General features: G+C 36.1%; 4 protein-coding genes, 2 long non-coding RNA genes and 3 other non-coding genes across 11 annotated transcripts in view; 8 read left to right on the top strand and 1 right to left on the bottom strand.

The window, feature by feature from the left end:
• LOC147846678 (uncharacterized) overlaps positions 1-11,122 on the bottom strand; it is an 11,249-nt gene extending 127 nt beyond the window's left edge. Inside the window, exons 1-3 of the long non-coding RNA XR_015476191.1 lie at positions 10,966-11,122; positions 1,870-3,054; positions 1-1,606 (exon numbers count right to left, since the gene is read on the bottom strand). The exon at positions 1-1,606 is cut by the window's left edge and continues 127 nt beyond it. This is a non-coding gene — a long non-coding RNA (uncharacterized LOC147846678). The remainder of the gene's footprint in view (positions 1,607-1,869; positions 3,055-10,965) is intronic.
• A 4,086-nt stretch (positions 11,123-15,208) lies between these two features.
• Positions 15,209-21,557, top strand: ifi44a6 (interferon induced protein 44a6). Of its 2 annotated transcripts, XR_015475536.1 has the most exons (8): positions 15,209-15,383; positions 16,261-16,294; positions 17,921-18,125; positions 18,239-18,385; positions 18,492-18,663; positions 18,780-18,880; positions 18,982-19,381; positions 20,800-21,557. XR_015475536.1 is itself a non-coding variant. In NM_001423394.1 (7 exons), exons 1-7 carry the CDS (start codon positions 15,302-15,304, stop codon positions 19,162-19,164), a joined length of 924 nt encoding a protein of 307 aa, NP_001410323.1. In that variant the 5' UTR covers positions 15,246-15,301; the 3' UTR covers positions 19,165-19,463. The 2 variants fall into 2 exon arrangements, 1 of the variants encoding a protein (NP_001410323.1); NM_001423394.1 differs by lacking the exon at positions 20,800-21,557 and having other exon boundaries at positions 15,246-15,383; positions 18,982-19,463.
• A 4,061-nt stretch (positions 21,558-25,618) lies between these two features.
• On the top strand, positions 25,619-30,843 carry ifi44a7 (interferon induced protein 44a7). Its single transcript, XM_087236679.1, has 7 exons — positions 25,619-25,805; positions 26,751-26,784; positions 27,349-27,556; positions 27,772-27,918; positions 28,018-28,192; positions 29,642-29,742; positions 29,826-30,843. Exons 1-7 carry the CDS (start codon positions 25,769-25,771, stop codon positions 30,003-30,005), a joined length of 882 nt encoding a protein of 293 aa, XP_087092805.1. The 5' UTR covers positions 25,619-25,768; the 3' UTR covers positions 30,006-30,843.
• A 4,756-nt stretch (positions 30,844-35,599) lies between these two features.
• ifi44a8 (interferon induced protein 44a8) lies at positions 35,600-41,316 on the top strand. The gene is made up of 7 exons (NM_001442699.1): positions 35,600-35,716; positions 37,286-37,319; positions 38,218-38,422; positions 38,510-38,656; positions 38,755-38,926; positions 40,714-40,814; positions 40,886-41,316. Exons 1-7 carry the CDS (start codon positions 35,653-35,655, stop codon positions 41,054-41,056), a joined length of 894 nt encoding a protein of 297 aa, NP_001429628.1. The 5' UTR covers positions 35,600-35,652; the 3' UTR covers positions 41,057-41,316.
• A 4,309-nt stretch (positions 41,317-45,625) lies between these two features.
• Positions 45,626-48,382, top strand: wu:fc47e11. The gene is made up of 6 exons (NR_120315.1): positions 45,626-45,701; positions 45,897-45,988; positions 46,523-46,641; positions 47,214-47,326; positions 47,920-47,971; positions 48,218-48,382. It is a non-coding gene; the product is annotated as a wu:fc47e11 (long non-coding RNA).
• LOC137489738 (small nucleolar RNA SNORD60) lies at positions 46,058-46,145 on the top strand. Its single transcript, XR_015477318.1, has one exon. It is a non-coding gene; the product is annotated as a small nucleolar RNA SNORD60 (small nucleolar RNA).
• On the top strand, positions 46,697-46,784 carry LOC137496065 (small nucleolar RNA SNORD60). The gene has a single exon (XR_015477319.1). It is a non-coding gene; the product is annotated as a small nucleolar RNA SNORD60 (small nucleolar RNA).
• Positions 47,382-47,469, top strand: LOC137489740 (small nucleolar RNA SNORD60). The gene has a single exon (XR_015477317.1). It is a non-coding gene; the product is annotated as a small nucleolar RNA SNORD60 (small nucleolar RNA).
• A 682-nt stretch (positions 48,383-49,064) lies between the features above and the next one.
• LOC103909971 (monocyte to macrophage differentiation factor 2) lies at positions 49,065-59,037 on the top strand. 2 transcript variants are annotated; one of them, XM_087236681.1, is made up of 8 exons: positions 49,065-49,215; positions 53,332-53,413; positions 54,150-54,310; positions 55,451-55,525; positions 56,443-56,544; positions 57,395-57,464; positions 57,779-57,968; positions 58,166-59,037. In XM_087236681.1, the coding sequence occupies exons 1-8, from the start codon at positions 49,202-49,204 to the stop codon at positions 58,171-58,173; spliced, it is 702 nt and encodes a 233-aa protein (XP_087092807.1). In that variant the 5' UTR covers positions 49,065-49,201; the 3' UTR covers positions 58,174-59,037. The 2 variants fall into 2 exon arrangements, with proteins under 2 accessions (XP_087092807.1, XP_087092806.1); XM_087236680.1 differs by lacking the exon at positions 58,166-59,037 and having other exon boundaries at positions 57,779-58,128.
• The last annotated feature ends 12,555 nt before the right edge of the window (positions 59,038-71,592 follow it).

Genomic DNA, 71,592 nt, shown 5'->3' with positions numbered 1-71,592 from the left:
TGATAACATATCTGTGTGAGGGTCGTCATAAAGACAGCTCTGCTATTAACAGTGTCTAATCATCAAAATAAAGAGAATACATCTTATAACAAATTTTCCCTGGAAGAGATTGAGGACTTCAGAAAATGAGGATTTTAAAATCAGACAGGACATAGGACCAACCTTTCGGGTAACAAAATTGCATTTACTATTTAAAAACATCACTGTGGATATTAGCCGGTTGGCCTATCGTTCAATGTTTGCATGTTTATCTTCTTTTAAACGCACAACTTAAGCAAGCTAGAAGATTGTTTAAGACAAGTATAAATATCTCCAATTTTATAAAGTACAACAACATAAAAGTGTGCTGGAAATCGTTCTCTTTGTTTTGGTTTCCAAGAATATTGACTGACTGGACTCAGCAGCTGAAGTAAGGTTCTGTTCCATTCCTATTATCCAGAGTGCAACTGGATAGCCTAAAATAATCACACATCAAGTGAGCAATAAACTGGCCATATGAGCATACAATGGATGCGTAAATTCAGTTTATCTAACTCGTTTCTCAATCTCATGTCAAAGAGACACTGATCATGACATCTGTGTGGAGCCCATGAGGATAGAGAAGCAGTTGTGGCTTATATACAGATGTATGTAGATGATCTGATATTCTTAAATTGTGTCAGATTTACCTAGCGTGTGAAACGTTTGGTGTCAAATTAATAAAGTGACTACAATTAAGCATATTATACATACATACAGAACACACACGCACGCAATAACGAAGTAGCTGTGTGTTTGAACTTAGCTTAAACCACGTAACAGTTAGGGTCAGCTCATAATGGAATGTTAATTTCACTTTCCATTTACTAGAAATGAGCAGAACAGGATACGGGAAGCATAGAAATACAGTGGGTACTGAATGTATTCAGACCCCCTTAAATTTTCACTCTGTTATATTGCAGCCATTTGCTAAAATCATTTAAGTTCATTTTTTCTTCATTAATGTACACACAGCACCCCATATTGACAGAAAAACATAAAATTTTTGACATTTATTTTAAAAAAGCTGAAATATCACGTTTCGAAATATTCAGATTCTGCTCAGTATTTGATAGAAGCACTCTTTGTTCTAAAACAGCCATGAGTCTTTTTGGGAAAGATGCAACAAGTTTTTCACACCTAGGGATCCTCCGCCATTCCTCCTTGCAGATACTCTCCAGTTCTGTCTGGTTAGATGGTAAACATTGGAGGACAGCCATCTTTAGGTCTCTCCAGAGATGCTCAATTGGGTTTAAGTCAGGGCTCTGGCTGGGCCATTCAGGAACAGTCACAGAGTTGTTGTGAAGCCACTTTGCAAAATTGTCAACAATTCTGTGTTTTTTTTTTTTTTTTGTTTTTTTTTGTCAATGTGGGGTGCTGTGTGTACATTCGTGAGGAAAAAATTAACTCAAATGGTTTTAGTAAATTGCTGCAATACAACAAAAAGTGAAAAATTTAAGGGGGTCTGAATACTTTCCATACCCGCTGTATTGCTGTTGTTCATTTTATTATTATGTATTTATTATTATGTATTTTTCTACATATTTTACAAAGAGGCATAATTTTCATTATAGTAAGGTATTCCAGCCTGATCTCACGAGAAAACGTAAGTATTTTACGTTTTGGCAGTTTAGTGGCTAATTCGTACAAATTCGTACGAGTTCAGTCGTAAGAAATTGTACGATTTTAAAAAGGAGGCGTGGCACCTAACCCCACCCCTAAACCCAACCGTCATTGGGGGATACGCAAATCGTACTAAAATGTACGAATTAGATCGTACGAATTTGTACGAATTAGCCACTAAATGAAAAAGTTATGAATTGCCGTGAGATTGTGTTGGGTATTTGAGACTTGATGCCTAGGACCTGACTTTTAATAAATACATTTACACGTTAAATAATGTTGTGTAATTGATTTGATCATTTATTTTGTCAGCAGGCACTTTCATAGAGTGAATGGGCATGAGTGTGCAGTTTAAAGTTTTAGTTTCAGTAGTATAACAGTGATTTCTTTCACTTCCCATTTACTAAAAATGAGTTTTATTATTCAACACCACTGACACCGACCACAGTTATTTATACTTGATAAACCACCAGTTAAATAACACAAGCTGAAAAAAGTGATGTGTAATTTCCTTTTTCATGTCTCTCTTCTATTAGTGTATATTAGTAAAGTTGGGCGGTACTTGTAGGACATTTAAATGAATTACAATTGCTTGGGTTTATATATATTTTATTAAAATATTGGTCATGTTGGGGTGACATGGTGGCACAGTAGGTATTGCTGTCACCTCACAGCAAGAAGTTTGCTGGTTTGAGCCCTGGCTAGGTCAATTGCCATTTCTGTGTGGAGTTTGTATGTTTTCTCCGGGTGCTCCGTTTTCCCCCACAATCCAAAGACACGTGCTATAGGTAAATTGGGTAAGCTAAATTGTCCATAGTGTAAGTGTGTATGACCAGGTCCTCCATATTAGGGGTTATGCATTGGGCTAACAACCCACCTCATAAAAACTAGATGTTACGAAACACCAACATGGTGCAGCTAAATATCCACTTTGATATAACTGGCCCTGCGAGTAAGTAAGTAATTATTGGTCATGTTTGCAATGACAAATAATGGCTCAATTTAAATAGCACAAGGTAAAATCTGATATTATCTTGTTTACCCTGGTTAAAAGACAATGGCATATAGCACTAAATTTTATATTAAGACCCATTAAAATATTCCATACTGGTGGTAGTGCCAACAAAGGCACATTGAAAATGTCCCCCTATATACATTTCTGGAGATCATGGATTATGTAGCCAGGGGTACGTATGGCTGCATTTTGTCTGTAAAACGAATGCTATGGCGCGGTATGATGCTGTTCCTTTTCGCGCTTACCAGCTGACGGCTTACCTCCATATGGACGGCTTTCTCACTGTTACTAGTTTGTCCAGTTAGCTTGCCATGTACCTGTAGGTTTGCAGACTTGAGACAAAGGGTTGACCACAATGATGGGGTTCGAGTCGGGTGAAGAACGGTTCCAGAAAGCGGCTAAGACAAAAACAGAAGCAAAAAATACAATAAACAAGTAAATAACAGGTTGAGAATGTGGTAAAATATGAAAACGTGGTAAAATCGGGCAAGAGTTTTTCTTTTTCTGGGTTGCTTTTTAAAACTGTCGGTTGGCTTTAGGGAAGCGGGTGGGCGGGTCAATCTGTGTATTTGAAAACACTATTGGTTGGGTTCAGGGAAGAAGGATGGTGGGTCAGTCAGTCAGTCAGTCAGTCGACAGCTGCCTCCGGTTGATTTGCGAAAAACAAAAACTGCTAATAAAAAAGTAACTCCTGGGATGTATTTGGTGCTCTCCAGAAATGTTTGTAGTGGTATGTTGTCAGAATGAACCTCGGCGCCGTACTGCTGGTTAACAGCAATATTCGTTTACAGACAATAAAAGCAAGTGAAACAGATTACAACCAGCCAACTACAAGTTTTGAGTATCCTCCCTATGTGAAGGCCTACATGCAAAGCATAATGGGTCTTTCTGTGTTCTATGAAAAAGCTCTATAACAGAAAAAATACAATAGTGGTGCCATATTGTAGTGAGTTGGGTTGAAAACAGGTGAGGCAGCTTTATTTTGGGATGGTCGTACAGGCCAGGTAAAACATGTACAAACTGGAGCATGAAGATAATTCAATGAGCATAGTCAAAAACAGGCAAATGGTCATGACAGGTGGCAAAGCAACATGAACTGTAAACAAGGCAAGGATAAGGCTTTGTAATGTTTGTAGGGACAAGACTCAGCAAAGTGTGTGTGTGTGTGTGTGTGTGTGTGTGTGTGTGTGTGTGTCTGTGTCTGTGAGGTGTATTTATAGTGCTATAATTATTAAATGGCGAGTTTAGCTGTGTGTGTTGGTGTCTGGATGATTGTTAGCAGTGGCAGGAGTGATGAGTGCAATGATTTCTGGCAGTTGTAGTTTGGCAGCATAAGGAAATAATCTTCAGCAGAGACGTCGCTGGTGATCACAACATATCTAGACTATTCTAAAAGACTGACTATATTGTAGTCACTTGAGTTCACATACAGTATTTTTACTTATATGTTTATTTAACTGACCTAGAGTGAGTTTGAAATACTGTGTATACTTTAGATTAGAGGCAGCTGCAGCGGTGGTCTGAATCTCCCTCCTCCTGTGCAGTCTGCTCTAACAAAATTATCTGATTGGTTGTTTTGAAGAAAACATTTTGGGTTTGTTTTGAGAGATTCAGCCAGTTTCCTTAAACTGCACATATAAACATGAACAAACCTCATGTTTTATAGCAAAAGTACACAAAAAAGAAGCATTAGCACATCATATAACCATCAGTTGTAACGTTCACTTTACATTAACCATTTTGCAGTTAATCTTAGTTTCTTATTTCCCAAATTTATATCTGTTAAAGAGATAACACTTACCTCCATGGTGCACAATTTGTTTATGGAAAGAGCTTAATTGCTCTAAAATCATTACCATGCATAAACCTGAGACTGTTCAAAGTTCAGCAGTAGTGCAATGTAAAGGGTCACGAAACACCAAAACACATTTTTTGAGCTGTTGACAGTCGTATATGTGTCCCACACTGCTAAAAACTGTCACGGAATACAGGGAGACCCAATTGCAAGTAAAATAATTATTTATTGACTCAGACAGAATGACAGAAGGAAGAACGCAGGAAGATGATGAGTGAGTCAAGCGAGCAGCAGGAAATGTAAATCGAACAGGGAGCACTGAAGAACAAGATCAGAGAGCCGCCAACAGAAAGGTACAAGAGTCCAAACACAGAGCTCTCCCCGCGACACACGACCAGAACTCAGCGACCGGAACCTGACAGGACACAGACAAACAGACGTGAAGAAAACGAACTGACAGTGTGAGACAGAAACGCTGAACATATATAGGCGCGGTAATGCGCTGCACCTGTGGTCCACTGATTACAGCTGAGCGGTGCTGCGCACGGCAAGGCTGGTGACAGCGTACACGTGACCACCCAGCTGATAAGGTAAACACAACTGACAGCAACGCGACTCTAACACAGACACAGAGACACCCAACACACACACTCATACACGCATATACGTAAAACGCATAACGCACCACACCGTACACACACACACACATACACACACGCAGACACATCATAGAAGAACAGACAGATCCACAATCGTGACAATACCCTCTCTCCTAGGAACGCCTCCTGGCGTTCCCAGACGAGCATACCTGGCGATTGTAATCATCGATAAGAGAGTGATCCAGTATGTCCCCGGCCGGAACCCAACTTCTGTGCTCAGGACCGTAACCTTCCCAGTCCACCAAGTACTGGAATCCTCGTCCCCTCCGTCTAGAGTCCAGAATGCGCTTAACCGAATAAGCAGTCTCCCCATCTACGAGACGCGGCGGGGGGGGAACTGGTGTGTGCGGATTAATTGCCGTATGAAAAACGGGCTTTACTTTAGATACATGGAACACGGGATGAATTCTCCTGTACGCTGGAGGTAATTTGAGGCGGATTGCCACAGGACTAATGATTTTAGTGACAATAAATGGGCCAATAAATTTAGGAGCTAGCTTATTACAAACGGTGCGGAGCGGAATATTCTTAGTTGAAAGCCACACTTTTTGACCGACAACGTAAACGGGAGGCTTAGACCGGTGGCGATCGGCTTTAGCCTTGGTGCGCACACCCACTTGGAGGAGGGTCTGTCTGGCCCTGCTCCAAGTGCGGCGGCACCTCTGGACAAAGGCGTGAACGGAGGGGACCGCGACTTCAGATTCCAGACTGGGAAAAACTGGTGGCTGGTAACCTAGACTACACTGAAACGGAGAAAGGCCCGTGGCCGACACTGGTAACGAATTATGTGCGTACTCCACCCACGAAAGCTGCTGACTCCAGGAGGAGGGATTCTGTGACACCAAACATCGCAATGTGCGCTCAAGATCCTGATTGGCTCTCTCGGTCTGACCGTTACTCTGGGGATGAAAGCCAGACGAAAGACTCACAGTGGCCCCCAATAAACGACAGAATTCCCTCCAAAATTTAGAGATAAACTGAGGCCCCCTGTCAGAAACCACGTCCGTCGGGAGGCCATGAATGCGAAAGACGTGATTAATGACAGCAACCGCTGTCTCTCTGGCTGACGGTAATTTGGGCAGAGGGACGAAATGAGCAGCCTTCGAGAACCGGTCCACTACGGTTAAAATCACCGTGTTGCCGTTGGAGGGAGGCAGCCCCGTAACGAAATCTAGCGAGATGTGGGACCAGGGTCTCGAAGGTACTGACAGCGGCTGAAGGAGTCCCGCGGGTGGCCGATTGGAAGTCTTGGAAACAGCACACACAGAGCAAGCCAATACAAAATCACGCACATCACGAGCCAATGCTGGCCACCAGAATCGTTGTTTAATAACAAATGATGTGCGACTCACCCCAGGATGACAGGCTACTTTGGAGGAATGTCCCCATCGAATAACATCTGACCGAAGTTTCTCTGGCACGAATAACCGACTCGGTGGGCATCCAATCGGGGGCGTTACCCCATCTAAGGCTGCGCGAACCTTCGACTCTATCTCCCATGTGATGTTAGAAATAACAATCCGCTTAGGCACTACGGGTTCGAGTGACGATGTACGCTCCGAAGAATCAAAAAGACGGGATAACGCGTCGGGCTTAATGTTCTTAGATCCCGGTCTATATGAGATGGTGAAATTGAACCGTCCGAAAAATAACGCCCACCGAGCCTGCCTAGAGTTTAATCTTTTGGCGGATTTGATGTACTCAAGATTCTTATGATCGGTCCAGACGATAAAAGGGACCCCCGACCCCTCTAACCAATGACGCCACTCCTCCAAAGCAAGCTTGACGGCCAACAGCTCTCGATTACCAATGTCGTAATTACTTTCTGCGGCTGATAACCGATGAGAATAATACGCGCACGGGTGGATCTTGCCATCCGAGGAGGAGCGCTGGGACAGGATAGCTCCGACCCCGACCTCTGACGCGTCGACCTCCACCACAAACTGCCGGGAGGGATCAGGGGTTATCAGGATTGGAGCTGAAACAAAGCAGCCTTTCAGTTTTGAGAACGCAGCTTCGGCTGCGCTGGACCACCTGAACGGCGTTTTGGAGGAGGTCAAGGCGGTCAGAGGTGCGGCGAGCTGGCTGAAATTGCGAATAAATCGCCGGTAGAAATTGGCAAAGCCCAGAAACCTCTGCAGGGCCTTACGGGAATCAGGAGTTGGCCAATTTACCACAGCCTTAATCTTCTCTGGATCCATGCGCAACCCCTCGACTGACACGATATGCCCTAGAAAGGGAACAGACTGTGCATGAAAAACGCATTTCTCCGCCTTGACATAAAGACCATTCTCTAACAGCCTCTGAAGCACTCGCCTGATGTGCTGAACATGTTCCTGGAGAGAATGGGAAAATATCAGTATGTCATCCAGGTAAACATAAATGAACTGATCTATCATATCTCTCAGCACGTCATTGACGAATGCTTGGAAAACAGCCGGAGCGTTGGAAAGGCCGAAGGGCAGAACGCAGTACTCAAAATGCCCTCTGGGGGTGTTAAACGCTGATTTCCACTCATCCCCCGCTCTTATGCGAACCAAATGATAAGCATTGCGGAGATCTAATTTTGTAAAAAAGTTCGCCCCCTGCAGACGTTCAAAGGCTGAAGACATCAACGGCAAAGGGTATGTATTCTTGACCGTTATGTTGTTCAGCCCTCGATAATCAATGCACGGGCGAAGGGAACCATCCTTCTTTTTTACAAAAAAAAATCCCGCCCCCGCCGGTGAAGAAGAGGGGCGAATGATCTTGGCTGCTAGAGAATCAGAAATATATTTCCCCATGGCCTCCCTCTCTGGAGCAGAAAGCGAGTATAATTTGCCTTTAGGCGGAGACGTACCTGGCAATAAGTCTATTGCACAGTCATAGGGACGATGAGGAGGCAAAGAAGCAGCCCGGGACTTACTGAACACTCTCTTCAGGTCATGGTACTCACGGGGCACGTTTGACAGATCCATCTGCTCCTCCTGAAACACAGAACGAGAAACAGCAGAACAAGCAGACACTAGACAAGATTTATGACAGCTCTCACTCCAAGAAAGCACAGTATTATGTCCCCAATTAATGTGAGGTTTGTGCAAAACCAACCAGGGATGTCCCAAGATCACAGGAGTGGCAATAGTCTCTGTTAAGAAAAACTCAATAGTTTCGGAATGGTTACCAGAAGTAATGAGTCTTATAGGAGCAGTGGAGTGTGTGATGGTGGGGAGAGAAAGACCGCTAAGAGCGTGCACTGCGATAGGAAGAGAAAGGGGAACAACAGGGATTTTCAAACTGTACGCCAGCTTAGAGTCAATAAAATTCCCCTCGGCTCCGGAGTCGATGAGCGCATGACAGTGGTGCATGATAGAGTTAAAAGATAGATTGACTGGCAGCATGGTTGTGTTAGGGGACTTGTCAAGGGTGATTTCACCAGCCAGTAAACTCTTACCCGGCGACGAATTCTTATTCTTGGCTAGACACGAAGCCACAAAATGTCCAGCGACTCCACAGTACATGCATAGTCCTTCCATGCGGCGACGACGCCTCTCCTCCGTGGAAAGCCGAAATCTGCCCATCTGCATGGGTTCCGGCTCGAGATCAGATGAGGGGGGTTCAGAAGATGCAGCGAAAAGAGATTGCGTGGGAAGAGGTGGAGTGTGCAGTTTCTTGTGGGAACCTCTCTGTTGTAACCGAGTGTCCACTCTGATGGCTAAATCAATAAGCCCATCCAGTGTCTTAGGCAGATCCATGACGTAGATTTCATCTTTAATATAATCTGCTAGTCCGTGCAAAAACATGTCCCACTGAGCTTCGGCATTCCATTTACATTCGGCCGCCAGAGTACGAAAGTCAATGGAATATTCAGCAACACTCAACTTATTCTGTCTGAGTTCAGCGAGCTTACGAGCCGCCTCTCTGCCAGAGACCGCTCGGTCAAACACAGTTTTTAACTCCTCTGAGAAAGCTTTAAAGGAGTTACAGCAGGGGAGTTTACGCTCCCAAACAGTGGTACCCCAAAGTGCCGCTTTACCTGTCAGCAAATTGATCGTAAACGCCACCTTACTCTCTTCGTTAGGGAAAGACGAAGGCTGTAGCGTGATGTAAAGTGAACATTTTGCTATAAATGACCGGCACAATTCTGGTTCGCCGGCGTAACATGCTGGTGGTGGAAGTCGCGGTTCAGTGGATCTGGGGGTCTCTTCTAGCGCATGAGCTGCTGGTGGAATGGTGGGAGGAGCTTGCTGGACAGCTTCAGCACGAAGCTCAGAACCCAGTCTCTGAACCTGAGTCGTGAGCTCAGAAACTTGAGTGACCAGCGCCTCAATGGCCTGGCCGGTCACTGCCATTTGTTTGTCCTGATGATCCAGTCGGGCTGAATTGTGGGCGAGGAAATCCTGGATTTTGGTAACACTTGCTGGGTCCATCTCAGTGGTCAGTTCGTTCTGTCACGGAATACAGGGAGACCCAATTGCAAGTAAAATAATTATTTATTGACTCAGACAGAATGACAGAAGGAAGAACGCAGGAAGATGATGAGTGAGTCAAGCGAGCAGCAGGAAATGTAAATCGAACAGGGAGCACTGAAGAACAAGATCAGAGAGCCGCCAACAGAAAGGTACAAGAGTCCAAACACAGAGCTCTCCCCGCGACACACGACCAGAACTCAGCGACCGGAACCTGACAGGACACAGACAAACAGACGTGAAGAAAACGAACTGACACTGTGAGACAGAAACGCTGAACATATATAGGCGCGGTAATGCGCTGCACCTGTGGTCCACTGATTACAGCTGAGCGGTGCTGCGCACGGCAAGGCTGGTGACAGCGTACACGTGACCACCCAGCTGATAAGGTAAACACAACTGACAGCAACGCGACTCTAACACAGACACAGAGACACCCAACACACACACTCATACACGCATATACGTAAAACGCATAACGCACCACACCGTACACACACACACACATACACACACGCAGACACATCATAGAAGAACAGACAGATCCACAATCGTGACAAAAACACTATTAGGACACCTATATTTCACTAAAAAGTGTAAATTGGTTGTTTTTGCGTTATTTCAAGCAAATTCGTACTTCCAGTTTGAAACGAATTTTTGAAGCTGCGTCACGGCTATGACATAATAGCGTGTATTCCAGCGTGCAGACTGGACGTCTATACCAGAGTGAGTCTTATTACGTCTTACAGTGTGATGCATTAATGCATGAGTAAAGCTTGGTTCAAACCAATCAGCGCCCTCTATTGTGCAACTTCATTAATATTCATTACTGTCACAGTGTTTAGATGACAGAGACGCCACGTTGTGTTTACAAAACAAGTGTGAAGTGTTGCTTTTATAGTTTGCTGCAGTTAAGTTTTGTTTTCATTTTCTCCCTGTGAGAGCGCAGCTGGAGTCACGTGTGGATTAACAGTGTACGTGACGCTCAACAACAATAACTTACGTGTCTAAGGAGGATTATTGTTTACCTGAGAGCTGTTCTCATCTGCAAACGCTGAGATCCGGATTCACTTGTAGTCTCCTCTTAATAAAGACGTGGCTCTAGTTGCTGGTGATTGTCCTGTCTCTACAGATTTGGTAAGTGAGCGACCAGTGCTCTTTTATTCAGTTTTTTCGTATCAAACAAACTATTGCACCGAGTTTAAACATGTTAGCACCACAACCAAACTTTTACCTCGTGTATGATTTTCACTGCATTTTGTGACCGGAATAACACAAGCAGCTTCCTGACGCTACCTGCCGAGTGCATCTAAGTTTGCGGGACATGCGGAGTTTTTTTTTTCTCATTCATCGTGCGGTATTAAACATTGCATGAAAAATACACGCTTAGAACAGTTCCTCGAATCAAACATCTCGTTTGTCGCGAGGGGCACAAATGAATTCCCTGAATGAAAGAGCCAAACTGCAGTTTAAGTCCACCATTTAGTAATTTGGCAAATAATTCGACCACAGATGTCCATGTAACACAGTCACTTTGTCCCCTGTGTGTGTATTTTGACTCTGAAACTCAGCGCGCCCAAATAGACACTCCCACACCATGCCTCTTTTCTTCCTTCGACACTCCCCCCTAAACAAAGCTGGACAAGCCCACTTTTCGGACTTTTTCCAAAGTAGAGGTGTGACAACACCCTGCTGAAACGAGGGGGTTTCATGGCCCTTTAAGGCCTTGCCTTATATCACTTTCAGTTTTCATTTACAGTAAATGCAGCCAGATCTTGTAACCCTGTAAGAACAGCTTGCAGCCATTGCAGTTTTTTTTAATCCTAAATATTATAATTTTACAATGTGACAACAGAATTTGAGGGAAATTAATTTGTGATATTTGTGGAAAAATTACAGTACTTTCATATATTAATGTATATCTCTTACTGTGTCAAACTTATTTTTCAGCCATAAATTATTAATTGTATTACTAATATAATATCAACAATTAATACCAGAAATGTGGGATAACTTTTGCTAAGGTGCTTTCTTTTTTTCATGGCATACTTCACCTACATGGCATACCTCACATCATGACTAAAAGCAGAAAAGTAAAGATGTGGTCACATTAAAAGTGTTTTAGTGCTTAATTATTGTTATTGACTTGTTGTATAATCACTGTTTTGAGTGCATCAGCAAGTTTCAGATTGAATTGATTAAAACACCACCTTAAATCCCTTTTACTTTTACTTTTCTGCTTTTATAATATTTATTCATTAACTAGAGGCTGGGTTGCAAAAGCACCAAATGAACTCAGAAACATTAATAAGTAACATATCATTTTCACTTTCCATACACAATATAGCAAACCCTATCACTCACTCTCTCCCTGTGTGTGACGTTGTGTTCATTACATTGCAGGAACCTAATGTCCCCAACAGTATAACAATAGAAATAGAGAGAGTCATTAAAAAGTGAAGAACTGTTCAAATGATCTGTTAAATTTATAGAAAAATACCACCACCTGTGGTTGACAGAATCTTTCTGTAAAGAAATACTATAAAAATATGGTCATTTTATGGAACTGTTTAAATGTATGTAAAATAGCCATATTTCATTAATTGATTCAATGTTCATTTACAAACATGTATGTTATTTCAATTTATAGTGTCTTTGTAATATGAGCATATGGGTATTGAGAACTGCAGTATTATAGATCAGTTATAGATCAATACAAAGTCATTAAATGCATACAAGTGTTCATGTGATTGCAATTATAGCAAACATATTTCCACAGCGTTAGTAACTAGTAAGTTACATTTAAATAAAAGAAAATGCAGCATAACATAAGATATTTTCAGATTATCTTGGACTTGCACACAGATGCTGGTTACACACAATGGTTTTGCAGTATTATGCCAGCAGCTGTGTGTTTTATTTAATTATTTTTTTGGAACAATTTAGTTTTACATTGTGTATTTTTCATTAAACACATTTAACCCCTTAAATCGCATAGCGAAATCCTCACCAGGGTCCTCACTACAGAGGGTTGGACATTAAAGCCGCGGTCACACTGCACTTTTCTCCCCATAGACTTCCATTCATATATATGCAATTGTGTCAGACCAGAAACGCAAGCTCATGCGACAAGTTTCACGGTTCGCTCATCGAAGGACAAAACAGAAATTTTAAATATCAATCACTCTTTTTTTAATGTCTAATCATCTTGTTTAATCCCACTCCTTTTCGCAGCGCCGTGCGACAGAATTTCGCAAGCTTAAACTTGTGTGACGGCAGCTTGAGGCAGGGATGAAGTTAATGAGCTAATTAAGTGTCTAATTAAAGGAAAAATGAGAACTATTGATAAACAACTGTTAAGAAGCAGAGTCACTAAAGGAACGAAAAGCAAGACAAATTTACACAATTTACAAACAAAACCAATCGACATAAAACACATTCAATCGCTCCCAGCTCTTCAGGTACGTCGAGCGCAACTCAACCCCACAGATTTTCAAGTATGCCGCACGCAACTCAACCCCATTGATCTTCAGGTACGTCACGTGCAACTCACCTCCACCACTCTTCAGGTACATCACGTGCAACTGATCCCCACAGATCTTCAGGTACGTCATGCACAACTCACCCCCACCGCTTTTTCAGGTATATCCCACGCAAATGCCCCCACTGCTCTTCAGATATGTCGCGCACCATCACCGCCAGCTGTATCAGTACCTTAAAATAGTAGGCATTTGTATCTAAATCCATATTAATTAATCTTCTCTTTGATCCCCTTGGGGAGAACTCCTTTTTTGTACTTTTATTTCGCAATGCAGATTGCATAAATATATATATATATATATATATATATATATATATATATATATATATATATATATATATATATATATATATATATGTTCACTATATACTGTACTTACAGTATTATCTTTGCTTGAACTGAGCTGATCTAATCCTGTTTATATGAAATAAACCTGCTCCCGAGCAGGTTTGAACTACCACAACTGTTGCTATGACAACAACTCTTGGATGAGTTTTGAAGAACTAAATGATCCTGGATCCAAATCCAGCTAATTGACTAATACATGTATGAAGAACGGACCCCTGCTTAGCTAATCTTTGTTTTGCAGTTCTGCTTATTTTACAATATTATATGAGTTAAACTGAAAAGTGCAACATTGTCTTGAAGTCAGTAACATACATGAACCTGAGGATTTTCTTCCAAGTTAAGCAAAAGTGAGCCTGTTTTAAGTTGGTTATATGATATTTGTGTATATTTTATAATGTGTTGTGCTGTAGTTTATTTTATTAACATTTTATTCACATTTTATTAAACATTTTGAGAACTCTTTACTCAAAACTACCAAGAATCCAGATGTTTTCTTTAATGAAGCTTTTCATAATTGGCTGTTTACCTCATTACATCTCTATAAAAAAAAATTGACATTGGAACCATTTTAGAACCATTGTTCCAGAAAAGTGTGCAACTGAATACCCATTTGTTAATATAAATAATCTGTTATCTTGTCTTTTATGAGTCCATTTACTTTCGTGAACTGGAGGGCATGCCTGTGCAATATAAAATCACTTAAACCCCTTTCTGTTTTCATTTCCAATAAATGCACCCAGATCTTGTAACCCTGTTATGAACGGTATCGGTTTCTGTTTCTGTTTCAGTTTTTTTTTTCATCTTTATATAATTCTATAATTTGACAAATGGATTTTTTAGGGATATATTATTTGTGATATTTGGGGAAAAGAAAGAGAGGACCATGTGAAATAGTGAAAAAGACACTATTACGTTTTATTTTTCTTTAAAATTAGCTGACCTTTGGTTGATCTTACAAATCAGAAAATAAAACCTCATATCAACAACAACATCTAAGATTAACAAGATAAATAAGTCAGGCACTGCTAATCAAATGCCTAATCATCAGCAGAGGTTTTAAAAGTTTATTAGTCTGGAGCGTTCAGGTGTGTGTGAACCCAATGCCTGCTTAGCTGAAATGCTTAGCTGAAACTCAACTCATGGAGCAAGACAATGATTATAAGCACAGAAGCAAATCTACAACAGAACTAAAGATGAAAAAAAAAAACACACAAACCAATGTGCAAAATAGTCCAGTCAAAGTCCAAAGCTCACAGGCACAAAACTTCTCTGAGACACACACTTTAAGACCACTGTCCATGTTACCTACAATTATAAAGAACTTTGTGTGGAATGGAAAAGATGGTTGTAAAATGTTCTTCAGGAAACTTAACCATTACAGAACCTTTAGTTCTATTAGTGTACAGTGTACTTTATCAGGATTTTCCAGATGTGATGTTGTCATTGAATTTGTTATTAATTAAAGCTGTTTTCCTTAGTCATTGAGGTATAGAGTGCACATTTATTTTAATTTTACCATTAGAACTGCAACCAAAAAAAGTGTCCTGTACAACATTTACAACAGGTGTGTGATGTATCTTATGTTTGAAAAAATATACATGTAAAAATATGTTACCAAAATGTTGGTCAAAGAGCGCAGAGAGAGAGAAAGAGAAAGTGTGTGTGTGTGTGTGTGTGTGTGTGTGTGTGTGTGTGTGTGTGCGCGCGTGCGTGTTAGAGGAGGTCTCTCAATGTGAGTGAAACTGAAACCAATCTGATATATAAAACTGTTCTAGTATTGGCCTGATTTCATTTCCTTGCAGTGAAACAAGTCAACTGTGTACCAGGATCAAGCTGATAGATTCAAGGGTTAAAAAAATGGGATCATCAAAATCACAACCAGAGAAACCACAGCCAACACAGCCATCATATCAACCATCAACACCAAAACCAAATCCAGGTAAGAGTCAAATATATATTCATTCATTTCTTTTCGGCTTAGTACCTTTATTAATCTGGGGTCGCCACAGAGGAATAAACCACTAACTTATCCAGCATGTTTTACACAGCAGATGCCCTTCCAGCTGCAACCCATCTCTGGGAAACATCCACACACACTCATTCACACTCATCCACTATGGACAATTTAGCTTACTTAATTCACTTGTATCACATGTCTTTGGACTGTGGGGGAAACCGGAGCACCCGGACGAAACCCACGTGAACACTGGGAGAACATGCAAACTCTACACCAATTGACCCAGCCGGACATACAGCCGGACATACATATATATGTGTGTATGTGTTATATATATATATATATATATATATATATATATATATATATATATATATATATATATATATATCGTAATAAAACAAATAAGACTTTCTTCAGAAGAAAAATTTTTTTAGACATACTGTGAAAATGTTTTTACTCTGTTAGACATCGTGTGAAATATAAAAAAAAAGCAAAATATTTGTAATAAATTTGCAACAATTTCAAAAAATCTTTTTTTCACATTATCTTTATGGTGTATTGTATAAAGAAATTTTGAAGAAATAAATGAATTTCATCCATTTTGGAATAAGGCTGTAACATAAAAAAAGTGTAAAACTGAAGCGCTATGAATACCTTCTGGATGCACTGTACACGGTAACATAGTTAGTTTGACTTCAGAGGGCATGTGCTCTGCACAGGTTGAGCTCTATATGAGCTCTATATGTGAATGAAATACAAACATACAGTGTAAATACAAATATACATTAAAAAATAATATTTGCTATTTGAAAAATGAACATATTTATAAACATGAACAATGTGTTTTCCCCCATAGAACTGGATAAACCATGGAGGAAATTTAACTGGGGGTAAGCTATACAGTATGTACATAAACTATTCTTTCAAGGCAGACAATTAATATATTTGCAGATATTTAAGAAAGATGCTGAGTGAACATTCTTGTTTATCTAAAAAACAATGCTGAAATCAGATATTGTGCTTTGAAAATGTTTTTTTTTTTTTTTTTTTTTTTTTTCCGTGCCGAAACGCTGTATTTGTTTTGGTTATTTAACCTGCCAAATGCCTGTTTAGCCAATTATATTTCAGCACCTAGGGTTGCCTTGATAGAAAACTGCATCCGTGACCAAAATGTGACCTCTAGCGGACAGTAGCTGACTCCGAAATGAGACAGATTCAGTTCCACATACATGACGTTATCAATTAGCAAATGATAACAATATTACGAGCATAAACAGGTCAGCAGGTTACATTGTAACCCCGTGTCCTAACAACACGCTACGTGACGATATTTGCAGTGATAAACAATTTGGCTGTTTTTGCACCAGACGAAACATGGCAGAAATTTAAATACAGCCACTTAGAAGCACAGAATATGCACTCACTTACGAAAAGTTGATGTTTATAATGTATTTAAAACATATAAACCCTCTTTAACATTACTAAATGTAGATGCTGAGTCATCACTCATATGTGCTTAGTTCTAAAGTTCAATTTCAAATGGTTTGTTTTATTTTTAAGATCTAAGGTGAACTATCTGCTGCTGCTTTCAGTATATAGCAATATATGTAATGTAAAATGGCATTCAAACTCACATTAGCTATGTTTCCATCCACCCATTTTTATGCGCATTTTGGATATGCGCATAAAAAAACGGTTGATGGAAACGCTATGATCTACAAAAATTTAGAAAATGTGCATAAAATCGAATGCGCATAACCTATTTGGATAAACTTTTTATTCAATTAGAAAAGATGTGCATAAACTGAGATGGAAACACTTACAAATTCCAGTATGCGCATTAAAAAAAGTCATGTGGTTTTGTTATAAGAGATCGTGTGATGATAAAAATGTGTGTCTATAGACAAACCAGCAGGCAGACCACACTTTTGTTTTGGTCATTGTAAAAGCCTTATCCATTTCAGTATTAGTGTTATTAATGACCTCCAGAATCAAGAGCGTTTGTGCTCCGCGTCTCATGCCTTCAAACGCCACCGCACGTTCACTGCAAGTCAGGATTGTCTTCTGAGGCGCAAGTCGTTTATTAAATGAAGAAAAGATTGACACAGCTTCTCCTACTGCAGCAAATTTAGTTTTTACTCCTGGTTTTTGCCATGACATGATTTAGACCTGACATGAATATTTTTTTTCAAAAGATGACTGAAATGTAAACTGGCATATTTACTTTTTTAAACATATTAAATTGTAGACATTTACTCTGTTGAGAATAATGTAAATATGTGCATATACAGTGGTAGAACAGAGAAATGTACACATACAGTGTGACTAAATTATCTACAATTTCATGAAGTGCATAATTTTATTGTTCATTTATTTATTAAATCATAATTTTTTATATGTGTTTTAAATGTGCTGTTTGGCAACATGTTCCTTAAAATGCTCATTTCATTGTGAATACTTGATAGTAAACTTATTAAGTTATATATAGTATTTAACAGAAACTTTTGCTTTGACAGAGAAAAAGAAGCCCTGAAAGAAAAGCTGGAAAACTTCTCTCCCAGTGATCCAGAAGTAAAAGACATCAAGGTCCTGGTGGCTGGACAAGTTGGAGCAGGAAAGTCCAGCTTTATCAATTCTATCAACAATGCCTTTCTAGGACGGATCTCCTCTAGAGCACTAGTTAACGCAAGTGATGGAGACAGTCATAGTTTTACACGAAATGTAAGTATTTGTTACATTTTACATAATGTTACTCTGTATGACTTGCGAGAATTTCAGCTGATTATATAAATATTACTTTGAAAACTATTAAAATTGCTTTTATATAATTGTAGCTCAAAGGATTCACCATCAGAAGTAAGAAAAAAGCTCTGCCTTTCGTCTTCAAGGACATCATGGGTTTAGAAGCTGAAGCATTGCTTGGATCACAAACAGATGACATCATCAATGCTGTGTTTGGCCATGTGAAAGACGGCTATAAAGTAAAAACAAACAAACAAACACTCCATTAATTGTGAATGTAACATTTTGCATAATATTTGTTTGTGTGCAATGTGTGTGATGTTAGCATATTTTACTAAATTGCAGTTCAGCCAGGATCAATCAATCAGTTTTAAAGACCAACATTACACCAGTGACCCCAGCCTCTCCGATCAGTCTTTCTGCCTGGTTTACGTCATAGATGGAAATACAGTCCAGTTCTCAGATGAGCAACTTATTGAAAAGCTGAAGATCATCCGCAAGAGAATCAGCGATAAGGGTAAAGCTGACCCCTGAATGTTCATGACTGTATTCATGAGCCTCACCAACATTATAACTATTCAGCTTGAAAAAAAAAAAATGTTTTCTTTTACGTTGCATCTGCATTTGCTTTAGGCATTGCTCAAGTGGTTGTCATGACCAAGATAGATGAAGCTTGTCCTCTGGTCAAAAGTGATCTACAAAAGGTCTACACCAGCAAGAAGATCAAAGAGAAGGTATGCGATCATTCACAGATACGTATTATGCTTTTATATACTGCTAAAACACACTGAATTTATCTGAGTTTTATTTTATTTTGTATTCTGTTTCTGCCCAGATGGAGCTGTGCAGTGCTAAAGTTGGTGTGCCGATGAATAACATCTTCCCAGTGAAGAACTACCATGATGAGATCGACACAGATGACGATATTGATGCTCTGATACTGAAGGCTCTTGAACAGATTGTTCAGACTGCTGATGATAGATTGCTGGATCGTGAAAACTACTTAGACAGTAATTAATGCATGGGACGTTATACATTTTCTTTACATGAACAGCATAATAGGCTAACATGACTCAGTAGAGGATTGTGTTTTGTCTTACAAAGGGGCTCAAAGCTAATGAAATGCTTTATTACAGTCTAATTAAAAATCTGCAAATAATACAAAGATTAAGAATAAAGTAAACCCACATTTAATATCAAACAACTGTAGAGTGGAGGAACTATGACGTCCCCTTGTAGGCTAATCAGCTGCTAGCATAAGACTGGTTCTCTTGATAAAATCCCTATAGGATTTTCCCATAGGCTTTTCGAAGATTGTAAATAATAAGCTGTGTGTTCAAACACTGTTCATTACACTTACATGTTTTGTCCAGCCGGATAATCCTCACACGAAAATACAACTTTTAGATCTTAAATGCAAACGCAAGAACTGAAAAGCTAACATTAGGCTAACGGACTCAGTGACTTCAGGGCGCTCGCCTGTGATGTCAGCACCACCCTGCTACAGACAACTCTTCAAGCTTATTTTTAGAAATATGCTCCATGTCAAAGAGTTAATCTCTTTGTTTATTATATTATAATCAACACCATATACTGTATTATAAACAAATAAATACGCAAAAATCACATAGACCTACGTGCTTTTTGAGTATTTTACATGGGAAATACATCTGTTTTGCTTTACGGTTGTTGTAAAAGTTTTAAAACTGTATGTATGAATGTGCCTACATAGTATTATTATTAGACATATTTAAATGTGTATCGCTCGCCTGCATACAGCCTGCTTACCTTAATAGTAGATGACAGAAATGAGGCGTGAGGAACAAGTCTATCAAATACCTGCAAGTTCCATCATGGACACAGAACAACATTCAGTATTCTTTTTATGTCACGAAGTACAGTGAAAAGCAGCCCATAAAGTCACATATGCCATACATTTTATGGAGGAGTGTAAATATTGCAGTTATGACAGAGTTAAATGTGTTCAGATGAAGAAAAAAAACGACAAAAATCACTTGATCACGTTAAAATCACAGTTAATATGTGTGTATTTTTACACAATTATTCACACATTTGCATTACTGAGAGCAGAAGAGAGACAGGCTGCACTGGTGGGCTGTATCTTCATAATATCGTTTAATTAAAATAAATTATCCACAAATGAATCTGTCTTGATAGTCTTCACATGTAAAGGCATTATCTACACACAATATGAATTTCCAATTAGAAAAATACAACAAACTATAAAATACTATTCATGAAAATACTTTAAAAACAGACAAATCCAAATGCCCAACGCAAGTGGGCTGCGCTCCAAACCCGTTCAGCTCGATGGCGTATGTCACCGACACCGCCTCAAGTTCCTTTTACCAACTTGATAGCAACCGTCTTTTTAAAGAAGAGCCACCAATTTGAAAAATCAATAATGTGATGTAACTGATTTGTTTTTTGTCGTAGATTAAAAGGTGAAAGCAGCTTCATTTTGTGTTAGCCTCGAACTTTATTTAGGCAATTTAACTGAAATCACATTGTAAAAACCCATTGACTTTAAAAACGAGGGAACCGGAACTGCTTAAATACTAACTCGCTTCAGGTTTTTGCATACAAATTTACCTCATAGTTCCTCCACTCTATTACATAAAATTTTTAATAGTTTTTTTTCTTTCAATACTGTATGTTTTCAGCATGTTCCTAAAACAGTTAATAAAGAAATCTAAAGCTCTCATAAACGATGAGCAGTGTAAACAACTGTCTTGAAAATTATGTTGAAATAAATGTAGTTGCTGCTTTGTATTTCCACAGTTTAATAAATTTGACGTTGTTTACCAGAAATCGTATTGGTTCTGTGACAGACAAGTGACAGGTGTCAGTAGCCTAGTTAGTTGAATTATTTCACTAGCTTGAACAGTGTTTCCACTGGCAAGTTAAAAGTGCAGTGCAACCATCATTTTCAGTTCATTCAGATGGAAGTTGAGCACAGTGCATTGAAAGCACCATGGAGAAAGCGTTAAGAACAGCCGAGGATGCCAGAGAATTTTGCCATTTCTCAACTTTATGCAAATTTCAAGCAAAAACTGCCAGGTGACAACCAATCACTGCAAAAAGTAGGCAACCCTGCAAAATGGCCCCACTTAGGGTTAACATAAGCTGTGTGGTGTCAGCAGATCTGAAGCCATGCAAATCTATGGCCCAGGCAGTTTTATTGGCCAGCAGTGTCACAGCCCAGACAGTTTTATGCCCCTGTTGTGTCTGGTGCATCTAGTAGTGTTGTGTCATATGTACAGCCAAATAATAAATGTGAATAAAATGTGATGTTAAAATTGTTTTTGACTATCAAAGTTTGCCACATGTTTCCTGTGATGGTTGGGTATTTATGCAACAGTATGAATAAAAGCAGAAATTAGAAACATACCCAGCAGCATCATACTCTATTTTGCATAACACCACCTGTGATTGGCTATTGGATAAACTAGAATGATGTAACATATTCCTACAGATTCCACATATCTCTCCAAATTGCTCATGTTCAATATAAAGCTGAAAAAGTGTGTTAAAGTCTTAAGTAATATAATGTCACAAATGCCATTTTTAATCCATCTTAATCGAATTTAAATTTGAATGAAATGGCATCCAAACAGCATTATAGACGAATTACCAACCTACGTCACACATGACATCACACAGCTTCATAATGATGCTGAGATCAGATCTCTGTGAAAAGCACCGCATTTGCTATAGGCATTGCCCAATTCATTGTCATGACTAAAGCAGATGAAGCATGTTCACTAGTCAAAAGTGACCTAAAAAGGTTCTACACGAGCAAGAAGATAGTATGCAACCCTTCACAACATGTATGAGTTTCACTTTTATACACTGCTTTAACATACTTGATGTTATGCAACATATGTGACTGAGCTGTGCAGTGCTAAAGTGGGTGTGTCGATATCAAACATCTTCCCAGTGAAGAACTACTATAATGAGATCGACACAGATGATGATGTTGATGTTCTGATACTGAAGGCTCTTGAACAGATTGTTCAGATGGCAGATAATAAATTGGTGGAAAACCTACTGAAATAACCTTAAACCAAATTAAAGCATGGGTAATTATTTGAATGAAATAAATTTAGTTTGAGAAGCATAATAAACCAACATGACTTAATAAAAGAATACAATCATGTTTTGTCATACATTCAAAGGAGTTCAAAGTTGATTTGAGATACAAAGTCAAATTTCAATTTAGAAATGTATACAGTAAGTTTTTTCCCCAATCCATGTATTCATTCACTGCACAGTTAATAAAGATGTCTGAAGAAATATGTACACTTGTACAACGTGTAAAGATGTCTTGAAACGTACATTATTAGCCCCCCTTTGATTTTTTTATTTTTTAAGGAAACATTTTTTTAAGGAAATGTTCATGTCTGATAATATTTTTTCCTTCTGAAAAAAAGTCTTAGTTGTTTTATTTCGGCTAGAATAAAATCAGTTATTAATTTTATAAAAAGCCATTATAAGGACAAAATAATTAGCCTCGTTCGCAATTTCAGGAGGCGTAGCTTTGAAACACAGTCCCTCCCCTGCTGTCCATAGCTAATATGCTAACCGATTAGCATTTTGGCAGATCACCTACTGCACCTTTAGGCTGATGTTTTTTTTTTTGTTTTTTTTTTGATAGTCTACAGAACAAACCATCATTATTGTCAGAGTTTTTTGTGTTTTCTCTGTCTCCCTCTTGTGTCTAGTTACTTGTTGGCTATGCAATTTTACCTGTAAGCAATTCCCTTGTTTCCCCGTCCCCATTACTCTCCCTGATTATTTGGCTAATTAGTCTCCCCTTCTCCCTCGTTCTGTGCTTGATAATTGTTTTGTCTATGTATTGTGTGAGCTACCTGTCCTAAATAAAGCTTTAACCTTGTGTATTTCGTCTTGTCCTATCCGGTCCCAACCTATTTGTTCATTGGTTCACCTCTGCTCTGCCCACAGTCTGTGCTTGAACGAAGCCAACTCATCAGCTCACCTGCCTGAGGTCTGTTTCATTGTTTTCCACTGTTTTGCTAAGATGCTGGACTAGTCAAACAGAAGAGCATCGCCCAGAGGAGGGCCATATACTTTGACTGCCTGTGTTCTTACTATTACATTTGAGTGACTTTTCCCCATACTGCTTTAAAGACAGAATTTTGATCCACTCCTGTTTAATAAACTTTCTTTAACTCCCGTGCGCTTGGGTTTCCTTAATATCCCGACAATAATACAATAACTTGCCTAATTACCCTAACCTGCCTAGTTAACCTAATTAACCTAGTTAAGCCTTTAAATGTCCCCAAGCTGTATAGAAGTGTCTTGAAAAATATCTATTAAAATATTATTTACTGTCATCATGGCAAAGATAAAATTAATCAGTCATTAGAAATGAGTTATTAAAACTATTATGTTTAGAAATGTGTTGAGAATCTTCTCTCTGTTAAAACAAAAATTGTGAAAAATAAACAGGGGGTCTAATACTTTTGAATTCAACAGTATATGCTGAAATAAATTTATTTGCTGCTGTGCATTTCACTTGTGCAGTTTAATAAAGTAGCAATTGTTTACCAGACATTTTGTTAGCTACTAAACGTGGCACATAAGACCTGCCATGGGCTGAAACTAGCAAAAAAAAAAAAAAAAAAACACTTGAATCACACCTGGCACCACATTGCATGATGTATGGTAGGGTATCAAGAGGCATGAGTTGCAACGTGTTCAAGAATATAATTTATGTTAGAAGCAATTGCGCTCTGAATTTTCCTCCTTCTTTGTAATCAGCTCTGAGACAATGATTGGATTGATTGGTTGGACGAAAGCCCATTGGGTTTGTTTTGAGTGTTTCAGCACACAACCTACCAAAAAGCCTTCACTTTTACTTTCTGCTGTTCTTACTTTCATTTGTTAATGAGAGCCTGGGTTTCAAAAGTACCAAATTAACTAAATTAGGACAGCACATAAAAAATCTATTATGATTTCACTTGTCATTAGCATTTACAAATTGCATTTGTTTATTATTAGCAAAATTGTCCTAAACCCCAACAGTAAATAAGACGAGGACTTTCTGAAAAAGACTTAAGCACCCTATAAAATAACACAAATTTTCAAACTAGTCTTGTTTTATCAAAATACTTAACACAATTCACAAAACCACGCACCCAAACTGCAAAATACCTCATACAATATATCCTGCAAAATGAAGCACTGCAACCGAAACTACACACAGCATTTTTAAAATCAATCTTATCAAAAATTTTTGCATAACCAACTACACACTGTTGGGCATAATGAAAAGCACCCCCAACTTTAGGATGCTTTGCCATATTGTTAAAATATGTATATATATTTTCAGATACACAAACACACACTGTTGCCACATTTTTTATTTATATTCATTTATATATAGGGCTGGGACAATGCAGGCTAAACTTTTCCCTCACAGTAGAGTACATTGTGCAGGAAACTTGTACAGTTCATGAATGGCGCATGCAGCTCTGGATGACAAAGGTAACAGTTCAATGACTCAAGTTAGGCTGCACTCTCTGTCCAGACACATGCATTGTCAGACCATGGTTAATGACGTGATCTACTAAGGTTGCTCTGATTTCATTTGAAAGTGTTTGTCTTCTTTGGCCATGAAGTCCTCTACCGGCTCTACCCTTACCTCTCACTCTTCCTCTCCCTCTTATTCTCAACCTCCTTCTTCTTCCTCTCTCTGCAATGTCTTCAATTGTAAAAAAAAAAAAAAAAAAAAGGTTCCCACCTGTGGTCTTTATATAGTGCTTAAATCCTGATTGAAGTGTTAACAATTAACCATTGATGTATTTGGCAGGTGGCAGGTGGCACTACATGAGCTAATCGGTGGCCGATTAGCTCATGTAGTGTCATTTTGAATGTAATCACACACACACACACACACACACACACATACACACAGGCCTATGCATATATTTACACATACTGTAGGTTTACTTTTAAATTTTTTTTTTAAAAAGTCAATAAAATGTTTAATTGTTACATTTATGTTTATTGTCTATATATACTGATAAACATTTCCTATCTAACTATTCCATAATATGAATGCATTCAGCTCTTCTGTATTGTATTTGGTATGGGATGTGGGATTTGTTTTTTGTTTGTTTGTTTGTTTGTTTGTTTGTTTGTTTGTTTGTTTGTTTGTTTGTTTTGCAGTTATTAGGTGATGCATTACCACATTATAAAGATTTGATGTGTGATGATTAATGTTTTCTGTAAAACGTAAATATGTCCATGCAGTGATGGGATTAGTCTACTAAGCTGTGTCATGGTGAGTGGGTCTTTTTTACATTACGGTATTGTTTTGCTGCAGTAGAGCTGAGAGAAACCCCCCGTTCTATGAAGTGAAATTGAAAGTAAGGGTTAACCCTAACCTAACCTCTATAAATACCTAATCGCTAAGAGCTGCCGTCACAATACCCTCACACATCCCAAGAATGAAAACACGGTTCATTAAATGGTAGATTCGTTTATTTAAAAAAATAAAAAATAAAAAAAACGCTTGTGTGTTTCTACAGCTAAGCTTGCTTATTTGCTGAAATTATTTAAAAAACGTAGAAAAAATGGGAGGTTCACCATCAAAACCAGCAGAAACACCGGGTAAGTGCAACTTATTATTTCTATGATAATTCTTTAAACATCTTGTAATGTTATATATCCTTTTAATAAATTTTCATCTGACCATAAATGCACAAAATCATTAGGCAAGCTGTTTAACAAAATTACAATTACATCATGATGTACAGGTTATTGTAACAGGCTAATCTCTGTTTAATGAAATAGCAAATAGAACAGCTGCGCTGCAGTGAAGACTGTACCTCATTAATCAGCAATGTACATCTGATGTCCATGACATCGAGCAAGAGAAAGGAGGAAAGCCTGTTTTGTTTGTTTTTAATGATTTTATCACAAATTTTCTCCAGTGGTATTCTTTTAAGCCAGTGCGTGTAATTCAGTAAAGTGTCTGCTACTTAATGACATACAGATTGAGTGCTAATTTATTAGCTCTCCTGTAAAATTGTAACTCTTTTAGAAATTCTTCCCAAGTTAGGAGAGAAGATTTTCAACACATTTTTAAATAATTGATAACAAATTTTTAAAAACGTAAAAAAAGTGTGTGTGTGTGTATATATATATATATATATATATATATATATATATATATATATATATATATATATATATATATATATATATATATATACATACATACATTGTCTTTGCCATGATAGTATTTTACTAGTTATTTAATTAGACACTAGTATTCAGCCTAAAGTGCAATTAAGAGACTTAACTAGGTTATTAGGTAAATTAAGTTAGATTAAGTCATTGGACAACAGTGAACTAGCCTCCATCATCAATAATCTGGTGTGTTTTGTGCTCTGAATGGCTGCTATCATCTCATCCCAGTGGATGCTGCACACTAGTGGGGGTTGAGGAGATTTCCCCCAACATTTGTAAAATGATTCAAGTGTCCAGAAATATAATTGTTAAGGAATTATTATTATTATTAACTATTATCATTATTAACCTTTTTTTTTACAGAACTGGATCAACCATGGAGAAACTTCGACTGGGGGTAAGTTATATGTGGACAAATGTTTATTCGTATTTATTATATATAATCTTCTATATTTGTTTTAAGTCTTATGTTTAGTCGTATAAATTTGAATGATATTTATATAAATACAACACAGGATCATTGGAAAAAATATGCCCAGGGGTACATTTGTAAGAATCTGGGAAATATGTGCATCGGGGTAGATAATGGCTACATTTTGTGTGTAAAATGAATGCTACAGGTTGGTACGGCTTCATGTGGATGGTTCAGGGAACAGATAAAAAAAAAAAGCAGTTTGGTACAATGGCAAAAGCACATGATGGCTTTTCTCGTCTAACTGCAGCCAGCAGTGTGATGTGCAAGAAACTAAACGTGATTCAATGTTGCATCATTTATGCTGGGCCCTGCACAAATAACCAATGTGCAAGACTATATAAAATTAGGTTATGTGGATGCTTTTGTTTGTACACTAATTATTGTATAATCCCCAAAACCAATATATCTACAAAAAAAAAAAAAAAAAACATACACAAAGCATGAGTGTATTATTTAATGCACAAATGTATATCTTGTCTTTTGCAGAGAGAAGGACAAACTAAAGGAACATCTTGAATATTTTCAGTTGAAAAGTCAAAGTCTTACACACATTAAGATCCTGGTAGCTGGACAAATTGGAGCGGGAAAGTCCAGCTTTATTAACTCAGTTGTTAGTGCCTTTCAGGGAAAAATAATCAGTGTAGCACAAACTGATGCTTCGGATTCAGCAATCAGTCACAGTTTCACACAAACAGTAAGTATTTCACTCCTATATTGCACAGTATTGGTACCATTGTCACAACACTAAAATAAAAATGCTCATAGAACTAAAGAAATAGACCTGCTACAATTTTAAGACTACCTAACCAGACATTATTTTAAAATCACAAGCATTGCAATAATTGTTTGTCAAACTGTGTGATATTTACAAATATCTGCTTTGCTATATTTCTTGGTCTTTGTTCACAGCTGAAAGCGTACCGCATCAGAAGGGCAGATGCAGATTTGCCGTTTGAAATCTGTGACATCATGGGTTTAGAACCGCACACCTTACTTGGGATTCAACCAGATGATGTTGTCAAGACCATACATGGCCATGTGAAGGAGGGATACAAGGTTATATTTCAATCAGAAATTAAGTACATTAATTCCGTTTAAAATGAGTTTTTGAACAATCTCACATTTGTAAATATATTTTGTTTGCATTTCACATAGTTCACAGAGAATCCAATTGGTCACAAAAATGAATCATACAAGGAAACACCTTCATTGTCAGATCAAGCATTCTGCCTGGTGTATGTCGTAGATGCCAATACCATCCAGTTCAGCTCAAATGATAATATACTGATCGAAAAGTTGAGGCTCATCCGTAAGAGAATCAGTGATGAAGGTAAAAGTTTGTATCATTTTTTTCATGACTTTTTATTACATTTTTTCTAAACATAAAAATGTCAGTGCACCTAGCATCTAGCTTAAGTTCAAATTCTCACTAACAACAGTTTTTTTACTTGCATTTTATTAAGGCATTGCTGATTAATAATTCTTAAAGTACGATCTTATTCCCTAATCCTATTCGAAATCTAAATCCAACTACTACCTTACTAACTTTTAATCAATTATATCTAATTAGCAAATTACATTTGTAGTGTATTGAGCTAAAAGTCTTGTTGTACCTTAAAGCTGCTGTATGTAAGTTTTGACTCTTCTAAAGCTAAAAATACCATAATATGTTTGCAGATGTTATATAAGTGAACATTCTTGTTTATCTGAAAATCAGTGCTAAAGTCTGATGTTCTGCTTTGAAATTGTGCAAACATCTGTCTTTGTTTTTTTTTTTTTTTTTTTTTTTTTTTGACCCGCCCAATGCCGGTTTAGCCAATTATACTTCAGCACCAAGGGTTGTCGTGGGATTCAGTCAGTCATGAAGGTTCTCAAAGTGTCCGTCCATGACTGAATTAAAACCTCCGGTGGACAGTAACAGCCTCCAAAATGAGACGCAGATTCAGAGTTCCACATGAGGTGGTTGTTAATTAGCCAATAACATAAACATTACAAACGTAAACAGTAGGTGAGCAGGTTATATGTAACCCTGTGTCCTAACAACACACTATCTGACGAGATTTGAAGAGATAACCAATTTGGCTGTTTGAACCAGACGAAACGACAGAAATGTAGATACAGCCATTCAGGAGCACAGAATATGCCCTCACTGCACTCCAACAAAATGGTAGGTTTATAATCTTTTACAAAATGTGTATCATTAATACAATTTAAACCGCTTTAACATTATTAAATGTACATTCTGAATCACTCATATGTGTTGGAGTCACAGTCCACAAGTTCAATTTCAAATGGTTTATTTTATTTTCAAGATCTGAGGTGAACTATATGCTGCTGCATTCATTAGTACGGCAATAAATGTCTTGTGAAATGTCATTCAAACTTACATTATTAACATTTAACACAGTTTTCTGTTGTTTAGCTGCAAGAAATAGAAGCCGTTTCTAAAATATCATTTTCAGTTGTTGATTAGGACAAAAACTTTTTTTTATTATGGAAAATATTCCTTCTATCGCATGCCGTTGCTTTTATGTACACGGCTTAAATCAGCGTTGGTTGGTGTCATCATGGCAACATGCTCTTGGGTGTGTTTTGAACCAGAGGTGCAATACCTAGTTCAATTTCTGCTTGTCAAACTTACATACAGCACCTTTAAAATAAAGTGTGGCCAGATAATTTTTCCCCTTGTTTTTGCAAAATAAGAACAAGGGAATGTGTTAGAAGTTATTAAAATACAGTATTTATATTTGTTTTATTGATTGATTGACATTTGTTGCAGGGATTCCTCAAGTGGTTGTCCTGACTAAAGTGGATGAATTGTGTCCGCTTGTCAAAAAGGATCTACAGAAGGTCTTTTACAGCAAGAAGATCAGAGAGGCGGTAAATCATTTAATCATCTACACACACATTGCATGCTGATTTCTGTAGTTTTACAAACAAATATTTATTTTGTTTCTGTCCAGGTGAGGATGTGCAACAGCAAAATTGGCGTGCCCATGAACTTGATTTTTCCTGTGAAGAACTACCATGAGGAAACTCAAACTAATGATGTTGCTGATGTGCTGATTCTCAATGCATTTCAACAGATAGTTTGTACTGCTAATGAGAGACTGAGCCATGGTTTTTCACATTGTTCTGATTAGCTGAAAATAATGATCAATTACTTAAAGCATGCTATCATCTTAGTAGGCGTTATATACAGCATGATGCATTATAGTCTACCCTTTAAAATGGCACACACGCACAGTATGACTGTCAGAATTTTGACAAGTTGGCTGTGTCACATTTCTAAAAATGTATGTTTAATTGAAAAAAAAAAAAAACACTATAAAACACTTTATTCTGTTAAATACAAAACAAGATAAAGAAAGCTGTAATTCAGAAACCACATTCATTGGAAAACCAAATGCTATGGAAGTCAATCCTACAGGATTTCAAACATTTTTCAAAATATATTATATTTTTGTGTTCAACAAAAGAAAGAAACTCATAAAGGTTTGATACAAGTAAAGGGTAAGTAAATGATGGCAGAATTTAATGTTTTTGGTGAACAATCCCTTTAAACTCAATAACAATAAAGTAAGAGTACTTCTATGTGATGGTCCAATTTCAGTATTGTACTTTTGTGTTTTAAGTTTAAGCTAAAATACTGTCTATTCCTGAACATTTCTGAGCACTAAAAATGTAGCAGCTCTTCTTCTGGACTCAAAATGTTGTTAATGGTATTGTAGTTACTGATATGGTGCCATCGTATATTCCAATTATAAGCTATTTTAAACTCCTCCAGCATATGTAGGCAGAGTGTTAACATGTTAATCAGTATTACTTCTTTACACATATAATAACTGTCATTTTGTACAAGAGGACTGTGCAATTTAGATTAGTTTTCAAGTAGAAAATACAAGCATAAATATAATTGAAAAAAGATGCTTCTGTATGGTGTAAAGTCTGTGTGATACTAAATAAAACCTTAAAGAATTATTTTTGTGGTATTTTTGTAGAATAGAAATATTAATTCATTTTCTTTTCAGCCTAGTCCCTTTTTTAATCAGGGGTCACCACAGCGGAATGAACTGCTAACTTATCCACCATATGATTTACGCAGCGAATGCCCTTCCAGCTGCAACCCATCACTGGGAAACATCCATACACTCTCATTCACACTCATACATCATGGCCAATTTAGCTTACCTAGTTCACTTGTACCACAAGTCTTTGGTCTTGTGGGGTAAACTGGAGCACCCGGAGGAAACCCACGCGAACATGGAGAGAACATGCAAACTCCACATAGAAATGACAACTGACCCAGCCGAGGCTTGAACCAGCGACCTTCTTGAATTGTTGACATTTTTTGCAGATATATTGAAAAATAAAATCTGAAATATCACATGGTTCTAAATATTCAGACCCTTTGCTGTGTATTAAAATCACCCTTTTGTTCTAATACAGCCATGGATTTAAGCAATTGGGTTTAAGTCAGGGCTCTAGAGTTGTTGTGAAGCCACTTTGCAAAAAAATGTCTTTTTTTTTCAGTGTATTTAGGAGTTTATTAAGCCAATGGTTTGGTATTAATATTCTTGGTACCATGAATTGTGACCTAAACTAAAGAGTCATTTTTTTTTTGTACATATTTCACAAAGAGGCTTCATTTTTATTATAATAATATATACACGACTTGATACCTAGGGGTTCTCTTTAAGAAGAGGGGAGGCTCTGACTTTTAATAAATGAGAATACATTTACACGTTTAGTAATATTGTGCAATTGATTTGATCTTTTATTTTGTCAGCATGCACTTTCATGGAGTGGAGGGGCATGACTGTGCAGTTTAACGTTTCAGTTTCACTTTCATATTTAAATCCCTTTCAGTTTCCATTTACTGTAAATTCACCCAAATCTTGTAAGCAATTCATAACGTCAACAGAGAAAACAACTGATTGGATTAGCTTTTATCTAAATTGGTTAACTTTTATAATTGCTTAAAATAACTGAACAGCAAGCTTGCACTGCACATTGTACTGAATACCCTTCTTGTTGATATATCTTATCAAGAACAAACTCTGTGTAAAGATCACTTCATGTGCTGCCTGTTCAGACAAAATTAATGATTGCCAATGATCTGTTATTTGTCTGAAGGTGCTTTGAGTATAACAGTGATTTCATTCACTTCCCATTTACTAGAAATGAGTTTCATTATTCTACACTAACACTATAAACTGACAACGAGAACAGATTCATGATAAACCACCACTATTAAATAACTCAAATTGAAGAAAGTGATGTATAATTTCATGAAGAGTTTCCATGTTTCGTTTAGTTCATGTTTGAATTTACCTTGGTACCTGTATGTGTTTTTCTGCAACTTCAAAATGGCACTCTTCAGTTAGTGTATCTTAATAAAGATACTTGCAAGAACTTGTAAGACATTTAAATAAACTACATTTGCTTGGGTTTATAAATTTAAGTAAAATATTGGTCATGTTGGGGCAACACGGTAGTGCAGTGGGTAGCGCTGTCGACATTTGCAGATATATTGCAAAGCAGGGTCAGTTGCCATTTCATTGTGGAGTTTATATGTTCTCCCATGTTGTTGTGGGCTTCCTCCGGGTGCTCCGGTTTCCCCTACAGCCCAAAGACATGTGCTGTAGGTGAAATGGGTAAGCTAAATTGTCCCTAGTGTGTATGTCCTGGTTCTCCAGATTGGGGGTTGAGTGTTGGGCTAACAACCCACCTCATAAAAACTAGATGTTGCGAAACACCAACATGGTGCGGCTAAATATAAACTTCGATATAAATGGCCCTGGGGGTAAGTAAGTATTGGTCATGTTAGTAATGACAAATAGTGGTTTATTTAAATAGCACAAGGTAAAATCTAATAATGAGGGTAAAATTTAAAGACCCATTAAAATATTCCATACTGGTGGTAGTGCCAACATAGGCTCATTCTGAAAACGTCACACTATGTACATTTCTGGAGATCATGGATATGTAGCCAGAGGTACGTATGGCTGCATTTCGTCTTTGAAACAAATGCTACGGGGTGGTATGACGCCGTTCCTTTTTGCGCTTACCAGCTGACTGTTTGCCTCCGTGTGGACGGCTGCATTAATCGGTGCATTTGAAAACACTATTTGTTGCTTTTTGGGAAGGAGGAGGGTGGGTCAGTCGATCGGTCAGTCAGTCAGTCATTCAGTCAGTTAGTCTGTCTGTCAGTCAGTCAGTCAGTCAGTCCGGCAGACAGTTAGTCATTCAACTGCAGGCCCTGGTGGATTCGTGAAAACAAAAACTGCAAAAAGTACCTCCTGTGATGTATTTGGCGCTTTACAGAAATGTATATTATCCATACGTATGGGTATGTTTTCAGAATGAGCCTGGGCGCTGTGGTGCTGGTCAACAGCAATATTAGTTTACAGACAACAAAAGCAAGTAAAACAGATTACAACCAGCCAACTACAAGTTTTGAGCTTCCTCCCTATGTGAAGGCCTACATGCAAAGCATAATGGGTATTTCTGTGTTCTATGATAAAGCTCTATAACAGAAAAAATAGAATAGTGGTGTCATATTGTAATGAGTTGGGTTGACAACAGAGGTTATTTTGTGAAGGTCATACACAGGCTAGGTAAAACAGGCACTCTAACAGGTAATCTAACGAGCAAAGTCAAAAACAGGCAAATGGTCATGACAGGTGGCAAAACAAAATGAATGGTAAAACAAGGCAATGGTCAAAAACATGGCAAGGCTAGACACAAATAACGCTGGAAAACAAGACTCAGCAAAGTGTGTGTGAGTGAGGTGTATTTATAGTGCCATAATTATTCCAAGATGAGTTTCAGCTGTGTGTGTGTTAGTGTCCGGATGATTGTCAGCTCTGGCAGGAGTGATGAGTGCAATGATTTCTGGCAGTTGTAGTTTGGCGCTATAAGGAAGTGATCTTCAGCAGAGACAACAACGCTTGTGATCACAACATATCCATAGACTATTCTAACGAACTGACTATACACATTGTAATCATTTATGTATTTATTTATTGACCTGAAGCGAGTTTAAAATACTGTATATGCTTTACATTAGAGGCAGCTGTAGCGGTGGTCTGAATCTCCCTCCTTCTGTGCAGTCTGCTCTAACAAAATTATCTGATTGGTTGTTTTGAAGAAAACATTCTGGGTTCGTTTTGAGTGATGCAGCAAGTTTCCTTAAATTGCACATATAAGCGTTAACAAACATCACGTTTTGTTGCAAAAGAGAGAAGCATTAGCACATCACATAACCATCAGTTGTAATGTTCAATTTACAGTACATTGACACATTTTGCAGTTAATCTTAATTTCCTATTTCCCAACAGTATGCAGTTAAATAGGTAACACTTATCTCCATGGTATACAATTTTCTTGTGAAAATAGCTTAATTTACCTAAAGTCATTATCACACATGAACCTGAGACTATTCAAAGTTCAGCAGAAGTGCAGTGTAAAGGCAAATGTTAAGGCCTTGCCTTATATCACTTTCACTTTTCATTTACAGTAAATGCAGCCAGATCTCGTAACCCTGTAAGAACAGCTTGCAGCCATTGCAGTTTTTTATCCTAAAAAATATAATTTTACAATGTAACAGAATTTGAGGGAAATTAATTTGTGATATTAGTGGAAAATTTACAGTACTTTCATATATTAATTCATCTCTTACTGTGTCATAAACTGTTATTTTTCAGAATTATGCTAAAATGCCATGAATTAATAATTGTCTGTATTAATAATGTAATACTAAAAATGAATACCAAAATTGTTGTATAACTTTGTGGGTTGCACGATCGCCTCACAGCAAGAAGGTCGCTGGTTTGAGCCCTACAGTCCAAAGACATGTACTATAAGTGAATTGAATAAGCTAAATTGTCTGTAGTGTACACTATGTGTGTGAATTAGAGTATATGGGTGTTTCCCAGTGATGAGTTGCAGTTGCAAGGGCATCCGCTGGGTAGAACATATACTGGATAAGTTGGTGGTTCATTCCGCTATGGCGATCCCTGATTAATAAAGGGACTAAGCTAAAAAGAAAATGAATGAATGTTTTTTTTTTTTTTCATATACTTCACTCCATACCACATTATGACTAAGAGCGAAAAGAAAAGTTCACTGGTCACATTACCAGTGTTTTAGTGAATTGCTCCTGCAAACAAGGTCTGTTATCTGCTGTCAATAATGGAGTGATGTATAAGACGTAGCTCAAACAGAAAGAAAATAGGTAAGTAAGACTCCAGAGATCATACATGCAGTATGAAAGAAACATACACAGCTTTGACATCAAGGACACAAAGTACTGCCAGAATTATTGCCTTTGACTTGTTTAATCAGTGTTTTGAGTGCATCAGCAAGTTTCAGATGAAATTGATTTACACATCACCATAAAAAGATTTACATTTATCACTTTTACTTTTCTGCTTTTATCATATTTATTCATTAACTAGATTCTGGGTTGCAAAAGCACCAAATGAACTCCAAAACATTAATAAGTAAGGTATTACCACTTGTCATTTTCACTTTCCATTATAAAATATACCAAACCCTATCACTCTCTCTCTCTCTCTCTCTCTCTCCCTGTGCGTGTGCGTGTGTGTGCGTCTATGTGTGTGTGTGTGCGCGTGTGTGTGTGTGTGTGTGTCTCCCAGGAGGCCTCCCAGTGAGAGTGAAACTGAAACAATTTGATGTCTATAAAACTGTTAGTGTAGTCCTGAATTCATTTGCTTGCAGTCACACAAGCCAACTGTGTACCAGACAGATTCAAGGGTGAAAAAGATGGGAGGATCAGACTCACAACCAGAAAAACCATATCAACCACCACCACCACCACCAAATCCAGGTAAGAGTATATTTAGTGGCCAGCATAAATGATTAAACCAGCAGAATTAGGCATTTCATTCATTTCTCTATGAATATGAATATACTGCTGCATATTTACTACATAAATGTACACTTAAGTCCTATTAAACAATTTACATCAATATACATTCATTAACACAAGAGTGTGATTACGTGGCATCTGTAGGATAAGAAAATGATACATTTAAATGAAATGTGGTGTTAAAAAAGTGTTAAATTCAATTCCTCTTTATTTCTACAGTGTTTTTACAATGTATATTGTCAAAGAAACTTAACATAGGTGAAAAGTAAATATTCAATATGTTAAATTAAAAGCAGTGTCTGATGGGAGAATACAAAACTCATTCATGGCTCACAGCATAAATAAATAAATAAATAAATAAATAAATAAATAAATAAATAAATAAACATTTTACCACTGATGAAATGCATATGCTTCTGAAGTTAGTGTGTTTAAAGAAATTCAGATGTTCACTGTGTTTTTTTTAAATGTGATAGAAGCATTGCTGAGTCTCATTTTTGTTAAAAGTAAACACTGGATTACCATGTTGAATTTAAATAAAGACAATTTATCGTAATAGTTCAGTGTTTAATTTTATGAGCCAATGTGCCCAATAAAAGCAACCACTGTTCCCATCAAAAGTGATGTTAAACAAAACATTTTCCGTAAAGCTCACAGTGAACTTTTTTTCAAAGTCAGGCAGAAATAAAGTCAAACATGTTAGTAATAAGTAAAGCTACTCAGACTTAGAGGCTGTTCCCATAATATATGCTTTAAAGTCTGGTTTATACTTCTGCGCCACGTGATTGGTGTGACCCACGGCATTACTTCTGCATGCTGTTTGTGCTGCTCTGCAATAACACTTCAGAAGCGTTAGCTGGCAGTAGGTGTTTATGGTCCTCTGTGTCGAGTTTCTTGAGAGGGGTCTGGATGCAGACCTTTGTGCAACTTGCGCGCACAAAAGACACGAAACGTGAACAGCCCTTAATGCTTTTTTTTTTTTTTTTTTACTTTAGTCAGGTGTTAATGGTGCTCTCTCTTTCTCTCTTTCTCTCTCTCTCTCTCTCTCTCTCTCTCTCTCTCATACAATCAACACAATTATAACAAAATATAACAAAATAACAAAACATGTAAGAACGTTTTTTTAGAGTGTAACAGTTATACTGCAGCAATCTTCTGTGAAGTTTGGTCACTCCCTCTAATGCTCTACACTTTCTTAAAATAGGCCAGCAATGAAAAAGCAATTAAGTATTCTGAAATATCGAGTAGCCTACTAATCTAAAGTACAGCTGCAGTGTAAAGATTTATATGATTCTTTTTTTTATTTATACAACAGTACTGTAGTAAAACCATATTTTATGTTTCACATGTAAAGATTAGTGGAGATTATAGAATTAACTAGCTAGCAATAACACATGTTTGACTTTAGAAAGCATCTGCTCTGCAGAGTTTGAGCTCTATATGTGCATTTGCAAGACGGCACTGTGTACAAATATTATAGATAAAAAAATGATTGCTATATATGAACAGTGTGTTTTATCTCTATAGAACTGGATAAACCATGGAGGCAGTTTGACTGGGGGTAAGCTATAAGCTATCTTTGTTGTTTTTATGTGTGCAATATTGAAGTCAAAATTATTAGCCCCTCTGAAATGTTTTTTTTTTTTTTTGGAATATTCCCCAAATTATGTTTTACAGAGCAAGGAAATTTTCACAGTATGACAATATTTTTTCTTCTGGAGAAAGGCTTATTTTTTTATATTTCAGCTAGAATTAAAGCATTTCTTAATTTTTTGAGAACCATTTTAAGGTCAAAATTATTAGCCCCTTTAGGCTTTATTTTTTTTTCAATAGTCTACAGAATAAACTATCGTTATACAACTTGCCTAATTACTCTAACCTGCCTAGTTAACCTAATTAACCTAGTTAAGCTTTGAAACGTAACTTTAAGCTGTATAGAAGTGTCTTAAATAATATCTAGTAAAATATTATTTACTGTCATCATGGCAAAAATAAAATATTATATTATTAAATATTAAAATAAATATTAAAATTATCATGTTTATAAATGTGTTAACAAATCTCTCAGCTAAAAAGAAATTTGAAAAAAATTAAATAAACAGGGCGTCTAATAATTCAAGGGGGCTAATAATTCTGACTTCAACTGGATGGATGGATGGATGGATGGATGGATGGATGGATGGATGGATGGATGGATGGATGGATAGATAGATAGATAGATAGATAGATAGATAGATAGATAGATAGATAGATAGATAGATAGATAGATAGATAGATAGATAGATAGATAGATAGATAGATAGATAGATAGATAGATAGATAGATAGATAGATAGATAGATAGATAGATAGATAGATAGATAGATAGATAGATTAGATAGAACATTTCCATTATAAATTAAGTCAGATTGCACAAAAGGTGTTTTGCATTTGTGAAACATTTTATTTCTGCTTTGACAGACAAAAAGAAGCCCTAAAAAAATGGCTGGAAAACTTCTCTCCGTGTAATCCAAATGTAAAGAGCATCAAGATCCTGATAGCTGGACAAGCTGGAGCAGGAAAGTCCAGTTTTATTAACTCTATATATTGTGGCTTTCAAGGACGGATATCTTCTAGGGCACTAGTTAACTCAATTGATGGAGACAGTCGCAGTTATACACAAAAGGTAGGTATTCCTTATATCCCCCAATAGCTTATTGTTTGATGATTTATTTTAAAATGATTTGCAAATATATCTGGTCTTGATTTGTAGCTCAAAGAATTCACCATCAAAACTGAAAAGAAAACTTTGCCCCTGGTCTTCAGAGACATCATGGGTTTAGAATATGAGGAATTTCATGGATCAAAAACAGAAGATATCATCAAAGCTGTTTTTGGCCATGTGAAAGATGGCTATAAAGTAAGAAAAACATGCTAACCATAAAAATAATATTTATCAAAAGATTTATGTGTGCAATATGTGTGATGCTTAATATTATGCTGAAATTCCTATCTTAGTTCAACGAGGAGCAGTCAATCGATTATAAGGATCAACATTACACCAGTGACCCCAGCCTCTCCGACCAGTGTTTCTGTGTGGTTTACATCATAGATGGAAGTACAGTCCAGTTCACAGATGATCGACTGATTAAAAAGTTGCAGATCATCCGCAAGAGAATCAAAGATAAGGGTAAAGCTGACCCCTGAATGCTTATGATTGTTTTTATGAGCTTCTCCTGTATTTACACTTGTCAGCTTGAGCTTTACAGTATATAAAGCCCCAGAAAATGACCCAGCTATAAAATGGCAATGTAATTTTTTGAAGAAAGTAATATGAATTGTTTGTTAAATTATAATCTCATCACTTTACTTTAATCAAGGTACAATTATTGACTTTTAACAATATTAACTAAACTTTTAGCTAAAACTTTCAATTAATATTTAACTTTGGACACAGGGTTACAATCATATTTGGCTTTTGGACCTTCATAAGAAAAGGTTTGCGCACCCCTGATGCAGATCATGTGTTCTCAATTATACACAAACAAACCTAAACACAACATTCTGTGAGATAATAAAGCCATAGGAAATGTAGTTTCCAGTGGCATCATGATGATGATTGTGTAGCGTCATCTAATTAGATCTGACATATAGTGAGAAATGATGAGTAAAGAAGCCCAATCCCAATTCTGCCCCTTAGCCCTTCTCCTTACCCCTACCCCTTGTTTTACGTGTTCCCATGACGGGGGAGAGGTGTCCCAATTCTCTTTTGCTTGAAGGTGTAGGACTAAGGGGAAGGGCTGGATACCCCTTCGAACGATAATTTTTCAGGACCACACTTGAAACCACAATTGAAAATTTCTCAGAATTCTCCATCTACAACGGCAGGATAGCTGCACCCTGAATTAAGGGTGCAGCTATCAAATTAGCATTTTTTTTAATCATTATTATGATTTTTTTTACAACAAACAAACACATGTTTTAATATATTCATATCCGTGTACGTGTTTTACTGTCATGCTTTTTTTTTCTTTTTAAAAAAGGGCTAAATTAAAAAACGCTAAATTTGGCTATCCATAATCTCTAATAATAACTCCTGTATAGCAGTCCAACAACATTCTGACACTCGATGACAATCGAATACCCTGTCAGAAAAGTCTATAGCAGCTGAGAATGAGCTTTTTACAGTGTTACTGCTATAATGTTAATGTTGTTTTTTGTGTGTTTACATGGATAAATATGGCCACTGTGTAAATACACAGTACAGTTACAATCTTATTGCCTACATTAGATCGTTATGAAAACATGATATATGCCTTCAGGGATTTCTTGAAGATAAATAGGCCCACCAAAAAAATAACACAAATGGAATAACTACAACAGTCGTGATCGTCAATCTCACATAAAGCAAGAGATCACAATGACATGAGGTTCAAGGGGAAGGGGTAGGGGTACAAAAATAGAATTGCGATTGGGCCTTTGTGTTGAATTGAGCTGAGCTGGATTGATCACTTACATCAATAGCTCTGACATTATCCTTCTGCTGGAGAAATAGATGTTCACAACTATTTTTTTCTTCCCCACAGTATAAACTCTTTTTTTTTGTCTATTAAAGACATCTATCTGAGTTTGCCAGAACAGCCTAAGTCAGGCATGTTCAGACTCTGTCCTGAAGGGCCGGTGTCCTGCAAAGTTTAGTTCCAACCCTAATAAGACACACCTGGGCTAGCTAATCAAGCTCTTACTAGCCATTCTAGAAACATCCTTGAAGGTGTGTTGAAGCAAGTTGGAGCTAAAATATGCAAGACGCCGGCCCTCCAGGACCGAGTTTGGACACCCCTGACCTAGGTCCTTAGCATTGCCACTGATATATTTATACAGTAACAAACACAGCTGCAAATTTGTTCAGTTTTGTTGAGGACATTTTGGTTGGCTATTGACTCTTCATTGCATCTGTATTTGTGGTACTGTATCTAGGGATTCCTCAAGTGGTTGTCATGACCAAAGTGGATGAAGCATGTCCTCTGGTCAAAAAAAATCTAAGAAAGGTCTACACAAGCAAGAAGATCAAAGAGAAGGTATGTGGCCATCCAGAGACATGCACGTGTTTTGCTTTTATAAACTGATTTACTGATCTCTTTCTGTGCAGATGGAGCTGTGTAGTGCCAGCATCGGTGTCCCAATGACAAACATCTTCCCAGTGAAGAACTACCATGATGAGATTAATACTAATAATGATGTTGATGTTCTGATACTGAAGGCTCTTGAACAGATTGTTCAGATTGCCAATGACAGATTGGATGATAATGAATCCTACTGAAACAGTCATCTGAGTAGGATAAAATGTAAATAGCTGAGAAAGAAAATAGTGTACGTGACTCAATAGAGGGTTGTTTTTGTGTGTTTTGTCATACATAAACTTTAATTGTTTCAATAATGCATATATTCAGCGTGATCTCAACATTAATAAAAGGTACCTGAAGATATATGTACACTGAATCTTGAAAAAAATGTACATCAAGTGTCATCAACTGTTTTGAAAGTCATGCTGAAATAAATTCATTTGCTACTTGGCATTGCATCTCTGCTCTTATTTCCCAGTCTTATTAACCTGGTATTGTTTTGCTAGTAATTGCGTTGGTTCTTGTTGGTTTGGATTGACAGGTGTTCATTGTTAGCACTCCTCTCCTTGTCATGATTAATCTGCATTTAATTTGTTATGACAGTTGGAGACATATACAGCATGCATAATCTTCCCTCATTCACTCAGATTACTATAAAAAAAAGTGTATCAAACTGTTCTCCGCGGGTTTGCTTGGATTTCATCCACGTGCTCCAGTCAAGAAAGTAAAGAAGAAAGGTGGGTAGTAAGATATAATTTGATTAAAATTCAAAGATTTAGAATCAAATCCTAGTGTATTTTATACAGCAAAAAATGTATATTTCCTTACACTATATGAGCCCAGCCGTCACAGGAAACATCTGGCAAGATTTGAAAGTAAACAACCCAATTAAGTATGATTTGTAAGCGTTTCGAGTTACAAGGATACACTGTAAAAATGCAAAAAAAAAGTTCCACACAATTTATTCACGTTGTCCCAACACGAATTAAGTTAACTTAACACTTTGAACAAATTTGTGTAAATTAAGCATAAAAATGTAAGTTGTCCCAAAGAAATCCCAAAGATTTTAAATCAATAGTTTAAACGAGCAAAAAAAAAATGCATTTTTTGAGTTTTAAGGCCCTCGTAAACCACCTTAAAATTCAATTCAATTCAGCTTTATTTGTATAGCGCTTTTACAATGTAGATTGTGTCAAAGCAGCTTCACATAAATGGTCACAGTAACTGGAACAGTGTGGTTCAGGTTTTAGTGTTTAAGTTCAGTTCAGTTTAGCTCAGTTCAGTGTGACATGAAAAGGTGCTGAATGTACATTTCTGACTCTTCTAAATCATAGAAATACCATGGAAAATCATAAAAAATAAACATAGAAATAATATGTTTTATATATTTAAGAAAGATGATAAATAAATTATATCTGTTTATCTGAAAAACTCTTTTTAAATGTGCATTCCGTGTGCGAAGTGAAAAAGTGCATTACCTATTTCAACCACAGGGTTTCACTCTTACACATTGCATCTTTAACAATCAATACTTTTTATAAACAGTGTAATGCATAGGTTATCATAACCATGTCACGATACGATTTTGTCCTTGTAAGCCAAATAACCAGAACACACACATAGGAATACTTTGTAAAAAAATTAAATAATAGTTACATTTATGTTTATTGTCTATATATGCTGATAAGCATAATTCCAAGCATTCAATTCATTCATTCATTTTCTTGTCGGCTTAGTCCCTTTATTAATCCGGGGTAGCCACAGCGGAATGAACCGCCAACTTGTCCAGCAAGTTTTTACGCAGCAGATGCCCTTCCATCCGCAACCCATCTCTGGGAAACATCCACACACACATTCACACACACACACACTACGGACAATTTAGCCTACCTAATTCACCTGTACCACATGTCTTTGGACTTTGGGGGAAACCAGAACACCCAAAGGAAACCCACGCAAACGCAGAGAGAACATGCAAACTTCACACAGAAACGCCAACTGAACCAGCGACCTTCTTGCTGTGAGGCGACAGCACTACCTACTGCGTCACTGCGTCGCCACTTGGGAAATATTTAAAAAAGAAAAAAAATCAAAGGGGGCTAATAATTCTGACTTCAACTATAAAATTTTAAACAATTTACACGCACATATTAAACTGAACTTAAACTCTGAAAACTGGACTGAAGCAGTTTAAATTTACTACTTTTGTTAAGCTGCTCTGAAAGCTTTATAAAGGAATAAAGATCAAGTGAATGTAATTAAACTATAGATCTCTAGTTTTCACTATGCATCAGTCAGCCATCTTTGAAAGCAGAATGCAAACAATGCCACTGAACCAAACAAAACAAAAAATGATCACTTTCATGTTTTTGAATGTTCTAATTGGTCAGACCTGACTTTTTGAGTACTACAGACTGCCCAAAGTTTTAACAAATATATTCAATATACCATAAATGTTCAAATATTACAACTTTTCCTGCTTGGTAAGTGCTTAAATGTGTAATTTAGAAGCTGTTTTCCATGGTTTAGACCACATAAAAATGAGCAACAATATTCAATATAGATTATTGTGCAATCCATGCTATAGTTTTACATCTGAGTATCCATGCTTAAGGTCCCTTCCCATTAAACTCTATGCATGTTTGTTTGCATATTTGTTATTTTACCAATAATCTGTTTATTTCTTTAATGCTTCTTTGATGCTAACCATAAGAAGACACTAACCAGCACTAAATTCTACCTAGTTGTCCAGGCGGAAAAATATATATATCTTTTTTTTTTTTTTTTGCATAAATGTGTCCTGCTATTATTATAGAGAAAGGAAAGTTATGTCATGTGGCCAAGTATGGTGATCCAGAGGATTGGTTATTCACTCCCACCATCTACAATCCGTCAGTGGGACTCAAACTTGCAATACTGGATCACAAGTCCAACTCTAACCATTAGCCCAAAACATTTTACACAGACCTTTGCACAGTAAGACTAACCCTCAGCAGAAAAAATCACAGGTAGAATATTTGATCTTGCATGTGTCGGATTTATTGCCTATTTGTGCTGAGCCTAAGTGAACTTTTTCATCAGTAATTAATTTCATTGACAAATTGGTCCAGATAGATAGAATTGAGAACATTTGTTATAATTGTGACAAATCTAAATAATCAGCAATGTATATATAAAAGATGTCATAAATAAATGCATGAAAATGATTACATAACCAGTCTACAGTGCATAGTTTACATATAAATAAGTAACTAAAATGCTTAAATAACCATATCTATTCACAAATAGATTTCATGTATATTTTATTGTTACTGATAATAATACAATTTGTTATTATTTAACAGATATTAATAATATATTTGTTATTGTTTCTATTAAATGATAAAATAAATATACAGTTTATTTAATATTATTTTAATAATAATAATAATAATAATATAATAATAATAATGATGATGATGATGAGGATGATGATGATATTAATATTATTGTTGTTACTGATAATAATAATAATAATAATAATAATAATAATAATAATAATAATAATAATAATAATAATAATAATAATATATTTTATTGTTTTTTATTAAATCCTGAAATAAACATACAGTTTATTACAATTTAATATTATTTTATTATTAATAATGATATTATATGCGGTGGCCCAGTAGGTAGTGCTGTCGTCTCACAGCAAGAGGATCGCTTGTTTGAGCCTTGGCTGGGTCAGTTGGCGTTTCTGTGTGGAGTTTGCATGTTTTCCTCGCATTCTCGTGGGTTTCCTCCGGGTGCTCAGGTTTCCCCCACAGTCCAAAGACATGCGGTACAGGTGAATTGGGTAAATTGTCCGTAGTGTATTTGTTTGAATGAGAGTGTATTATTTGTTATTGTTTCTATTAAATTATTAATTAAATGCACAGTTTATTATAATTCATTTTCTTTTTTCAGTTTAGTCCCTTTATTAATCTGGGGTCGCCACAGTGGAATGAACCGCCAACTTATTCAGCATATGTTTTACGCAGCGGATGCCCTTCCAGCCGCAACCCATCTCTGGGAAACATTCATACACACTCACACACACTCATTCACTACGGACAATTTAACCCACCCAATTCACCTGTACCACATCTTTGGACTGGTGGGGAAACTGGAGCACCCAGAGGAAACCTACGCAAATGCAGGGAGAACATGCAAACTCCACACAGAAACGCCAACTGACCCAGCCAAGGCTCGAACCAGCAACCTTCTTGCTGTGAGGCGACAGCCCTACCTACTGCGAAACTGCGTCACTAGCCAGTTATTATTATTAATATTACCATTAATATTATTGTTATTGATCATAATAATATGTGTGTTATTGTTTTTATTGAATCATGAATTAAATATAAAGTATAATATAATTTAATAACATTTTATCCTTATTATTGTTATTCTAAAAAACTTATATATATATATATATATATATATATATATATATATATATATATATATATATATATTCTAATGTGAACATGCCATTACATTTTTTGCCATTACATTGTTATGATTTTCATGTCAATAAAACAAGTTAAACTACTCAGAGGGAGCGAGAAAGAGATAGAGGGGCTTGTTATATTACCCTAACTGCAGCTGTGTTGGCCAAATTTTTATTGCACAGAGCCTATGCAGCCAGCAGAGGGGATGCGTGTACTTTGAACGGATGTTTGATACCCTGGTGGATGGAGCAAAGAAGACCGCTTATAAAAGCCAGGCCACAAGGTTGTTTCTCCCTCTTTGTACGGCGATGTTGGTGTTGTGGGATAAGATGATTCTCTTATCGGAACGGCGCTTTTTGTGTGCAAACATGTAAGTAACGTTATTATAATATATGTTTTAAAATATATTTTTTCATTAAACTTATTAAAGAATACGTTAAATCCTACCCCCTATATTAAAACCGGTTGAAGATTTGGGAGTACATAACAAAGTTACAGTTTAATATACGTCTTAAGTGTAGTAGACTTGAAACTAATTTCCGCATTTCTCCATATTCGTTTGCAGTCCGTCTCATGATGGAGGAAGCGCATGGAAACATGGCCCTGGATGATTTTCGCCATTGTAGTTTGTCCAACATTGAACGCGACGAGCTTTCGGTAAGTGAACTGAGGTTGGACAAGTAACGTTAGCTAATCATGTAATGTGTCCTGTTAAACGTTATTATGAGCCGATGATGACTTCAATTTACTTTTTCTGACACCTCGTATGAACGCTGTTATTCAGCAGCTGATTATAAACTTAAGTCTGAGGCTCTTTAGTTTTCAAAGCTTGAGATTCTCACTATTTTGGTTCAGTTTAACAGTTGTTTTATTTGTCAATCAGCCATGTTGTAGTAATTTCATTAAAGTGTTTGTATTTTAAACTATGGTTAACTTGTTACTATTAATGTAGACTATTATTTTAGATCTCCACCTTTTTAAAGTTTGTATTAAATAAAAATAAAACCTAATATTTAAGTTTAAGAATTTCCATCAGATTTACATTTAAATCCACCCCTTCAAAAATTGCACCCTCAAATTTAGCAAGCCAGTTATTATAAATTTAAGTATCAATCGATTTTTTTTTTCTATGAATTTTCTTTTTCTTTAACAAACTTGTAACTAATGTCAGATTTTTTTTCCACATTCCAGCAGTTCTCATTGATGCAAGTGCAGAAAAATGCCTTGGAGGATTTGCACCATTGTCATTTGCACATGTTCAACATCTGCATTTGCATCTCTTAAATCAAACAGGACATGAAGGGTTGGCGGTAAGTGAACTGAGCTTGGACCACAAATCTGGTCATGTGATAAAATAAATGTGAGAGCCGCTGATGACTTCAGTTTACTTTTTCTGACACCTCGTATGAACGCTGTAATTCAGCAACTGATTATTAAGTTTAGTCTGAGGCTCTTTAGCTTAAAGCTTGGTGTATTATCACTGTTTTCAGTCCTTGAAATTTAACATTAGGTTTATTTGTCAGTCATAATTTTTTTAGGAATATTATTGTTAGTGGTGTTGGTATTGTAAACCATTGCTAACTTGTGGTTGCTATAATGTACGGTGTATTTAGCTTTTTTTTTTTTTTTTTTTTTTTTTTACCTCCGCTTAAGTTTGGATTGAAAAAAATGGAATGTCCAAGTAAATTGGCTTTATCTTCAAGGCACTATTAGTGAGAATTCCCTTCAGTTTTAAATATAAATGCATCCCTTCAAAATTTACACCCTCAAATTTAGTAAACAAGTGACTAAATTTAAGTTTGTCCATCGACTTAATGTAGAACTGTATGTCTTTTCCATTTAATATACTTGTAGCTGATGTTTGTTTGTTTCCACTTTCCAGCAGTTCTCATTGATAAAAGTGCAGAATTTCTTGAAGGATTTGCTCCATTGTCATTTGTACTTGTTCAACGCTTGCTTATGCATGTCACAAATCAAATTGAACACGAGTTGATGGTAAGTGAACTGAGCTTGGACCACAAATCTGGTCTTGTGATGAAATAAATGTGTGAGCCGCTGATGACTTCCATTAACTTTTTCTGACACCTCGTATGAAAGCTGTATTTCAGCATCTGATTATAAACTTAAGTCTGAGGCTCTTTAGATTAATGCTTGGTTTAGAGTTCTCACATTTTGGGCTTGGAATGATTTTGGAGATGCCTTAATAAATTTAACCATTTTGTTGCTGTAAACCTTTATGATGTCTTGGTTAATTTGTTATTTATTGACCACAGTTCAGGTTTTACCAATTAAACTATGGTGATAACATTTTGTATTATTATTATTAATATTGGGAATATCTGTAAGGTAGTTGCCTATGATTGTAACTTGGAGAAAGCTTATGTGGTTTGTAGAGTTTTAGTATTTCCAAGGGAGAAACTTATATCAACATGCAAGTAAAGCCCTCCCCACAGTCCAAAATTGTCAAGTGACTACAAAGTTAATTAACTTAAGTGAAATGTGAGAACTAGTGTTCGGATGTTTTTTTTTTTTTTTTTCCCTCCCCAATATTAATATGGGCTTTATAACCAATATAATACTTTTTCCAGCAGTTTTCATGGATTAATCTGAAGTTCCCAACTGGAAAGTGTTTTGCAAGAGGTGAGAGACTTCCAGCTCATTTTGTGCCATTTTTCTATCCAGTCATAAGCATCACTGACTTATTGTAGTGAGACTGTTCTTACCTTGATAATTGTAGCACATTGCAGTGATGAGAAACCGTTTGCTAAGCTGATCCATGATTATTGGTTCTGATTGTAAACTCTCTCCCTGAGCTCTTTTAAAGAAATGCTTCGTTTTGGTTTCGACTCCGGCACAAACTCAATATACTTGTCTTTTTATTTGCAGATGTGGGAAGACCAAAAAGTCAGTCTGGAGGTCTGCAGTTTGGAATATGAAGTCCTGTTTTTCCACAAATGCCAATGTTGGAAAATATTTATTCATTTTTAACCACATGTTGTTTGAGTTGATGCTTGTTAATAGAAGCTGTTGCCAAATATGCATCGTATTTCTATAAAGCAGTTGAGTATCTGGTGGTTTGTATGATATATTGAGCTGTAGGCCATGTCATAATTTTGTAAAATATGATGTGATCCTTAATTATTGTCTGATCCTGGAAAAAGTAATCTATAGCTATTCCCTATCCTCAACTTAAATAAGTGTAAGAAACTTCCAAAACCAAAGGTGAATAATAGTTGGATTAAGCATATGTGCGTAAATCAAACCTAGCCTTAACTTAAACCCTAAATGTATCTTCTAATTCTGATTGGATTGTTAAAGTATGAACATGGATGCTACTCTAGGAATATGTCCTACTTGTTGAAATCAGGTTGGTGGCAAGTAAACCTGAAAATATCACTAGTTTGTGCCCAAGTGATAACTGGTGGTTTAATATCATTACAAATTCATTTTTCTATAGTGTTAAGCAGTCGATTTTTAAAATGGAAGCTCTAGCAAATTGAATCCGCGTTTGTCCTGATTTCAGAATTGGAGTTAAGTCTAGTTTAGTAGAAGTCTTATTTAATACCTCAGTTTGCATATGTCTAGTGCCTGCTGTTTTTAAAGCATAATATAAACCGTCCTCCATCCTACACGGATGATCCACTCCAGACGTTTCTGACTGCAGGGAGACCCGTTACATGCGCTCCACTTCCGGATTATTGCTCGTAATGATCGCTCCGCTGTGTGGTTCATCACTCGGATGATGTTCCAGAGCTTGTGCATTTAATACATCAGTCAGTCGCTCATAGACGACTACAATAAGCTCCAAAAGCTGCATTTTCCCGACGTTTTCATCTAGACTCGTCGAACTGTTTTATTGCACGCGTTTAAATGAAACTTGTAAGGTAAGTAAATGTGGGAGATAAACCGGGGGGAGATGTGTTGATGTAAATTGAGTTTTGAATGGAGCCAGTAAGGCGTTATAAACAATGTCGCTTTTGTGACACCCACGCAACACAGAATGGCGTTAATGTGTTTGCGTCGTGCATTTAAATCTTTAATGTTCAAACTGTCAACTCTATTCAGTGTTTATGAGGGGGATTTTCCTTTATAAACGAGTGTTCGTTATAAAAACCGCGATGTTTCCTTGACGGATTTACGCGCTGGCTGACTGATGTTGATGGGAGTGGTGGTGTTTTTGTAAAAGCTGAATTTATTGCTCGAATTCGATTGAAATCTACACTGGGAACATGCTGTAGATATCTCAGGGGCTCGGTAGATGCATTAACGCACGAACAGCTGACATCTGGATCAGATTGGGTTATCCATGGATCCGTGCGGATGTGCTTGATAGCAAGTGCTAATGGGAAGAGACATTCTGAGTGATGCTGATGTCTGGCTGCCTCTTATTAGGCTTTTAAGTTAACATCGTTATGCTTCTTTGGCCTTTTTTATCTGAATATTTGATTTAAATTCTATAAACATTGGTTTATGGTTGCAATTAAATTTGTATATTGTGTAAACTTCAATTTCTAAAAGGTTTAGATTGTGTTTGTGTTAAAATAGAATGTGAATACAATGTTTGTGATTGTGTTCATTTAAATAACCGAGGTCTGACTTATTAAATTATTGTATTAGGCTATATATTCAATTTTACACTACAGTGTTCCATATAAAATAGATATCCATACAAAAAGATTAATTTATTTTAGGGGGATTTGTAGTAAACCGTCACCTTAGAATTATAAGGTTCTATCTGACGTTTGTCAAAATGGAGTTATTGACATTATTATTAATTGGCAACTTTTTACATTGTTTTTTTTTAAATAAATTTACATTTTAACACTTTTTATTCATTTTTTTATATAAAATAATAATGTTACACTCATACTGTTTGCTATGGAATACAAAAACTTTAAAGCTCATAATCTCAAAATCATTGAGAGTGCAGATGGAACCTTAATTCCAAGGTGATGATGTCTGAACCAGTGACTAATATAGAGAATACCACAGATTTAGGCCATGTTATTTAGGCTACTAACTATAGAAATTGGGACAGATGTGGGTTATAGCCAGGGGTGGACTTAGTGAATAGGGGGCTGTAACATTTTAACTCCAAACATTTTCTCTATAGAATTTTTTTCCTCTATATTAGTTTATGTAAATAAACTGCATGTTAAAGATATATTTTAAGTGGAAGCTTTTATCTTTTTAATGTAAATAAAATAAATTTACAAAAAAAAAAGTACACAAACTATACAGTTAATTAGCCATTTGTGTTAGACTTCAATATGTTTATGTTCAGTACGGAAGGAACGTTCCACTATTCATGGGGGCCTCTAGGTTTTGAAAAGAAGTAATAGTGTTAATTTTAATGGTTATAGACAGATTTAACAACATAGAATATTTATATAAGAGCTACTGTATATGATTAATGTAGGATTCTTGGCGTTCGGGGCATCCCTAATTTCCTGGGCCCCTATGTGGCTGATTACCTCGCTTATTGGTTAAGTTCGCCACTGGTTATAGCATATGCTTTGAACTGAATGTTGTAAATAACATCACTATAATATATTATATCAACTTTGTTGGACTAAAGTGCAGTTTATATGAATTATGTAAATGTAATGGTGTTAATAAATAACTATAAATAAACACCGTTAATTTTTCTATTCTGATTCTTTTTATTTAAGCCCTCTTATGTGAGAGAATAGCATTATAAAAAATTATTCATTCTCTCAGTAATGCACAGTTCAACATTTCCACTTCTAAACTGGCACATAATGTTCACCTCTGCATCACTTTAAGATTATTAAGTTGTTCTGTTTACCACCAAAAACAGTAATGTGGAGTATTTACAGTAGTCTCACATTCAAAAGTGTCACGTTTGGGGTAAAACAGAAACCACACACATCCTCATTCCTTTTCCGTCACAGTCTGATGTTTCCATGCCAACGGTGACATCAGCAGTGTGCAGGGATGTGTGGAAAGGATGAAAGACTCCTCTGCTGTGGTTCTCTTTGGTTATCAGCTGCCACCAACTGAAAAATATTACAGGTCACATGATTGTTAGACTTATGAGGAAAGTATAATCAGTAATTACATTAAAACACAATCATGCATATATTTGATGGATTAAAATGGCCATGTCATATCAGTTTTTTTGTAATTTGTATTGAAAATAGCAGATTTGTCTTCTCATAATGTTCAAGCATGAACTGCATTGTTATCAAAGGGAGTGAAATGCTTTTTAAGAATAAAAATAAAACAAAATAAGTACAGATTAGCGTGTGTGTTGATTTGCTGAATTGATTAGCTATGCAAAACATCCCACAAAGCAATGTTGTGTCTAATAGCCCACCAAGCAATTTTGTGTTTAGACGTCTAAAAGACATCTAGACGTAGATGTATTTGTTAAAGCAAGGCTACATTTAAACTCTGTGAGAATTTAAGGTTATTATTATTATTTTTTATTTATTTATTTGATGACTAGTCTAGTTTTGGGCTTTTCTTCGATGTCTATTTGAAGTTTCCAGACAGCTCAAATTCAGCCTTGTTTTAATAAAGCCGTGTATGTTATAACATCTATTAGACTTGCTTACTGTGAGACATCTAAACATCTTGGCTAAAACAGGGCTAAATCTGGGCTGTCAGTGAAAATATAATAGACATCTAAGAATAGACCAAAACTAAACTAGTCATCAAATACAGATTAGACAGACTTCACATATGTTATATGTTATTATACGTTATTTTTTTGTATTTGATGACAATAGTTTTGGGCTTTTCTTCGATGTCTGCCTGGTTTTAACGAAGCCATCTTTCTTTACATGTCTATTAGACCTAATTAAAAACAAAAAATATTTGCTGAGAGGCATCTAAACATCTTGGCTAAAACTGGGCTAAATATGGGTTGTGATTGAAAATATAATAGGCTAAGAATATAATTATAATAACTAAGAAAATATAATAACTAAGAATAGACCAAAACTAGACTTGTCATCAAATATAGATTAGACAGGCTTCACATATGTAGTCATTCATTGTTTTTTTATTTATTTCTTTTTTTTGTATTTGACTAGTCTAGTTTTGGGCTTTTCTTTAATGTCTATTAGATGTTCAGTGACGGCTTAAATTTAGCCTTGTTTTAACAAAGCTGTCTATGTTTAGACATCTATTAGACCTCTATTAGACTTTTTTTAAAAACTAAAAATGCTTGCTGGGAGACGTCTTAACATTTGAGCTAAAAGGGGGCTAAATCTGGGCTGTCACTATAACTGTAATAGACATCTAAGATTAGATTAAAACTAGTCATCAAATACAGATTAGACAGACTTCACACAGGTAGTCGTTCATTTTTTGGTATTTGCCTAGTCTAGTTTTGGCCTTTTCTTTGATGTCTATTAGATGTTCACTGACAGCTCAAATTTAGCCTTGCTTTAACAAAGCTGACTATGTTTAGACGTCTGTTAGACCTCTATTAGACTTCTTTTAAAAGCAAAAAAATGCTTGCTGGGAGACGTCTTAACATTTGAGCTAAAAGGGGGCTAAATCTGGGCTGTCAGTTAAAATTTAACTACTGTAAATTTTGAGCCATTCTTATACATCTATTACATTTTCACTGCAAGCCCAAATTTAGCCTTGTTTTAGCCAAGAATTCTATATTTAAATCTCCATTAGACATCTATTAGACTTCTTTTAACACACACAAAAATGTAATTGTATATTAAGCATGATTTTTGTTTGTTTGTTTGTTTGTGAGTAAATACACTCTCAGAAATAAAGGTACATAAGCTGTCACTGGGGTGGTAAATTTTCAAAAGGTACACATTTATACTTGAAGGGTCCATATTGGTACTCAAAGTATAGTACCTACAATTTATTGCATTAATATGGACCTATTTAGGTACAAATGTGTATCTTTTAAAAAGGTACCTCCCCAGTGACAGCTCGCGCACCTTTATTTCTGAGAGTGTAGCTTCACTTTATTCTTTACTTTCAACCTTTTTTTTTAATTTTAGGTTTATGAACAATCGTGCACCTTATAATAAGAGATATCAGCCCACGGAATATGAGCACGCTGCTAACTGTGCCACACATGCTGTAAGTTGTGTGTTTACTGTTTTTATGGGATAGTTCACCAAAAAAAAGAGAAAATATGCTCTTACTCAATGACATTTGCTGTTTGTTTAAACTACTTATTTAAATTAAGCTGAAACAACACAATTCTTTAGATTTTTTAGAGGGGCGACTTATTTGTTTTATTTTCAGTCCACTTAAATTAGTAAAAATGAATAAGGTAACTTAATTCCTTTACGTTGTGCCAACTCAAATCGATTTTCAAAATGGAAGTCCTTCATTATTTACTCACACTAAAGTTGTTCTTAACTTATGAATTTCTTCTATCTGTTACTCAAAACAAGATGTTGACATTTTCCAATATATCTTCTTTTGTGTTCAACAGAAAGCTTCAAAACAAATGTAAAAATGTAAAAAAAGGTGCAGACTTAGCATTCATAAAATGTTTCTGTCACTTGTTCAGTCTTCTTATTTAAAATGAAGTAAAACAACTTAATTCTTGACTGAGAATAACTGTTTCATGTTCAATCCATTTAAATTTGTTAATTGCTTTGTGTTGGGACATCATAAATGAAGATAAATGTAGAACCCTGCATTATTTTAAGTGAGTAAATAATAACAGAATTCTCTTTCTGTTGAACTATCCCTTTAAATTAAACTTTCATTTTTAGATGAACTGTTGTTTAATAATAGATGCGTATTAAAAATAAATATGACATCCACATTTGACATCATGATCTATGACTGATTTCCCCTTCAGCTCTGGATCATTCCCAGCATTGTGGGTGGGATCTTACTGTACTTCTTATCTGATGACCACTGGGAGGAGATTTCAGCATGGCTTTATGGGGCAGGACTATCAAGCCTGTTCATCATATCCACAGTTTTCCACACCGTCTCCTGGAAAAAGAGCCATCTTCGGTAAAGCTTTCATATGAGCCAGATCCATTTTTTTAAAAATTCATAAAGCTTGAGTACTGTGAATCCAGATACTACTTGACATGAATGTTTGACTGATGGGTTGCAATATGCCTTTAGTTTTATTAGATAAAATTATGTGTTTCACTAAAGCAGAATTGAATTGAACTGACATTTGAGTTTGTGTAGTTTTGGTTTGTCACAGTGGGGCATATTGAAAGACAATGAAAAATATTTGTAAAAGTTTGTAACAGCCTCGTACCTCTGTTGTATCATAAAACTATTGAGCTTCAGCTTGATATAATAAAATATGATACAATACTATGCAATATAATATAATATAATAAAATATAATAAAATAAAATATAATATAATATAATAAAATATAATATAATATAATATAATATAATATAATATAATATAATATAATATAATATAATATAATATAATAAAATATAATATAATATAATATAATATAATATAATATAATATATTCATTTATTCATTCATTTTCTTGTCGGCTTAGTCCCTTTATTAATCCGGGGTCGCCACAGCAGATTGAACCGCCAACTTATCCAGCAAGTTTTTACGCAGCGGATGCCCTTCCAGCCGCAACCCATCTCTGGGAAACATCCAAACACACATTCACACACACACTCATACACTACGGACAATTTAGCCTACCCAATTCACCTGTACCGCATGTCTTTGGACTGTGGGGGAAACCGGAGCACCCGGAGGAAACCCACGCGAAGGCAGGGAGAACATGCAAACTCCACACAGAAACGCCAACTGAGCTGAGGTTCAAACTAGCGACCCAGCGACCTTTTTGCTGTGAGGCAACAGCACTACCTACTGGCCACTGCCTCGCCTTAATATAATATAATATAATATAATATAATATAATATAATATAATATAATATAATATAATATAATATAATATAATATAATATAATATAACATAATATAATATAATATAATATAATATAATATAATATAATATAATATAATAAAGTCACAATATCAACTTTGACCACATTGTTTAACTATTATAAACTATATAGATTTTTTTTTTTTCCCAGGCAAAAGTGACTGTATGTTTTTGAGAAATGAGCTCTAACAAGTCTTTACTTTACTTTTAGGTCAGTCGAGCACTGTTTCCACATGTGCGACAGGATGGTGATCTATTTCTTCATTGCAGCATCCTACACACCTTGGTGAGCAATATGTATGAATGTTGAAATGTGAAGAACTTTGAGAATGGAGTTTTCAGTCTGCTTTAGAGATTGGCGGCTATCATAAATGGACACAGTTATAGTTGTTAGGGTGGTGAAGGATAAGAATGTAAAGAGCAAAGGTTTAAACATGCCTGTTCGTTCCTATTTGCATACTGTATATTTGGTGAAACGCAGTATAAACCCAAAGTATAATTTAAGTAAAAAAAAACAAGTAAAGTAATTAAAACTACACATCCATAGTTTATAGATTAAACTTTTTTCGAAAATCTATTTCAAGCTAAATCTAGTACCTCTACCACACAATATGCAATTTCAGACACAGTTCAAGATGTATGAATCGGGAATTGTGTTTTTATTGGAGGACCAATATTTCTGTAAAAAGGTTTTGTTGCTTAAATGTACAGCATTTTGTTTCTTATTGAATTGAGTGGATTTGAAATTTCATGGCAGTCCAAATTATTTTTAGAATTGCTGGTCCTTTTAAACATATTATGTAAAATGTCCATAAATATTGTAATATTAAAATGTGAACTTGTTTTTTTTTCCCAGATGTTACCCAAATTTGAAGTGCAGTAATATTCCTATGTGCTTAAAATTCTAAGTGAATGAAAGTTAATAGACATTGTAAATAATTATTAAAGTAAAAAAAAAAAAAAAATTTATTTAGTGTTTTTGGGTTTTCTTTTGCCACCTTCTTTAAGCACAGTTGTTTAGCCTTGAGTTCTGAATTTTGGTTGTACCTTTTATACAATTTATTCACTTGGCAGACATCTTTAGCCACACAGCGTTACAGCATATTTAGAATTTACATTCCCTGAGGATAAATCTGTGAGACTTTCACATATATTTTAATGTTCAAAGTAGTATTAATTAAGCATCTGATGGATTTATGGCAGGCTCACGCTGCGGGATCTGGGTCCATGGGCCGCCCACATGCGTTGGGTTGTCTGGGTGATGGCCTCTGGAGGAACTGCTTATGTCTTCTTCTTCCATGAAAAGTGAGCTTGTTTTCAACAACCTGTTCATTTTTTTCTTTCTTTTTTCTTTAAATTTCAGCAAGAAAAACTTTATACCACTGTGCTTCATATATGCTATATGAAATCCAGGTCTTGTTTCTTACTAACTTTAGATGCTGATTCCCAAATGTTTAATCTTGCCTATTAAACTGTCTTGCACTTAATTTAATGCAGAGATTCAACAATTTTAAAAAGTGGTAATATATGCATATAAAGCATTTTAAATGCAAGTAAGGTGTTTACACTGTAAAAAAAATACCACAATACACCATGAAAGTGTTTTTTGTTACTCCTTTTTTCTAAAGATAATCAGGTTAAAAAAAAAATTTTAGCTATAAAAAGTTTAAGATAATATTTTTAGTTAATTTGATAATTTGATAAGTGTTAGATATGGGTTGCAACTGCAATCTGCAGGAAGGTGGCTCTCCAGGAACAGGGTTGGCCACCCCTGAACTAATTGAATGCCAAAGTCTGTTTAACTGATTGTATTTTAATTACATTACATCATCAATGCTGTAACAGGAACCATGTAAAATGGAAAAAAAACTCACAATAACAGGTCACCGAAAGTTTATTAGTATGGGGAGAAACACTAGCTTGGCATATACTCTATTTGGCAACCTGCGCTTGCGTTTGTTTTGATCCGGAAATGCAATACCTAGTCCAACCACTGGGTGTCAACCCTACATAGACACCTAAAAACTGTGTGGAATCATATTTTGTTTTAATGGCAAACCACAGAAAGTATTTATTTACTTTTAAGAAACACATATGGCATTTTCTGTGCTGTGTGTTTTGTGTGTGTGTGTGTGTGTGTGTGTCTTTGTGACAGGTTTAAAGTTGTCGAGCTGATCTGTTACATAGCAATGGGGGTTTTTCCTGCTCTTGTCATCCTCTCTATGGTAAGAAAATTAATATCAATTAAAATTTCATTGACAGACTGTTCAATTTTCAATTCATCTTTATTTCTGTAGCACTTTTACAATGTAGATTGTGTCAAAGCAGCTTAACATAGAAGTTTTAGAACATTTAAACGGTCTCAGTCCAGTTTACAGTTCAGTTTAGTTCAGTTCAATGTGGTTAAATTTGCACTGCTGAAAGTCCAAACACTGAAGAGCACATGCATCGATGCGCAGCTCCACAAGTCCCACTATGTATATTATATTTACACATGTATATCGATAACTGACTGAACTGCTTTGTGTTTCCGTTACAGGCAGACAGGTCAGGTCTGTGTGAGCTTCTGCTAGGTGGCGGATGTTATGTGCTGGGCATGGCGTTCTTCAAAAGTGATGGAATTGTTCCCTTTGCTCACGCTATATGGCACCTGTTTGTTGCAATGGGAGCTGGCATCCATTACTATGCCATCTGGAAGTACCTGTACACACCTGTCAATCAACCAACCAGTACGGCCCGGTGACACACATGTGCATGCACCTAACCACAAAATCATTTCAATATATAAATTTATTTATATGAATACCACTTAAGTGCTAACATACTACTATCTAACGCATACGCAGTATTACATTGTTTTTTCTTTCTGTTGTGTTTTTTGCTAGCCAACAGCTTGACTGATTTAATTCTTGTCGCTCATTAATAGGTCTTTAACTAGCACAGAAATTACAACTAGCCTTTGTGAGACTGCAGGCATTTTGGACCTGAAGCCGTGTGCTATCCTGAGACTGATAAAGGATCCAGTCTATGGACGCATTGTGTAAAGGTTTACAATTTTCTTTTTTTTTTTCCAAATGTAAAATCACTGCCAGATCTTTTGTAAACACACTCATCCTGGATAGTAACTACTTGACTACAGTTTTAAGGTGTTCCTGTAGTGTTTTTAAACTGAGACATTCTGCCACTGCCATTGTGGAGATAATCGTATTTCTGTTATGAAAGTACATTCCGTATTACTGTGCGCAGTATCAGTTCTTCATGCTTCTAGTGTTATGCTAGTCTGGTACTTGTTTTTGGATGTGTCATGTCTTTGGAAAATGCCACAAGTGCTTAAAGACAGTGTCCAGGGACAAACATGACTGGACGGGTCACTTCATTCCATAGCTTAACAACTATTTTTAGGTTTTTCTTTTAGGTAAATGTATTTTTGAATTTAATTATAGAAAGTACATTAGAGAGTTAAGCTAGCTTACTTTTTACAGTCTGCTATTTAAACGAGGGGCTTCTTTGCTTCTTTTCTTTTGTATTATGTGTGTGTGTATATATATATATATATATATATATATATATATATATATATATATATATAGTTTAAGTCAGAATTTTTAGCTCCCCTTTGATTTGTTTTTTCTTTTTTTAAATATTTCCCAAATGATGTTTAACAGAGCATGGAAATTTTCACAGTATGTATAATAATATTTTTTCTTCCGGAGAAAGTCTTATTTGTTTTATTTCGGCTAGAATAAAAGCAGTTTTAAATTTTTTAACAACTATTTTAAGTTAATTTTTTTAGCCCCTTTAAGCTATATTTATTTTCAGTAGTCTACAGAATAATCCATTGTTATACAGTAACTTGTCTAATTACCCTAACCTGCCTAGTTTACCTAATTAACCTAGTTAGGCCTTTAAATTTGTCACTTTAAGCTGTTTAGAAGTGTCTTGAAAAATATCTAGTCAAATATTATTTACTGTCATCATGACAAAGATAAAATAAATCAGTTGTTAGAAATGAGTTATTAAAACTATTATGTTTAGAAATGCGTTTAAAAAATCTCTGTTTAACAGAACTTGGGGGAAAAATAAACAGGGGGCTAATAATTCTTACTTCAACTATTTTTTTTTTCAACTAAAATTTTTTTTTTGTCCCATTTTACAATAAGGTTTTATTAGTTATTGTTTGCTAATAAGAACTAAGCATGAACAGCACTTGTACAGCACTTATGAATCTTAGGTCAACATTTACTCATGCATTCTTGAAATCCACATTCATGCTTGTTAACATTAGTTTATGCACTTTGCCTTAACATAAACTAACAATGAACAACTGTATTTTCATTAAGTAATGTTAACTATCCTTAATAGTTAATAAATCCTTAATACTGTAATAAATGTGTTCATTGTTTGTTCATGTTCGTAAATTCAATAACTAACATTAATTTAACCTTATGGTAAAGTGTGACTATTTTTTTTTTTTTTTTTTGGAGTTTTTCAAATAGTTTTACTGCATCAACATCTAGTGAAAATATGAAAATAAAAGTGTTTCTGTTTATAAATTTTTTTTAGTTAATTTTATTTATAATTACAGCTGCTGTATGCCATATTACAACGCAATCTCACAGCAATTCGAAACCTTTTGATTTAGTGGCTAATTTGTTTTAAATCAAATGATCTCATTGCTCCTTTTAGTACGATCTGCTTATCCCCCAATGACGGTTGGTTTTAGTGGCAGGGTTGGGCGCCACGGCTCCTTTTAAAAATCGTACACTTTCATAGGATTGAACTCGTACGAATTAGCCACTAAACTGACAAAACATAAAATAGATACTTTTCTCGTGAGATCAGGCTGCGTATTACAAATAGTTTTAAAAACCGTAATAAATTAAGTGGGAACTTAAATTACTTCAGCCTGTTACACCAACATGAATTAAGTTTTCACTTTTTACAGTGCAGTTCACTTCTTTAAATTCAGTGTTAGAAACAAACTTCTGTATTAAAGAAACAGTTTACCTTAAAAAAAATAATACTTTACGCCCGTTAAGTTCCAAACCTGTATGTTTCTAGTTTTATATGTAAAATATTTCACTGCTATTTACACTAAATTTAAAACCGCTAGGGTTTTTTTTAAGCATGATTATAGATTGAAGTTAAAACCTCTCACTGCTTATACTGTATTTACCCAATAAGACACAATTAAAGGCAAAATATGTATCAAAATGGCATTTTTCTAAAAATGTTCTTAACCTGTACATGACATTGGCTAATAAAACTCTGTGACATAATTAACATACCTGAAACATATATATATATATATATATATATATATATATATATATATATATATATATATATATATATATATATATATATATATATATATATATATATATATATATATATATACATCAAAGCATATCTCTTCATCATAAAAATCTATTTAATAAAAGCAGATGAAGTGGGTGTCATGCATACCTCATTTACCAGATAATAAATAATAGATATTCTTACTGAAGTACATAAATAATACATGGAGCCACAACAACAGGTGCAACAATTGTCATGCATCCACCAAATAATTTGTAAATAGAGTGTACAATGGCTGACCCTAAGTTCCATATAACAGGCATCTTCATTTGAAAAATCCCACCTTCCACCCCTATTCCTCCTCCTTTCCTAGGTCGCTGGAATGGTGGCCCATTGGTTAGCACTGTTGCCTCACAGCAAGAACGTCACTGGTTCTAGTGCCTAACAAGCCAGCCGACGTTTCTGTGCGGAGTTTAAATGTTCTCCCCGTGCTCACATGGGTTTCCCCCGGATTCCTCCCACCGTCCAAAAACATGCAACTTAAGTTAATTGACTAATCCGGCACCATAGAAATGTACCTAGTAAGTATTTATCTCTTAAGAGCAATCACTATCTGTTTATTAGCTACTACAGCAAGGGAATTCTCGAGATCTACCTGAGCTCAAACTCCCCTCTCGCCCTGCAAGCGGCAGGGAGCCCCGCGCTCGAGGATCTTATGACAGCATGCCAAACAAGCTTTATAATCAATCATCAGCTCAGTGTGAACTCATGAAATGCAACAATAAATCATCTATTTTTTGTGTCCAATGTAAGAAAGAAAGTAATACAGGTTTGGAACTAAATGAGGGTGTAAATGTTGACAATATAAAGTTTTGAATGAGTTAATTATGATAGATATTGATAGCACACTTTCAGGATAGCTTGATTTTACTATTTTACTTTTACTGTCTGTTTACTAGCAGTCAAGGTTTGTAAATTAGCCATCTGATCACTGATCAGCCAAAGCTTTTGCTCTCAGGGTTGCTCTCACTGGCTGATACCGTCACAGTTTCTTATTTATTCTATTTGTGTTATGTTTTCCTAGGCCATGCATATTTGAATAACTGTTTAACATTGGTAATAAACTTGAACACTATCGATAACTTGAGCTTTTGTCATGTAATCAGGGCTAATAGTGGATCAGGGGCAGATTGTTAAGTCAAGTCAAACGCACACACAAACATAAAAAGTGCGCAATCTTAATTTCTTGAACTGCTGAAGTGTATAAACAAGTACTTAAATTTGTATGGCCTTTACAATCATAAAACTCGTAACGGTAACTGGATGTAACAGAATCTTTTAAAGTGTGTATTTATTTTTGGTTTACTTCTTGAAAACTAATATTTAATGTATTATGAATATAGAAAGTGTTTGGTTAATAGTTGTAATGTTTTTTGTGTAGCTACAAATGCTTGATATTTATGTTGAGATTATACATTTCACAAGCACTACATTTGTAATTTTCAGAAATATGTCATTTTGTTATTTTTATGAGTAAATTTTAAATCTTGCATTAGTGAACATGTTTATAGATTTACTGGTGCGTTTTGCTACTTTAAAGGGAAAGTTCACCCAACGAATAGTACTTCTAGAGCTCTTTTTTGACGATCTAGATGCAAAGTCTAAAGTGCATGGTGCAAAAGCATAAAGGTTGTGTCCGAATCCACTTTTGCTATTTTAAGGATAAAAAAATACAGTTTGCGCAACGGCACATGGTCCAACAGTGTTGTGCTTATTCTCTTAATGAGTTATGGGTGTGTTTTGAACATAATGTGCATTAAACCAATCAGAGTCTTATCTCCCATTCCCTTTAAGAGTCAGTTGTGTTGCACCATGCTGCATTTGCTATTTACATGGTGGACTTTGTAAGAGGAAAAACTGAACTCTAATGAGAAAACAGTTAAACAGACCATCTGCAGCACAAGGATAAAGAATGAGCCTCCTCCATTCGTCCTCTTTACTTTCTCTTTACTTTACCTTTACTCTTTACTTTACTCCTTTACTTTCATGGATAAAGAAACGGTGGAAACTCACTCCACTGGAGACATCCATTAGCCTAAATCAGGGGTGTCCAAACTCGCTCCTGGAGGGTCGGTGTCCTGCAGATTTTAGCTCCAACCCCAATCAGACAAGGGCTAGCTAATCAAGCTCTTTATAGGCTTTCTAAAAACATCCTTGCAGGTGTGTTTAGGCAAGTTGGAACTAAAATCTGCACTACACCGTCCCTCCAGGAGCGAGTTTAAACAACCCAGGCCTACATATTTAATTTAGTTTAAGCTCAAAGATTTGTTTTTAAAACTATTTCTAAATTCAGTTCTAATTTCTAGCAAACGAATGAACATAATGAAATGTGGTCAAATAAACAGAGTCATATCCAAACAGACATCCTATTCTTTTGCCCCTTATGGTGATGCAGACTTCTCCAAAACCCAAAAGGTGGACAAATCTAAGCTTGTTTTTATTAAAACAAATATAAATATGTATATAATAAATAATACTACTACTAATAATAACACTATACAAATTGTCATAAATACACTGAAAAAAGCACCCCTGAGGCAAAGAAGGCATGGAAGTAGTGGTTTAAGTATGTGCAATGTGTAATTGTCTGGACCTGCATTGGTGCATAACTAACGCGCTCTGCACTGAACGTTACAGCAGCTTTTAGTTGGTCAATGGCACGGTCAAATTTAGTTAATCAAAATAACAACATAGGGCGAAGCAGTAGGTAATGCTGTCGCCTCACAGCAAGAAGGTCGCTGGGTCGCTGGTTCGAACCTCGGCTCAGTTGGCGTTTCTGTGTTCTGTGCTGGATAAGTTGTTGGTTCATTCCGCTGTGGCGACCCTGGTTTAATAAGGGGACTAAGCCGACATGAAAATGAATGAATAAAATAACAACATGCCAACTATGCGCCTTAACACACCTCCTTTAGAGACCAGCACACCCATGAGTCTACACAGTGGTGCAAATGGATTTGCTATTGAAACAACGTGACGCAAAACGTGAAAATTTGAGTTGCGCTGGGCTGAAAATAGCAAGAAATCACGCCATGCACATCTTGCACCTTATCGCTCCGGGTGTATGATAAGACCCTCAGACTTTAATGTGTTGGTGACTAGTCTTCATTAGAACATTAAAGGGGGCTTTATATGCAAAAGAAATCCCTTTTATAAGGAGTTTAAGGAGTTTAAACTAAGTTGGCCACAGTCTGTAAATATAACCAGCTTATAATGGTAAAAACGAATTGATTCCATTTCTTATACCCACACTTGATAAAAACAGTCTGCAGAAATACTTTGCCATTCTTCCTTTGTATGGGAAAGCCCCACCCATTAGTGATGGTATCCCCCTCATTTGCATTAGTCTTGTTTTTGAATCTGCCACTTTTCTGATCAGGCATTTACAGGCTCCACCCTTCTTTTAAAAAGAGCACAATCTCATTTGAATTTAAAGTGACAGTCACCAAAACGGCACAATTAGGATAAAAACCTGAAGGGGGCAGTTTTAGAGAGTTATAAAGCATTATTTGCATGGTATTTTGAGCTGAAACTTCACATACACACTTTAGGGACATCACAGTCTTATTTTACATCTTGTAAAAAGAGGCATAATCGGTCACCTGAACTGAATCTGTGGTCCTCTATAATTCATAAAATCAGTCAAAAATACATACAGGCACCACAAAATTAATACCTGTGACCTCCAATAATACATTGAGGTCTCATTAAGTGAAATGATCAGTTCATGGCTGTTTGCTAATGTTTTGGAATAGATAATATTGGTGTAAATAATGTTACACAAACACCTCTTGAATTAACTTACGAATTACAGGGACGACGATTTCAGCTAAAAATCTTCTTTAATGTCCTACTGAAGAAAAAAAAAAGTCACTAAAATCTTTGAGTAAATCAACAGCAAAGTGTATTCATTTTTGCGGGTGAGCTATCCCTTTAAGGATTTAAGTTAGTAAGGGCTGTTTTTGGCTAAAATAAGGTTTCAGTTTGATCTCGAAGTTGCTTCAGCCCTCCTTTTATTCTTTAATATATATATATATATATTTTTGTAGATATTCTGTTTCATTTTTTTTTTAATGTAGATACCTGGGAACTCTAAAGATAAGTGTTATATCATTAATGTAACAGAGTTTTTGCCAATACAGTTTAATTTTGGAAGTATACATATTACTGTGTTGCTGAACACTGAATGAGGTAAAGTGAGTTTGACTTTGTTTCTTGATTATTAGAAATGACTTTTGAAGTGTTCTCTGTTTTTGCCATTGTTGACTGCTTTTTGTCTGTTGAATAATGTTTGTTCGGTATTTTCCACTTTCTGACAAATGTGTTTACTGTTTTAGTTGACACAGTATGAAGGAACAGTTACAGTTTACATCCATCACAAAGCTTTCACTGCCAGTCAGCCTGAGACTAATATACATTTACAAACAACACAGTTTATTGAAACCTGTATGATATTCGAGCATTTGTCTTTGCTAGTGCATTATGAATGTACAAAAGTCTCCATCCCTTCACTTTTAAAAATGCAGGATGGCTGCTGGTAATATTGATGAGTGCAGTGAATACTTATGATTATTTAACATGCCGAGATAGTAAAAAGTTCTAGTTTACCTTTGACTCCAAACCAAAAGAAGTTACGAAGATTTTGCACAATTTGACCCAAAAAAACCTTTCTTAAATCTGTAGTATTAATGTAGACTGTAGAGTTATCAGATGTACACACACATCAGGCTGCTCTTTACTTCATTTTGGGGAGAGTTCTGAAAAGTATTAATGACTGAATTCACTTGAAACCTAACCTTGACCTCAGTGTAAATATCATTTGTGCCTTTTCTATTTCGAGTGCATCTCCGAACACTCAGAGGCTTTGCATTTTGGCCATACTGCTGATTTACTCTGCATTAAAAATGTCTTTTGAATCTTTCACATGAAGGTATTTGTGATTGTGATCTTGCTGCAATGTTTGTATCGCCCCAGTTTTTTGTATTTGTATTAAAACCATGTTATTTCACACTAATCATTCTAGAGAGCATCTTTGTTTGTCTTCCTTATTGAATCATTATTGAGTCCTGCATTGTGTAACGGAGGCCAGCTAGTGAAGTGCTGTGCATGTAAACCTCACTCCTCTGGCAGCTGAAGGTGCTCTGGCAACAAATGATAGAGGCCATGGTCTTTAAGTCGATGTTAGAGCAACCCAAGCGGAGAGTCACTAGTTCGATCCTAGCTCAGAGTGGGTTGGGTGCAGTAGGACCGTTAGGTTATATTGGTGCCGTGACCCGGATGGAAGTGAGGTTTAGGGGGATGAGTATAATGCAGGCCAGCTAGTGAAGTGCTGTGCAGATAAACATCACCGCTCTTACTTCTAAAGGTGCTCTAGCGACAGTTGTTTGAGGCTATAGTCTTTATTCTCTTTGTTAGAGCAACCAACTCCCATGCGGAGAGTCGCCGGTTCGATCCCAGCTAAGAGCGGGTTCGGTGCAGTAGGACTGGCGGGGTTACATTGGTGCCTTGACCCGTATAAGCAGGGCTTAATTTGTGCCAATCTCCATCCTCAACCACTGTTCTCCCCTTGTCCGCTGTTCACTTTGGCTTTCTTCCATGACTCCCCAACCCACTTCACGACAGTGAACGTTTAGCCTCTTTGTTAGAGCAACCGACTCCCATGCGAAGACTAGTTGGGTTCAGTAGGACCGGCAAAGTTAAATATGTGGGTCAATGAATGAAAAGTATAGAGAAACTAAGTATTGCATACAGTGGCTCAGTGGTTAACACTGTTGCCACATAACAAGAAGGTCACTGGTTCAAGTTCGAGTTGGCCTGGGTTTCTTTTAGGTGCTCTGGTTTCCCCCACAGTCCAAAGACATACGCTATAGGTGAATTAGGTAAACAAAATTGACCGTAGGATATGAGTGTGTGAAAGTGAGAGTGTATGGGTGTTTCCCATTACTGGGTTGCGGCTGGAAGGGCATCCACTGTTTCATTCTACTGTGGCGATCCCTGACAAATAAAGAAATAAACTAAAGGAAAATTAATGAGTTGTAACACACTTATAAAGCATATAAATCGTAGGTAACACATTTACTGTAAAAACCTTTAAATCTTGAGTTGCAATAATGTTGAATTTATATTTTAACCTCTACTTGCTTCTTATATAAATACTCTTTTAAAAACAAATGCTGTCACCATGGTGATGATATTTTAAAAGGTACATCTTTGAACATTAGAGGTTACTTAAAAGTGATTTAATTAAAACACAATTGAAAGACAATGGTGAATATAATTTAAAGGAGACCTATTATGCCTCTTTTAAAAGATATAAGTCTCTGGTGTCCCTAGAGTGTGTAATTAAAGTTACAGCTCAAAATACCACGCAAAAACATTTCTATAATTATTCGGAAACTGCCCCTTTTAGACTTTGACCCAAATTTTAGTGACTTTCGCTTTAAATTCTAATTAGATTGTGCTCTTTTCAAAAGAGGACGGAGCTACAAATGCCGGTTCTAGTGGCTGAAGTCTGCTTCTCACCTAAGCTGACTTTCCACTGCACACGACAATCGAACACGACTGTCTGAATATGTCCCATTGTGGGAGTCGCACTGAATTTTCAGTTTTGTCATGATTCTCGCGGTGTCCAAAATAAAGGAGTGCAAATGCAAATGCCATATTCTCTGTGCGTTCACATGGATGAATGAATAAATGAAAACTAAAAACTCAATAGGCCGCAAAAAAAAAAAAATAAATAAATATTACTCATGAATAGAAATGTTTATATATATATATATATATATATATATATATATATATATATATATATATATATATATATATATATAATCAGACTTTTTTCTGATTAAAAAAATAACAAAAAAAAAACCTTCCATTTTCTCATTTCTTTCGAACCAGTTTGGACAACACTGCCGGTCGCATATGATCTAGTCACAGGAGTTCAAATATTTCAACAGATCCGCATCTCAAATCCAAATTGCATGCAGAGATGATTGTAACTCCATGCAGCTATACCGGACTACTCCATTGAAAATTAATGTCCTCCAGTAAGTTGTTTGTCGTGTACAGTGAAAAGGTGGCTTTAGGGTTCTTCATGCTAATGAGGGAAAGATCGTCACTAATGGGTGGGGCTTACCTCTCTGATGACACATACAAATTGAGAATGTCAATCAAAGTATTTCTGCTATTTCTTTTATAAAGTGTGATTATAAAAAATAAAATGAATTAATTTTTACCATTAGCTATGGCTAGGCTGAATATATTCACACACTGTTGCCACACAAATGTGTTTAAACCCCTCACAAAAGTGATTTTTGCATAATAGGTCCCCTTTAAAGATCTGTATTACGTTAATTAAAATTTAAGAGAGTAATTCCAACATAACGCCACCAGATGTCGCAATTCTAATATAATTTCACTTTATTTATTTTTTTCAAAATAAAAAAAAAGACACATTTTTTAGGTTTTTAACTTTATATCTAAGAAATCAATCCATTCTACTAGTAAAAATGAAACACTAACATTTCCAAAGTAGCCTACAAATGAGACAAGCTGTTCCCAGGATGTTTTCAGTGTCTTTCTGAGCTGCTGAATGTCCCAGTAGAGGGCCCTACTTTACACCCTCAGGAGACTACAATCTATTAGTCATTCCACTGAACTGAATAATTCATAGAGATCTGCCATGTTCTTAACAGACTTTTTCCATAAAGTGCCCAGATTACATTAAACGCCTATTCCCAATCAGCCGATTGCATAACATCATTTCTTAAAGCGCAGTATTTGTCATTGTACTGTGAAAACACTTTGGCTCTTAACAACCACCGCTAAATTATTCTAATACAGTTTCTATCTAGCACACATAGGCCTAATATAATACAAAAATAACTATAATATGGTATTAAAAAGACAAACTCACTCCCATATTAATATTTATGGGCATTAGCTGGCATTAATCCTGGTTAATTGTTAATCAGTATGCCTTCTGTTAATTAGTTCATTCATAAGCTCATATGAATGCTCTGACAGTGTTCTCTTACACAGGGTGGGTGTTCTCTCCTTATTTTTCAGAATCAGCATGTGCATAAATATGGATCACATTCATCTGAATATAGCTCAGAGCTGAACTAGGCTACGCATGTGCACACATAGAAGACTCCAGACGGCACAGACTCCACTTGCAATGACTTTCCATTAACATGCTATGAAACATGCTTTATAGAAGAATACAATTTTAACAGATTTTTATTTTTTTGACACTTACTTGCATGGTATTTGCAATTTTATTCATATTGTTTCAGCTTTTATTACAATAAGTACGTTATTACAATTAGCTAAACTTAAGAACTCCTTTGGCACACTTCATTCATTCATTCATCCATTCATTCATTTTCTTTTCGGCTTAGTCTCTTTATTAATCTAGGTTCGCCACAACGGAATGAATCGCCGACTTATCCAGCACATGTTTAATGCAGCGGATGCCCTTCCAGCTGCAACCCATCACTGGGAAACATTCACACACTCTCATTCACACAAACATACACTACGAACAATTTAGCTTACTCAATTCACCTGTATCGCATGTCTTCGGACTTGTGGGGGAAACCAGCCTGATCTCACGAGGAAACGTAAGTATTTTACGTTTTTCAGTTTAGTGGCTAATTCGTACAAATTCATTCGAGTTCAGTCGTACGAAAATGTACGATTTAAAAAAGGAGGCGTGGCACCAAACCCCACCCCTAACCCCAGCTGTCATTGGGTGATGAGCAAATCATAATAAATTGTACGAATTAGATCGTACGAATTCATACGAATTAGCCACTAAATCAAAAAGTTACAAATTTTCGTGAGATTGCGTTGGGGATAACCGGTGCACCTGGACAAAACCCACGCCAACACGGGGAGAACAAGCAAACTCCACACAGAAATGCCACACTGACCCAGTCAAGGCTCGAACCAACAACCTTCTTGCTGTGAGGTGACAGTACTACCTACTGCGCCACCGCGTCGCCCCCTTTGCATAAATTATCAACAGGGTCCCCGAATTAACGCTGCTGAATTAACGCTTGTGACGGTCACGGAAATCACGCTCGGTAGGAGTGGGGGGTTGTGACAGTCACTGAAATCACTGTTGTGACTGGGCCCTTATCGCAGTGCCCCTTTGTCACACTTATAACACGCTTTTTCCATTATTGCTATATATACATATTATACTATTATAAATGTACTGTCTAATGTAAAGTTGGAATGTTTAATTTGTCAAAGAAGCATTACAATAGTACACTTAAAATAATAGTTAACTCAAAAAATGTAATTCTGCCATCCTAATAGAATATGATTTGAAGAATGTTGGTAACCAGTAGTTTTGACAGTCTGCTACAGGTTGCCAAGAAATAGGCCTATATAATGTGAAAAAAGAGGAAAGAATCAGATAAAAGAGCGAGTAAATAAGTTTTTTTTTTATATTTGGGTGAACTATATACCTTTAAGTGGTCTTTTCACTCAGTTAAATATAATCCATGAGTGCATGTACAATGCACTTAATGACAACATGTGTACATTAAATACAATAAGGTGCACTTCTTTTCATTGAAGCTCTTTAAGCTCAGAAAGGTTTTCCAGAAGAGTAACCAAGTAGCTCATCAAATCAGTTTCTAAATAAATTTAGACAAAATAGTCTATTCATAATTTAATAACTATTATTTTTAAATATTTAGATTTTAAGGAGCCCTGTTAATTGTCATATTCTATCCACCTTGCTTATATGGCAAGCCATATTAACATTTAATCTATAAAACATAGCATAGTGTCTATTTTTATGCTACAGAAATTTGTAATTAGGGCGACACAGTGGCGCAGTAGGTAGTACTGTCGCTTCACAGCAATAAGGTCACCGAGTTGCTGGTTCGAACCTCGGCTCTGTTGACGTTTCTGTCTGGAGTCTGCATGTTCTCCCTGCGTTCGAGTGGGTTTCCTCCGGGTGCTCCAGTTTCCCTCACAGTCCAAAGACATGCGGTACAGGTGAATTGGGTAGACTAAATTGTCCGTAGTGTATGCGTGTGTGTATGTGGATGTTTCCCAGATATTGGTTGCGGCTGGAAGGGCATCCGCTGCGTAAAAATGTGCTGGATAAGTTGGCGGTTCATTTTGCTGTGGCGACCCTGGATTAATAAAGGGACTAAGCCGACACGAAAATGAATAAATGAATATGTAATTAATTAGACCTTTCAAAAATATACGTCACAATCACGCCCATACAAGAGCAAGCTCCTGATTGGTTAACGCATCGCGAATGTCTTCTGAAGTGCAGATTTTCGAACTTGAGTGAAAAACGCTCAATTCGCCCCGCACCATTCATGTGTATTCACACAATTTGTGCTGCAGGATGTCTATTCGCGCGTTTGCATTGACTTATGTAAATCACTCGCGCTTGACGCGCGTTCCGCGTCTAGTGTGAACGCAGCATTACAACTGTAGCCTAATGTTTTTCATTTCTTTTAAAGATTATTTGTTCTTTCGAGGTGGCACCATTCCTCCAAAAGAGGTGCATGGGGCAGAATTTGATGGGGTGTCTTAAAAGGTAATAATATTTAAATTAATAAATTAATTTTAAACCATAATATGTTATATATTGTCTATCTACTTCATTTGGAATTATATAAAATTTAAGAATTTCATATGATGAGTGATGATGTAATTTATAGTCAATACTCAAAATGTAATACTAATGCAGAGATTAGATGAAACACAACTAACCAGCTGAAAGAGGAATTTCAAATGGATGTTAAACCAGTCAGATAACATGAAGCTGTGTTGCACAGACTGATATCAATTCATGACTTCAAAGCATTATGAAAGAGCAGTTCAAATGTATAAAGTTCTCTTCTCAGTGGGCTTTTATATGCAATTTTGAATAAGCCAGCTCAGGCATTTCCGGTGAACTGTCATTATAAAATTGCTGCGTTTAAGAGCTGATTTGTGTAAAGTCAATAGTCT

The sequence above is a fragment of the Danio rerio genome, chromosome 1 (assembly GCF_052040795.2).
Source record: "Danio rerio strain M-AB ecotype USA chromosome 1, GRCz13ab, whole genome shotgun sequence".
In the NCBI taxonomy this organism is placed as follows: domain Eukaryota; kingdom Metazoa; phylum Chordata; class Actinopteri; order Cypriniformes; family Danionidae; genus Danio; species Danio rerio.
This window is presented reverse-complemented; position numbering and strand designations above follow the sequence as displayed.

Coding starts and splice junctions, on each gene's coding strand:
- ifi44a7 (XM_087236679.1), top strand. CDS start 25,769: ATGGGAGGTTCACCATCAAAACCAGCAGAAACACCGG. Junction 25,806..26,750: donor AAAACCAGCAGAAACACCGG/GTAAGTGCAACT, acceptor TTTTTTTTACAG/AACTGGATCAACCATGGAGA. Junction 28,193..29,641: donor TAAGAGAATCAGTGATGAAG/GTAAAAGTTTGT, acceptor CATTTGTTGCAG/GGATTCCTCAAGTGGTTGTC.
- ifi44a6 (NM_001423394.1), top strand. CDS start 15,302: ATGGGATCATCAAAATCACAACCAGAGAAACCACAGCCAACACAGCCA. Junction 16,295..17,920: donor TGGAGGAAATTTAACTGGGG/GTAAGCTATACA, acceptor TTGCTTTGACAG/AGAAAAAGAAGCCCTGAAAG. Junction 18,386..18,491: donor ATGTGAAAGACGGCTATAAA/GTAAAAACAAAC, acceptor ACTAAATTGCAG/TTCAGCCAGGATCAATCAAT.
- ifi44a8 (NM_001442699.1), top strand. CDS start 35,653: ATGGGAGGATCAGACTCACAACCAGAAAAACCATATCAACCACCACCA. Junction 38,423..38,509: donor GTCGCAGTTATACACAAAAG/GTAGGTATTCCT, acceptor CTTGATTTGTAG/CTCAAAGAATTCACCATCAA. Junction 40,815..40,885: donor GCAAGAAGATCAAAGAGAAG/GTATGTGGCCAT, acceptor CTTTCTGTGCAG/ATGGAGCTGTGTAGTGCCAG.
- LOC103909971 (XM_087236680.1), top strand. Junction 56,545..57,394: donor GTCTTCTTCTTCCATGAAAA/GTGAGCTTGTTT, acceptor TCTTTGTGACAG/GTTTAAAGTTGTCGAGCTGA. Junction 57,465..57,778: donor CTCTTGTCATCCTCTCTATG/GTAAGAAAATTA, acceptor TTTCCGTTACAG/GCAGACAGGTCAGGTCTGTG.